The following is a 72,089-nucleotide window of genomic DNA, read 5'->3' on the forward strand; positions in this document are numbered from 1 at the left end:
CCTCTGGTCTGATAAAATTCCATTCCTGAAGTCTAGCTTATGGACATACTCTAAAATAAAGAAAATGCTTTTTTAATGCGAAGAAGCTGTTATTCTCTGCCACACCATTCACAGTGGTGAATGACTGGGAATAATCTAAACACCCCTAATGAGTGTGCTGGATAAATAACTATGGTTTATACACATGGCAAGTTATGTAGAATGATTTTTTCTGTAATTTTAAGAAATTACAAATATAATACAGAAATACACTCTCGTTATTTTAAAAAATTCAAACACAGAAAGCAGCATAAAAGGCAAAGACCCTCCCATCCCATCCCTGCCCTTACCACTTTCCTTTCCTTTCCCAAATCTAATTCCTTTCCCAGGAGGATCCACTATTTGAAGTTTGATGTGGATCTCTCTAGACGTTTTTCTAGGCATTTATTTACATGTATATGTGCATATACATAGTCTTGTTTTCTTCTATAAAAATGGGCTCACACCATCTGTAAGACTGTGTAATTCACTTAAATATTTCTAGGTCAGTACACATAGGTCTATCTCATTCATTTTTAACTGCTCTCTGGAATCCCACAGGATGAATATAATTTAACCATTCCCTGTCTGATGTACAGTAAGGTTTATAACTTGTCACCATCACAATAATGTTGCTCTAATAAACACCCTTATATGTATACATATATATATATGTGTGTATATATATAAGCATTTATAGAGTTCATAAAAATACAGGGAAAATCCTTACATCACAATGGTAACCAAGTTCTACATACAGTATAATTTCAACTATACAAAAATGTATTTTGTAAAAAAGGACAGAAAACAAACAAAAAGTCTAAAATAACAACAGTAGTTATTTCTGAGTAGTGGGATTATAGATGTTTTTCTGTTAGTTACTAAATTTTTCTGTATTTTCCAAATCCTCTGTAGTGAACAAGTATTACATTATAATGGAAGAAGAGTAAAATTAATTTCTAAATAATAATCATTCTTATTCTGTTACTTACATGATGGTAGATGGTAGAGCTGAAGGTTATTGAAAGAAATAGAGTATTCGTTTATTTAGAAAGCAGCTGTCAGAATTGAACAACAAATGAAGGTACCAAACTAGCAACAGCATTTAGACCACTCAACTAGCCGACATGAATAAAGAATAATCAGCTCCCTAATGTGAAAGAATGGTGGTTTCAACTAAATATAGCATGTAGGTAGACAGTTAACGTACCTAGCAAATCCAAAAGAACTGGCAACATATGTCCAAAAACTTGTATACAAATGTTCACACCAGCATTATTGGTAATAGTCAAAAAGTGGGAACCCATGTGTCCATCCACCAATGAATGCATAAACAAAATTGGTATATCTATTCAATGGAATACTATTCAGCCATGAAAAGGAATAAAAGATGACCCTTGAAAACACTACGCTAAGTAAAAGAAGCTCATGAAAGGCTAGCATTTTTGATTCCATAACATTGTATGATTCCACTTACAAGAACAGGTAAATCCATAGACACAAAAGAAAGTAAATTAGTGGTTGCCCATGGCTGCAGGATTGGGAAGAAATGGGAGTGACTGTTAAGGGTTTCTTTCTAGGATGATGCAATGTTCTGAAATAAGATAGTGATGGTTACACAATTCTATGAACATATTTAAAACCAGTGAATTGGACCCTTTAAAAGGGTAAATTTTATAGTATCTGAATTATATCCCAATAAAGCTGGTATAGAAAATAGTTAGTAACAATGAATTTAGTTGATAAAAATGTAGTTGATAAAAAATTAATTTATCGTACATATACACAATGGAATATTATTCAGCCATAAGAAGAAAACAAATCCTACCGTTTGCAACAACATGGATGGAGCTACAGGGTATTATGCTCAGTGAAATAAGCCAGGCGGAGAAAGACAAGTACCAAATGATTTCACGCATATGTGGAGTATAAGAACAAAGGAAAAACTGAAGGAGCAAAACAGCAGCAGACTCACAGAACCCAAGAATGGACTATCAGTTACCAAAGGGAACGGGAATGGGGAGGATGGGTGGGAAGGGAGGGATAAGGAGTGGAGGGGGAGAAAGGGGGCATTACGATTAGCATGCATAATGTGGGGGAGGCACGGGGAGGGCTGTACAGCACGGAGAGGACAGGTAGTGATTCTACAACATCTTACTACGCTGATGGACAGTGACTGCAGTGGGGTATGTGGGGGGAACTTGGTGATGGGGGGAGTCTAGTAAACATAATGTTCCTCATGTAATTGTAGATTCATGATACCAAAATAAAATTTTGAGAAAGACCCCAGAGGACTCCCTTACCCCTTCCACCATGTAAGGAAGAAGGTACAGGCTGTGAACTGGGAAGAGGACTCTCGCCAGAACGTGACCATGCCTACACCCTGATCTTGGACTTCCAGGCCTCTAGAACTGAGAAATAAATTTTTGTTATATATAAAAATAAAAATAAAATTAATTTAGCTTGTAAATAGTCTGCTGTACTACTGAAAATTATTTTCTGTGAACAATTAGCCAGATATAAACTTTTTTTCATTCATGTCCTGATGACATCAAAGTAGAAACAATTAAACAATATATAAGTAATTTTTTTATTGAAAGTAATAAAACTTGTGAAAGAAAAATAGCAAAACTTAACCAAGACAGTATAATCTAATTGGGCAAAAATGTATTCTTTTTGGGGAGGAGAAAGGACAGATTAAAAATTAAGATTATAGGGAAAATTTTGAATCATGAAGATATTTAACTACAGAACCTGCTGGGTGATAATATGAACCATTTATGCAAATTTGATTTCTTGCAAACTGCTACACATAAGGGGCATGTAATCAAATTTGGTGATGTGAGAAACTTTGCATGGAAATGAAAAGTCAAGTGCCACAGGTGAATTTAGTGAATGCCAAGAATTATAAAGGGTCCTGTGGCCTCTGGAAGCTGAAGGCCTTGGTTACTGAAGGCACACATTCTCACTCCCTCAGTGTTTTTCCAGAGTTATCTTCCCAACTCTGAGTTTAAAGACATCACATTGGTAGGTTAGCACCAGCCTTCAGTGGGAGTCTTTGCACCATGAAATCAGTGAATGCTACATATCAGGGCTTTTTCCCCCCTTTTACTCAGTCTGTTGTTAAACATTTATCACCACACCATTGGTTATATTCCTGATATCTCTGGTTAAACAGCAGTCACAAAGGTTAAACACTGAGTCTCAATTCTTGTTCTTATGACTGATGGATGCATTTTGTGGCCCTGTTCAGTGGTTTTGCCTCCCCCACTTAGCCGTGACTTCAACAAAAACAGATATTCCCGCTTGCTGTTGCCAAGCTGCATGTGTGAAGAAGGGCGTGGTCTGTAAAGAATCAAGCTCTTAGGCAGTAGGACCTTCCTGAAGGTCTGGAAGAGCCCCCAGGTTTCCTTCCTCAGTGTATTTCCACATGAATAGCCAATCAGCACCTCACACTGGACAAAATGGATCCTCCCTCCACCTCTCTGAAAAGCATCACATTTCCTGAGCAGAAACTTGGAAACCATCCTCAACAATGCTAACCTCTTGGCAGACCTTGCTCATTTCACTCCCTGTTAATCTTTCCAATCAAATCCCCTCTCCAATTCACTTTGATGTGGTCCCCCAAATCCCCCACCATCCCCCATATTGCCCCCTCTCATCCAACCTTTATACAGTAGGTTGCTGGGCTGAACATTTGAAAAAGCAAGAGGGAGCACGCCATTCCCTGCTTAATAATTCCTTGTTACTCTCCATCAAGTTTGGTACAAAGTGCAAATTTCCTTGGCACAGTGGAAAAGGCCCTTTAGCACCAGACTCTGGTCCACCTCTACATTTCCCTGTTACCAATAACTCCCTGGTCACTAACCTCTCTCTGCTTATTGTTTGCTGGACACACCAGTCTTTCTGCTCTGTGCCTCAGCTTCATCCTGGAGAAGTCAACAGAGGCCTTAGTCCACACCCAGCAAACCGCCAGGTCTCTCTCTTAGCTATGTCTGCAGCATAGTACTTCGTACACCATAGTTTTAAATGGGTGTAACAGTCTGTCTCTCCCTACTTGGGGCGTTGAGCTCTGTGAATGTCTTTGCATTCTGCAGTCCTAGGACCAGAGTCAAGCTTTTTGTATTCCTAGAGCTTGGCTTACTTTTTGTATCCCTAGGTATGTAGTACCTAGCTCAGGACCTGCAGAGAGAGAGGCTACTCCCATCTGTAAAGTAGGCACAGTACCATTTACCTGAGCTGGTTATTGGGAAGATTAAATGAGATGGTGGATGCAAACACGTGCAGCATACTGCATGGCACAAAAAGATGGGTTCTCTTTCCCTGGAAGAGCCCCAACAAAAGAACCATCACATTATACATTTATGCAGCAATCTGCAATTTACAGAGTTCATCCATCATTCAAATGTAGAGAAGGAGAGCGACAGATCAAAATATGTTTTCAATTTTCTTTGAATTCAGAGGGTTCTGTTTCAATTCAAAACTCCTTTCCCTGGCCCAGCATTTATCTGTAAGAAGGTTAACCAGGCATGATGGAATCAGTTCGGCTAATCTTTAAAATAAAGACCTTAAAAATGCTCTATGTATAAGAGCTTTCAAATTTCCTTCCCCAGATGCTACCTTATTAGATGTCATGTTAAACAAGATGTTAAAAGCAGGGCTGTTCTGGGTGAAGCAGGATCCTACCCACCAGACCTCCCCTTGCTGGGCCATTCCTTTGTAGAGCCTAGAGGCTCAGAAAATACACCTTTCAAAACACTCCTTCACTCTATAAATGTGGAAAACCAAGCAGAGAGAGGTCTAGAAGCTTGCCCAAGGTTCTGGAATCCAGTAAAGCCGGCCGAGGATCTCATACTCTTTCCACGACATCATACTGCCTCCAAAGTCAAGACCACAGTCTGTGGTCTCAGGACCAAGGGTTGACTACACATGACTGTTTATTGTCTATAAATGTTGCAACTCTACAAATCCAAGGTAGCTGGAAGTATAAATAATTCAATCTGTTTCCACTTGACAAAGGTCAAATGGAAGAGTATTAGTATCAGCTTTCCCTTAAGGAGAAAAGAACAGCATTGTCTGGCTGCCCACAGAGTAACAACCCAACCATAAAAGGAATATATCAGTTTCTGGAACAAAGATGAAGGAAGTCAAAGACCCACCTTCCAGATTATTCTAGAGGTAAGAGTTAACTAGCCCAATTATTGCAAGGTTAATGAAGGATCTGCTAGCAGAGATTGCTCCATGCTCACCCATAGCTACTTTCCCCTTCTTTCTTAATTATAGTACCCTGATTTTATTTAGGGTGTCCCAAGAAGAAAGAGTAATTTCCCCAGGCTCTTCTGCAGATAGTTATGACCATACAATTAAGTCCTGGCCAATGATATTTAAGTAGTCATTGAGTAGGACTTCTGGCAAAACCCTCTAAAGGGGCATGGCCTTTGGCCATTTTCTTCTTTTCTGTTCTCCTTTCTGCAACCTGAAACTTAGATGTGATGGCTGCAGCTCCAACAGCTGTCTTCTCACTGTGAGGATGAATAGCCTTGCACTAAAGATGACAGAGCAGAAAGAAAATTACTCAGTTCCTGGTGACTTCATGAAGAAGCCATCAAAATTGCCCTGAACTGTCCTACCTCTACCTTTTTTATGTGAGAGAATAAACCCTTATAAGATAAATTTACAGTAGTTAGGTCTCTTTTCCTAGCAGCCAAACCTTGGCCCCATTGGCAGAAGCTAAGGAAGCCATACAGACATACTTAGCAGATCTCTGTATGTGGTTAACAGATGTGGTGACTCCAGGAAAGGAAGAAATTCACCACATATCCTTCCCAACTCCTTGCCAGATTTTCAAGAATAATTCCAGAGCCAGTTAGCAGAGAGTAAACATTCCCAAGTTAAAATTAGATGATTAGTAGCCAAACTTATCAAAGTTTGGCAGAAAGAATAAGTGCGTGAAAGCAGTGGGTGTCTGGGGGAGCAGATTGTGGACGCTGCATCACTTCTTCCACTATATCTGACCAGGAGAGGGGCCTCTTTTTGTACCTCTTTAAGAGAGCTGAATTCCTGACACAGGGCTGGCTTCAGATCAGCACACTGTCTCCCACATCTCAATGGTACCAGCCATTGCTTGGTCAAATGTGGGGCCTAAACAAAGGACAGAGGCTCTCAGTGGAGAAGTCTGAGGGAACTCCACATTCCTGCTCCACCTAAAAATGCAACCTAAACTGTGTCACCCTAATTAACAGGCTGACACCCATACCCAGGCTCCTCAGCTGTCTCTGAGGGGCATCCCGGTGGTGCCAGGAATCCCCTTACCACAACACCATGATAAAACAAGGTCCTTTAAAAGGGGTTCTCCAGTTTTCTTACTTCATCAGCTACTTCTGTGCTCTACAATCTTAGGCGGGGCAATTAATCTCTCTACGCCTCAGTGTCCCCATCTGAAAAATGGATACGATCATAGCACTCACCCTAAAGGGCAGTAGTGAGGCTCACATGAGTTACATTTATAAAGTAGTGACGATACTGTTTGGCACAACGTAAGTCCTCAATACATGTCAGCTATTAATATCACTGAGTTATTTTTACTTCTTTTCAAAGAAAACTACTTTTAAATTTCTCCATCATTTTTTTCCCATTATCAACAGGTGTCACCTTGTCTTTCTTCTCCACATTTTCCAAGAGCTGACACTCTTGCTCTGCGTAAAGGACAACCCCCTTCTGTGCATTACCTTCTTCACACCCCATTATTTTTTTTACCTGAAACCTTAGATAGGTCCCTTAGATATATACAGGCACTACCAGTTTTCAGCCCGTCCAGTGTTCCTATCTCAAGCCACACAGTCATAACTACACCATAACCATACCTCTTGAGACTGCTAGTTGAAATGGAAGAGTGTCTATCAGTTAAGCCAGGTGATAGACCTACTATGATTCTATGCCACTTATCCTCCTAAGGCGCACATAGTAAAACAAAACAATTTCACCAATCGTTTAGCTTTAAAAATGGACTGAAATTTGGGAAAGACATCCAAATAGAGTGTAAGTTGTTTTAAACATTGGATATACCTGATAGAATAGCTCCAATAACATCTTCCGGCAAGCTCGCTTATAAGGCTCATGGGGCTACTGCTTCCTCCCGGGTAAGTGCCATCCAGGTACTCACAAGCGACGACTGATTCATAGATCAGGTGACATTGGCTGTTCTCCAGGCCAGGAATTTGGCCAAAAGGGTGCTTTGTGTAGTACCATTCAGGCTTGTTTCTCACGTTAATGTTGATAACTTCATGTCTTAGAAAGCAGAGGGAAAATAAGGCAGAACAAAAACGAGAGACTTACCCAGGCAGAAGCAATCGATTTATAAAATTTAAATTTGCAGTAAGTTTTTTAACATCTAGGTCTTTTACAAAGAAAAATGCACAGCCATATCATTCATTGTCTTCCTTCCTACAGTTGTGTGTGTTAAATGTTGCCTGTGCCTTGTCTCCTGTGCTCCTTGTGATTCCTGTTTCTGGGAGGTTGAATCTCCTGCCCCAAATCACCACTAGGAAGTAGCAGAGCCAAGAATGGGAGCCCAGTAGGTCTGACTCAGAGCTCACATGCTTTTAGAACTCAAAAGTACAACTCTGCCTTTAACAGGTCACCACAGCATATGGTTAAGTGTTAGCAGTTATGGGCATGAATGCTGGCATCAAACCGCCTGGGGTCTGGACAGTCTAGCTTGTGATCTTGGCTGAATTCCTTAACCTCCCTGTGCTCAGTGCCCTTAACTGTAAAATGGGGGTAATAGTTATATCCACCTCTTGGCATGTTGCAAAGATCAAATAAGTGAATACTTATAAAGTGCTTAGGACAGTGCCTAGTATATAAGTGTGCAATAACTGTTTAATTCTTCTTCTTAATTATTGTTAGAGGTTCAAGCCTACAAAGTTTATTGAGGTGCTCAGATATGTTTAAAATAGGTTAAAGGAAATAAGTGTGTATACCCTTTGCTCAGGTAATTGTCTTAAATTCTAAAGTGGTTCTCAACCAAGAGTGATCTTGTCCCATTCCCCAGGGACACATAGCAATGTCTGGAGATATAATGTTTTTGGTTGTGATAACTGGAGGAAGAGGGGATTCAACTACCTCCTAAGGGTAGACACCAGGGATACCGCTAAATATCCAGTAACACTCAGAAAACCTCCCCACACCCCCAACACATAATAAAGAATTGTCTGGCCCAAATGCCAATAGTGAAAGCATTGAGAAACTCTACCCTAAAGAAATATTTACATTAATTCCTAAGCAGCCAATTTGTCATTCTGGGTAAAACATCAAGCGATTGTTACTTCAAATAGAGAACATTAGGGTCAACTAGAATTGAGCCAGAGGGAAGAATCAGGGCATACATGCTATACACATCACACAACAGAATTACATAATTTTATGTAAAATGTCTCTGTATTTCTCTGACATGAATCTGAAACTCTGAAGTTATCTCCTGATGATGGACTCGCCGAGACAAGAGCCGAAAGTCTGGAGTAACACGTTCTCAACCCACTGGCTTTGAGGCCAGTGGCATTACACAGTCCCCATTCCAGGGAAGTTGCTCTACCTTCCAAATCCAGAACTCCCTGCAGGAGCTGGTCTTGCAAAATTCCTTATGGAAGGATAGATACCCATTTCTATGTCAGAACCTTCAAGGCACCTCTTGATAGTGAGGTAGGGCAGAGACATGGAACAAGCATCATGATTAATTTTCCTGCCTATAATGAAAATGCTCAGATATAAGTAGCACAGTAAGAACAGCAGGGACTCCATCTTAAGGCCAAGATTCCATTTCATTTTAAAAACCAGGGAGGTAGGAGGTAAGATTCCTAACATATTTTATGGTAATTGGCCAATAACCTACCCTGTCTTATGGCAGGGCAAGCAGTCCTAAATGATATGTTCCCACTGCTTGAGGGGAACCACTATCTTGGAGAACATGATCGAGAAATTCCTTGTGTTAAATTAAGCTGACAGAATATCTAGAGGACAGACTGGATGGTGACATGATGTCTCTCACCAGAGACAGACATCATGAGGCAACATGTAACGCCTAACCACACCCCTGCTCCAGCCCTTTGCCCCATTTTTGAAAACCTTAAAAGACAGAATCCAAAGCCTTAGCCGCACCTCCTCTCCGAGGTTGGCCATAATCCCCTTTCTTCAAGTGTGTACTTTGCCCTAAATAAAGACTTCTTGCTGCTCAACTTGCTGCATTTTGTTTCTGTGGTCTTCCAGTGGTAAATGTCTTTCTTGTATCACTACTTCATTCAATTTTCTAGACTTAAGCACTAGTCTTCTCTCTCTGTCCTACTTCAGACAAGTAGGGAAGGGCTGCTGAGATCTCTGATTTGGGCTTGCAAGTTCCCATCACCTGGGTGATCAGGACGGGACTGCAGCTGTACAATCACGCTCTTTAGCAGCCTGCCCCCAGATCTCCTTTCTTTGCCTTTGGGAAGTTCTCAGAAGATAATCTGACTCCATCCAGTGCTCTGCGGTTCCCCCATATCCTGGGGTGGTAGGAGCTTAGTTAACACGCGGTGCAGATTCAAGCAGACCCTGGTTTCAGGAGTGGGCAAGGGATCTGCCCTATGAGGAGCAGGAATGCAATGAGCTTCCCTTCCCTCCCTCTGCTCTTCCTTGCGCTCTGCTGCCAGCACAGCTGCTATCATTTGCTGCTAAGTCTCACTTTAGTAATTCCTTCCTTACCGACACTCCTCTGGCCTGCTCGAGAAGTCTTTCTTAGTCAGAGAAAAGACCTCTCCCGGACCTGGGTTGAGGTTTCACCTAGTGCACAGGAAGCGACCTCCCCAGACGCAGCTACCTGACAATAGCAGTCCCTTTTATTTCATTGTTTGGAACTATTTGTTCATTAAAAAAATATTTTTAAGCACTTACTATGTGCCAGGCCCTCCTCTAGACCAAGAGCAAAGGAGACGAAAGTCCTTAACCTCGAAACCTTACCAGTGGGGGTGGGGTGGTGGTGAGGTGTGGGTGAGTGTAGGGGTGGGGTTGGGTGTGAGGAAAGTCACCAGCAAATAAGAAAATGCTGGAGCTGGAAAGCGAAATGAAGAGAACAGAGCTGATCTAAAGGTGCCTGAGATGTGGGCGGGGGTACCCGCTATGGAGAAGTCAGAGAAAGCCAGGGCCTCAGCTGTGTCCTTCTTTCACAAGCTTTAAGGGAGGGATGGGGTGGGGAACCCGAACCCACTCACCAGCACCATCATTCAGTTTATGCTGAGTTGTCCTAAAAGTTTAAGGCACAGACACAACTCTAAGAAAAAGCTCTCTATCTCAGGAAGGCCGCTAAAGAACACTTTGCTAACCATTTATTGGCTTTGCCTCAGAAGAAAGCAACAGAGAGCCCTCTGGAATCTGAGCAGGGTGCCCCTAATTTTAAACCGCCCCTGTGGGGCACTTCGCCCCCTGCTTCTCACCAGATGCCTTTGGCCCCGAGGACAAGGCGCGTCCTGAGCACACAGGAGCAGAACAGCGTGCTGTAGCTGTGGATCAGGCCCTGTGGCACCGGCCCTGGGGGTATGCGTCCTGCGGGGGAGGGGAGAGGGAGGGATGTAGCCCGGTGGTTGGATAAGCTCACCCACCTCCCAGGACCCCAAGCCGGCTGCGCGTGCTTCGCTTCCCGAGGCCCAGAGATGTCACTTTCGTTTCGCAGGTGGCTTTTGGGCAGAGGAACCCATCAAGTTCCTCCCCGCTGTGCTGGTAAGGGAGCCAAGGTCGGTCTACTCCCTCCAGAGAAAGCATCCCCCAGCCTGGCAGTGCCCCCCACCCGCAGGCCGCTGCCCGCAGGACTCACCTTTCCCCAGGGTCCTGCTCTTATCCTCAGCCACGCCTCCTGCCCCAAATTCAATTACTGAGCCACTGAGCTCTGGGGGGCAGAGGGGATGTGATCTGAGCCAAGAGCTAGGGTACCTTAACCAAGAGAGGCATCACCCCAGATTATTCGAAAGCCTAAAGAGTAGGAAGAGTGGGCAAGAAAACCCCTTCTTTAGTAGAGCATTCGGGGGGGGGTGGTCACGTCCACATCAATAATCCGTTAAGAATGGGCACTTAAAGTCCAGCACATATTTCAAGGGGGTTTAATGAGAATTGACCACGTAATGCTAATATGTTCTTTCCCATTCTAAGCCCTCCTTCCTGTATTTCTACGACACTTACACACGTCTGTAAAATGAGAAAGGTTTTGTTTGTTTTTGCTTTTCTTAATAAGGCCACACTTCTACATGATACAGCAGTTAAGAAAAACTTGTCCGTGTTGACCTCTTGCCCTGTCCTGACAGTGACTGCCTCACTTGCCTCACCCTAGTTCTGGCTCTGAAAAATTGGTGATGAAACAAGATACTTAGATGCAAAGACAAATTTGTAAGCTCTCTCCAACCCTCAGCATAAATTGCAGAGAAAAACCTTTCAGTTTCTAAGGTCAAATTGCCAACGGCCTAGCAATACAGGAGCTGCTTGGATAGCATTTCCACCTCCGTGAGATAAAGGAGATAGCTGGCCTTTGCTCTGACCCTGATCAGCTGAGGTCCTAAAATTTAGCAGGTGGAAAGATAATTTCAATTTTTTCAGCATTGAGGTGAAAGAGGAACTGCTTGTAAATAAATGGATTTTGTAGGATTTGACAGGTAAAGAAGGAAAGAAAAGTATATGTCTCACTCAAACTGACTGATTTCCATGGATTACCTTATTTGATTCCCAAACTACTAAGTTAGACAACTAGTATGATTACTGGTTTACAAAATAGAAAGCAACCTTAGAAAAATGAAATTATTTGCCCAGTGAACAGCTACTAGGGATAAACAACGTAAAAAGTCTACAGCCTGACTAGAATAAACTGCTAAAGCTGATAACAATCTGGAGAGGACAGGATGTAAGTCCCAAAACAGATGTATAACACATAATGGCTGGTCAACAGAAGTTAGCTGAATCTAAATATCTTCATAAAAATGCCCACTCAGAGAAACTTTACCTCCAGTATTCTCAGGATAGTTTGGACTTGGGCTACTGAGCCACCTCAACAAGTTCACACAAGTGGGTGTATAAAACAAAGCTAATTTATTAATTTGCAAGAAGACTTTTAGAACATCATGCAGACTAGAAGAGATATGTTCCCTGCGTCCTGGGCAAGCCACATGGGAACCAAAGATGAGAAGGCAGCTTATGCTTGGCAAAGGTGGCACAGGAGCAGGGCAGGAGGAGTCAGGGAATGAGGTCCAATAATAGCGGGGTCTTTGTTCATTTCTGTGGTCCTCTAACCCGTGGACAGGTACCGGCCAGGTAGACCAGTATTCCAGTCAGTCTAGCCTGTACATCCCTTTGGCCAGTGCCTCAGGGGCAGGGTTTACTTGGTAGCATTTCTCCTTTTCCTCTTTCATAATTTTGTGATTTTTATTTTATTTACTAATTTTGTTTAGTGTTTTATAAGCATTATCTCCCAGTTACACAGACTTGCATTTGCCAAAATTGAGTAACTCCTATACAGTTTCAGGATTGGTGGGCCAGGCCACAGGGGTTAATGCTTATGCAAATCTAGAAGATGGTTAGGTGGCCCGGATGGGTCAGCGGGAAGCCAAGCACAGAGCAAGGAAACGTGGTCCCTATCTGAGCAAAGGCTTGGGAAAGTGGAAGGGCCGGGCTGACCACTTACTGCAGCCCGAGCGTGCGCATGCAGTGAAGCTGTCCGAAGGTCGTGCTTGCTTTGGCTGCCTCAGGTCAGCTGGCCAGCCCAAATGGCCTCTTTGGGCTTTAAGGGCTCCCCTCATGGGTCATCTCTAGTAAGCCAGTCTCCAGGAGCCCCAGAACCAAGGAGGTGTGACTCGCATGGGCTTTGAAGTACGGCAGACTCGGGCTGCGTCCTGACTCCCTGCTCAGTAGTTGGATGTTCTCTGTATTTGGGCAAATGTTCTATTCCAAGCCTCAGTTTCCTCATTGGTAAAATGGGAATAACCCTTTGTAGGACATGCATAGGTAGCGCTGAGCACCGTGCCCGGCACAGACCCATAATCCAGGTAGCAGTAGCGTCTCAAGACAACAGTGGTCAATGAAGGATCTATATTGTCTACTGAATTGGGCCCCCAACGTCCCCATCAGTGCCACTGCTCCCTCCTCTAAAGCTTGGGGAAAGGGCAAGGCACTGGGGACCCAGACTGCCCCAGATGGTGAGAAGGAAGGAGTTATCGGTTCTCTTGCGCTTGGTTTGTTCAGAGTGGAGGACAAAGCTGCTTGTCCTGACTTTTTGGCCAACTCTTGGAAAGGGAAAGTCAGGTTTGATGCATGTCCTGCACAGGCAGCCAGAGGGGACAGAGAGGAGGGAAGGTTTTCTAGAAGAGGAAGGAGGGTCATTTTGGAGCGCCCAAGAGGTCTGTAAGAACCTCATGAGCAGTTTTGGGGTCTGTGAATATTTCCTGTAGAATGTGCATCCCCCCTCCATCTGTGTGGCCTACTCTGTGACATCAGTGGAATGCAAGCACCTCACAAGGGACATCACTGTTGCCAAGGCAACCCCTTCACCTCAACGTAGACAGAGAGGAACAAGAAGCACCCTTCACCTCAAGGTAGACAGGGAGGAACCAGAACCACCCTTCACCTCAAGGTAGACAGGGAGGAACAAGAAGAACCCTTCACCTCAAGGTAGACAGGGAGGAACAAGAAGCACCCCAACTGTAAGACGCCTATTGAAGGGAAGGTGCACAGGAGGAGTACCACAGGTGTGTCTGGCAGAGAGTGGGCAAGGGAAAGAGGGCAGATGGAGGGTCTTCAGGCCTTGGGGTCAGCCGCAGGGAATACAGTACAGTGCAGTGCAGACAGCTGCAGTCTTGTTTAGTTCTCTGAGCTGTGACCTGGAACAAAGCACAGCTTCTTCCAGGGCCTCTGGCAGCTTCCATGGCTCTGAGCCTCCTTTCTACAGCCTGAATGTGACGGGAGTAGGCGAAGAGCAGTCTGGAGCCGTGATGGGGAGATCAGAAAAGGGGCTTTCCCTTTTTCAACCTCACCCTCGAAGGAAAGTGAGAAAAGGATACTCATGTCCTTACTGGATGGGTGGGGAGGTTCAGGGGGTCAAAGAGAGCCTTCATTCTGTAATGAAGCAAGTATTTATTGTGCACCTATGATGTGCAAGGTGCTGTGCTAGCGATCTGGTGGCCTCGTGGAGTTTTGAATGCACACCAAGAGAAGGAATGCCTGGAATCCACTGCCCCAAGAGTAGGCGCCAACTGGAAATGGAAGCAGGGTCTCACACCAGCTCTAGCAGGCTCCTAGACATCTAGGTGGGTTAAATTAAACCTGCAGGTTCCCTTCCTCCCAGGTAGCTCATGCAGTAATTCGGAGGTGTTTGTGATATACTCGAGGTCTGGGGAGTGGTGGTAGAGAGGACAACCAAGGGTGTCAACTGTGTCCTGGAAAATAGAAAACTTACCTGGCAGCAGAAAGCAAGGAAAGAAAGATCAAGTCTGGCTTTGAAAGCTGATAGGAGACTGAGACCCAGCATCTAATGTCTTTCCTACTTAATCACTGGGCGGTGTGGGGTGGCAAATCCAGTTCGTGGCCTGCCATGAGGGTGATGAGTAAGTGCCTTCTGGTATGATGTGCGTGGTGGGATTGGGGAGACCACAGCTATGCCGGGCCCCTCACCTAAGCAGAGAATGTCCCCAGGAGTGGAACAAGGTGGAGAGGGTCCAGACAGCTTCCCATCCCCCAGTCCCTACGTGTACCCTCTTCCCTTCCCCATCCAGGTCCTGTTCACCCACAAATATCCTTCCAAAGCTCATTCAGGAAACCTTTCCCAAAACTCCATTTCACAGCTCCATTATGTATGATCACTTACTTTCCACCCTTTATATCTCAGCATTTAATTGGCTAGAACAGAGTAGAGCATATTAATACTACAGTCTATAGTCGGTATTTTAAACAAACTAAGCTTCGCAGCTACTAAGATGTATCGATGTCCCCTGGGCAGGGCCAGCTGGTGCCCAGTAGATTTCCCATTAAGGGTGGTGTTTACCTGGGTCATGTCTACTGTCCCAGGGTCTGGCTTTTAGCTGTGCACACTCAGAGAAACTTTACCTCCAGTATTTTCAGGATAGTTTGGACTTGGGCTACTGAGCCACCTCAACAAGTTCCCAGAAGTGGGTGTACAAAACAATGCTAGTTTATTAATTTGCAAGGAGACTTTGTGAACATCATACAGACGAGAAGAGATATGTTCCCTGTGTCCTGGGCAAGCCACATGGGAACCAAAGATGAGAAGGCAGCTTATGCTTGGCAAAGGTGGCACTGGAGCAGGGCAGGAGGAGTCAGGGAATGAGGTCCAATAGCGGGGTCTTTGTTCATTTCTGTGGTCCTCTAACCCGTGGACAGGTACCGGCCAGGTAGACCAGTATTCCAGTCAGTCTGGCTTGTACATCTCTTTGGCCAGTGCCTCAGGGGCAGGGTTTACTTGGTAGCATTTCTCCTTTTCCTCTTTCATAATTTTGTGATTTTTATTTTATTTACTAATTTTGTTTAGTGTTTTATAAGCATTATCTCCCAGTTACACAGACTTGCATTTGCCAAAATTGAGTAACTCCTATACAGTTTCAGGATTGGTGGGCCAGGCCACAGGGGTTAATGCTTATGCAAATCTAGAAGATGGTTAGGTGGCCCGGATGGGTCAGCGGGAAGCCAAGCACAGAGCAAGGAAACGTGGTCCCTATCTGAGCAAAGGCTTGGGAAAGTGGAAGGGCCGGGGCTGACCACTTACTGCAGCCCCAGCATGCGAATGCAGTGAAGCCATCCTAAGGTCATGCTTGCTTTGGCTGCCTCAGGCCAGCTGGCCAGCCCAAATGGCCTCTTTGGGCTTTAAGGGCTCCCCTCATGGGTCATCTCTAGTAAGCCAGTCTCCAGGAGCCTCAGAACCAAGGAGGTGTCACTCGCATGGGCTTTGAAGTACGGCAGACTTGGGCTGCGTCCTGACTCCCTGCTCAGTAGTTGGATGTTCTCTGTATTTGGGCAAATGTTCTATTCCAAGCCTCAGTTTCCTCATTGGTAAAATGGGAATAACCCTTTGTAGGACATGCATAGGTAGCGCTGAGCACCGTGCCCGGCACAGACCCATAATCCAGGTAGCAGTAGCGTCTCAAGACAACAGTGGTCAATGAAGGATCTATATTGTCTACTGAATTGGGCCCCCAACGTCCCCATCAGTGCCACTGCTCCCTCCTCTAAAGCTTGGGGAAAGGGCAAGGCACTGGGGACCCAGACTGCCCCAGATGGTGAGAAGGAAGGAGTTATCGGTTCTCTTGCGCTTGGTTTGTTCAGAGTGGAGGACAAAGCTGCTTGTCCTGACTTTTTGGCCAACTCTTGGAAAGGGAAAGTCAGGTTTGATGCATGTCCTGCACAGGCAGCCAGAGGGGACAGAGAGGAGGGAAGGTTTTCTAGAAGAGGAAGGAGGGTCATTTTGGAGCGCCCAAGAGGTCTGTAAGAACCTCATGAGCAGTTTTGGGGTCTGTGAATATTTCCTGTAGAATGTGCATCCCCCCTCCATCTGTGTGGCCTACTCTGTGACATCAGTGGAATGCAAGCACCTCACAAGGGACATCACTGTTGCCAAGGCAACCCCTTCACCTCAACGTAGACAGAGAGGAACAAGAAGCACCCTTCACCTCAAGGTAGACAGGGAGGAACCAGAACCACCCTTCACCTCAAGGTAGACAGGGAGGAACAAGAAGAACCCTTCACCTCAAGGTAGACAGGGAGGAACAAGAAGCACCCCAACTGTAAGACGCCTATTGAAGGGAAGGTGCACAGGAGGAGTACCACAGGTGTGTCTGGCAGAGAGTGGGCAAGGGAAAGAGGGCAGATGGAGGGTCTTCAGGCCTTGGGGTCGGCCGCAGGGAATACAGTACAGTGCAGTGCAGACAGCTGCAGTCTTGTTTAGTTCTCTGAGCTGTGACCTGGAACAAAGCACAGCTTCTTCCAGGGCCTCTGGCAGCTTCCATGGCTCTGAGCCTCCTTTCTACAGCCTGAATGTGACGGGAGTAGGCGAAGAGCAGTCTGGAGCCGTGATGGGGAGATCAGAAAAGGGGCTTTCCCTTTTTCAACCTCACCCTCGAAGGAAAGTGAGAAAAGGATACTCATGTCCTTACTGGATGGGTGGGGAGGTTCAGGGGGTCAAAGAGAGCCTTCATTCTGTAATGAAGCAAGTATTTATTGTGCACCTATGATGTGCAAGGTGCTGTGCTAGCGATCTGGTGGCCTCGTGGAGTTTTGAATGCACACCAAGAGAAGGAATGCCTGGAATCCACTGCCCCAAGAGTAGGCGCCAACTGGAAATGGAAGCAGGGTCTCACACCAGCTCTAGCAGGCTCCTAGACATCTAGGTGGGTTAAATTAAACCTGCAGGTTCCCTTCCTCCCAGGTAGCTCATGCAGTAATTCGGAGGTGTTTGTGATATACTCGAGGTCTGGGGAGTGGTGGTAGAGAGGACAACCAAGGGTGTCAACTGTGTCCTGGAAAATAGAAAACTTACCTGGCAGCAGAAAGCAAGGAAAGAAAGATCAAGTCTGGCTTTGAAAGCTGATAGGAGACTGAGACCCAGCATCTAATGTCTTTCCTACTTAATCACTGGGCGGTGTGGGGTGGCAAATCCAGTTCGTGGCCTGCCATGAGGGTGATGAGTAAGTGCCTTCTGGTATGATGTGCGTGGTGGGATTGGGGAGACCACAGCTATGCCGGGCCCCTCACCTAAGCAGAGAATGTCCCCAGGAGTGGAACAAGGTGGAGAGGGTCCAGACAGCTTCCCATCCCCCAGTCCCTACGTGTACCCTCTTCCCTTCCCCATCCAGGTCCTGTTCACCCACAAATGTCCTTCCCAAGCTCATTCAGGAAACCTTTCCCAAAACTCCATTTCACAGCTCCATTATGTATGATCACTTACTTTCCACCCTTTATATCTCAGCATTTAATTGGCTAGAACAGAGTAGAGCATATTAATACTACAGTCTATAGTCGGTATTTTAAACAAACTAAGCTTCGCAGCTACTAAGATGTATCGATGTCCCCTGGGCAGGGCCAGCTGGTGCCCAGTAGATTTCCCATTAAGGGTGGTGTTTACCTGGGTCATGTCTACTGTCCCAGGGTCTGGCTTTTAGCTGTGCACACTCAGAGAAACTTTACCTCCAGTATTTTCAGGATAGTTTGGACTTGGGCTACTGAGCCACCTCAACAAGTTCCCAGAAGTGGGTGTACAAAACAATGCTAGTTTATTAATTTGCAAGGAGACTTTGTGAACATCATACAGACGAGAAGAGATATGTTCCCTGTGTCCTGGGCAAGCCACATGGGAACCAAAGATGAGAAGGCAGCTTATGCTTGGCAAAGGTGGCACTGGAGCAGGGCAGGAGGAGTCAGGGAATGAGGTCCAATAGCGGGGTCTTTGTTCATTTCTGTGGTCCTCTAACCCGTGGACAGGTACCGGCCAGGTAGACCAGTATTCCAGTCAGTCTGGCTTTGTACATCTCTTTGGCCAGTGCCTCAGGGGCAGGGTTTACTTGGTAGCATTTCTCCTTTTCCTCTTTCATAATTTTGTGATTTTTATTTTATTTACTAATTTTGTTTAGTGTTTTATAAGCATTATCTCCCAGTTACACAGACTTGCATTTGCCAAAATTGAGTAACTCCTATACAGTTTCAGGATTGGTGGGCCAGGCCACAGGGGTTAATGCTTATGCAAATCTAGAAGATGGTTAGGTGGCCCGGATGGGTCAGCGGGAAGCCAAGCACAGAGCAAGGAAACGTGGTCCCTATCTGAGCAAAGGCTTGGGAAAGTGGAAGGGCCGGGGCTGACCACTTACTGCAGCCCCAGCATGCGAATGCAGTGAAGCCATCCTAAGGTCATGCTTGCTTTGGCTGCCTCAGGCCAGCTGGCCAGCCCAAATGGCCTCTTTGGGCTTTAAGGGCTCCCCTCATGGGTCATCTCTAGTAAGCCAGTCTCCAGGAGCCTCAGAACCAAGGAGGTGTCACTCGCATGGGCTTTGAAGTACGGCAGACTTGGGCTGCGTCCTGACTCCCTGCTCAGTAGTTGGATGTTCTCTGTATTTGGGCAAATGTTCTATTCCAAGCCTCAGTTTCCTCATTGGTAAAATGGGAATAACCCTTTGTAGGACATGCATAGGTAGCGCTGAGCACCGTGCCCGGCACAGACCCATAATCCAGGTAGCAGTAGCGTCTCAAGACAACAGTGGTCAATGAAGGATCTATATTGTCTACTGAATTGGGCCCCCAACGTCCCCATCAGTGCCACTGCTCCCTCCTCTAAAGCTTGGGGAAAGGGCAAGGCACTGGGGACCCAGACTGCCCCAGATGGTGAGAAGGAAGGAGTTATCGGTTCTCTTGCGCTTGGTTTGTTCAGAGTGGAGGACAAAGCTGCTTGTCCTGACTTTTTGGCCAACTCTTGGAAAGGGAAAGTCAGGTTTGATGCATGTCCTGCACAGGCAGCCAGAGGGGACAGAGAGGAGGGAAGGTTTTCTAGAAGAGGAAGGAGGGTCATTTTGGAGCGCCCAAGAGGTCTGTAAGAACCTCATGAGCAGTTTTGGGGTCTGTGAATATTTCCTGTAGAATGTGCATCCCCCCTCCATCTGTGTGGCCTACTCTGTGACATCAGTGGAATGCAAGCACCTCACAAGGGACATCACTGTTGCCAAGGCAACCCCTTCACCTCAACGTAGACAGAGAGGAACAAGAAGCACCCTTCACCTCAAGGTAGACAGGGAGGAACCAGAACCACCCTTCACCTCAAGGTAGACAGGGAGGAACAAGAAGAACCCTTCACCTCAAGGTAGACAGGGAGGAACAAGAAGCACCCCAACTGTAAGACGCCTATTGAAGGGAAGGTGCACAGGAGGAGTACCACAGGTGTGTCTGGCAGAGAGTGGGCAAGGGAAAGAGGGCAGATGGAGGGTCTTCAGGCCTTGGGGTCAGCCGCAGGGAATACAGTACAGTGCAGTGCAGACAGCTGCAGTCTTGTTTAGTTCTCTGAGCTGTGACCTGGAACAAAGCACAGCTTCTTCCAGGGCCTCTGGCAGCTTCCATGGCTCTGAGCCTCCTTTCTACAGCCTGAATGTGACGGGAGTAGGCGAAGAGCAGTCTGGAGCCGTGATGGGGAGATCAGAAAAGGGGCTTTCCCTTTTTCAACCTCACCCTCGAAGGAAAGTGAGAAAAGGATACTCATGTCCTTACTGGATGGGTGGGGAGGTTCAGGGGGTCAAAGAGAGCCTTCATTCTGTAATGAAGCAAGTATTTATTGTGCACCTATGATGTGCAAGGTGCTGTGCTAGCGATCTGGTGGCCTCGTGGAGTTTTGAATGCACACCAAGAGAAGGAATGCCTGGAATCCACTGCCCCAAGAGTAGGCGCCAACTGGAAATGGAAGCAGGGTCTCACACCAGCTCTAGCAGGCTCCTAGACATCTAGGTGGGTTAAATTAAACCTGCAGGTTCCCTTCCTCCCAGGTAGCTCATGCAGTAATTCGGAGGTGTTTGTGATATACTCGAGGTCTGGGGAGTGGTGGTAGAGAGGACAACCAAGGGTGTCAACTGTGTCCTGGAAAATAGAAAACTTACCTGGCAGCAGAAAGCAAGGAAAGAAAGATCAAGTCTGGCTTTGAAAGCTGATAGGAGACTGAAACCCAGCATCTAATGTCTTTCCTACTTAATCACTGGGCGGTGTGGGGTGGCAAATCCAGTTCGTGGCCTGCCATGAGGGTGATGAGTAAGTGCCTTCTGGTATGATGTGCGTGGTGGGATTGGGGAGACCACAGCTATGCCGGGCCCCTCACCTAAGCAGAGAATGTCCCCAGGAGTGGAACAAGGTGGAGAGGGTCCAGACAGCTTCCCATCCCCCAGTCCCTACGTGTACCCTCTTCCCTTCCCCATCCAGGTCCTGTTCACCCACAAATGTCCTTCCCAAGCTCATTCAGGAAACCTTTCCCAAAACTCCATTTCACAGCTCCATTATGTATGATCACTTACTTTCCACCCTTTATATCTCAGCATTTAATTGGCTAGAACAGAGTAGAGCATATTAATACTACAGTCTATAGTCGGTATTTTAAACAAACTAAGCTTCGCAGCTACTAAGATGTATCGATGTCCCCTGGGCAGGGCCAGCTGGTGCCCAGTAGATTTCCCATTAAGGGTGGTGTTTACCTGGGTCATGTCTACTGTCCCAGGGTCTGGCTTTTAGCTGTGCACACTCAGAGAAACTTTACCTCCAGTATTTTCAGGATAGTTTGGACTTGGGCTACTGAGCCACCTCAACAAGTTCCCAGAAGTGGGTGTACAAAACAATGCTAGTTTATTAATTTGCAAGGAGACTTTGTGAACATCATACAGACGAGAAGAGATATGTTCCCTGTGTCCTGGGCAAGCCACATGGGAACCAAAGATGAGAAGGCAGCTTATGCTTGGCAAAGGTGGCACTGGAGCAGGGCAGGAGGAGTCAGGGAATGAGGTCCAATAGCGGGGTCTTTGTTCATTTCTGTGGTCCTCTAACCCGTGGACAGGTACCGGCCAGGTAGACCAGTATTCCAGTCAGTCTGGCTTTGTACATCTCTTTGGCCAGTGCCTCAGGGGCAGGGTTTACTTGGTAGCATTTCTCCTTTTCCTCTTTCATAATTTTGTGATTTTTATTTTATTTACTAATTTTGTTTAGTGTTTTATAAGCATTATCTCCCAGTTACACAGACTTGCATTTGCCAAAATTGAGTAACTCCTATACAGTTTCAGGATTGGTGGGCCAGGCCACAGGGGTTAATGCTTATGCAAATCTAGAAGATGGTTAGGTGGCCCGGATGGGTCAGCGGGAAGCCAAGCACAGAGCAAGGAAACGTGGTCCCTATCTGAGCAAAGGCTTGGGAAAGTGGAAGGGCCGGGGCTGACCACTTACTGCAGCCCCAGCATGCGAATGCAGTGAAGCCATCCTAAGGTCATGCTTGCTTTGGCTGCCTCAGGCCAGCTGGCCAGCCCAAATGGCCTCTTTGGGCTTTAAGGGCTCCCCTCATGGGTCATCTCTAGTAAGCCAGTCTCCAGGAGCCTCAGAACCAAGGAGGTGTCACTCGCATGGGCTTTGAAGTACGGCAGACTTGGGCTGCGTCCTGACTCCCTGCTCAGTAGTTGGATGTTCTCTGTATTTGGGCAAATGTTCTATTCCAAGCCTCAGTTTCCTCATTGGTAAAATGGGAATAACCCTTTGTAGGACATGCATAGGTAGCGCTGAGCACCGTGCCCGGCACAGACCCATAATCCAGGTAGCAGTAGCGTCTCAAGACAACAGTGGTCAATGAAGGATCTATATTGTCTACTGAATTGGGCCCCCAACGTCCCCATCAGTGCCACTGCTCCCTCCTCTAAAGCTTGGGGAAAGGGCAAGGCACTGGGGACCCAGACTGCCCCAGATGGTGAGAAGGAAGGAGTTATCGGTTCTCTTGCGCTTGGTTTGTTCAGAGTGGAGGACAAAGCTGCTTGTCCTGACTTTTTGGCCAACTCTTGGAAAGGGAAAGTCAGGTTTGATGCATGTCCTGCACAGGCAGCCAGAGGGGACAGAGAGGAGGGAAGGTTTTCTAGAAGAGGAAGGAGGGTCATTTTGGAGCGCCCAAGAGGTCTGTAAGAACCTCATGAGCAGTTTTGGGGTCTGTGAATATTTCCTGTAGAATGTGCATCCCCCCTCCATCTGTGTGGCCTACTCTGTGACATCAGTGGAATGCAAGCACCTCACAAGGGACATCACTGTTGCCAAGGCAACCCCTTCACCTCAACGTAGACAGAGAGGAACAAGAAGCACCCTTCACCTCAAGGTAGACAGGGAGGAACCAGAACCACCCTTCACCTCAAGGTAGACAGGGAGGAACAAGAAGAACCCTTCACCTCAAGGTAGACAGGGAGGAACAAGAAGCACCCCAACTGTAAGACGCCTATTGAAGGGAAGGTGCACAGGAGGAGTACCACAGGTGTGTCTGGCAGAGAGTGGGCAAGGGAAAGAGGGCAGATGGAGGGTCTTCAGGCCTTGGGGTCAGCCGCAGGGAATACAGTACAGTGCAGTGCAGACAGCTGCAGTCTTGTTTAGTTCTCTGAGCTGTGACCTGGAACAAAGCACAGCTTCTTCCAGGGCCTCTGGCAGCTTCCATGGCTCTGAGCCTCCTTTCTACAGCCTGAATGTGACGGGAGTAGGCGAAGAGCAGTCTGGAGCCGTGATGGGGAGATCAGAAAAGGGGCTTTCCCTTTTTCAACCTCACCCTCGAAGGAAAGTGAGAAAAGGATACTCATGTCCTTACTGGATGGGTGGGGAGGTTCAGGGGGTCAAAGAGAGCCTTCATTCTGTAATGAAGCAAGTATTTATTGTGCACCTATGATGTGCAAGGTGCTGTGCTAGCGATCTGGTGGCCTCGTGGAGTTTTGAATGCACACCAAGAGAAGGAATGCCTGGAATCCACTGCCCCAAGAGTAGGCGCCAACTGGAAATGGAAGCAGGGTCTCACACCAGCTCTAGCAGGCTCCTAGATATCTAGGTGGGTTAAATAAAACCTGCAGGACACCCTTCCTCCCAGGTAGTTCATGCAGTAATTTGGAGGTGTTTGAGATATACTCGAGATCTGGGGAGTGGTTGTAGATAGGACAACCAAGGGTGTCAACTGTGTCCTACCAAAGACGAGAATCCCCCAGTCTGAGTGTCAGACGTGAGCGGACAATGATCAGCCGTCACTCCCGCCAGGTCCCCTTCTGCTGGACTCAGTCTGTGATATCAGGAGGTGGAGCTCAGATTCCCTTCTGTTTACTGGGTTTAGTAACAGCCAGTATCTGATAATATTCAGACTACTTTGAGACCCTCAGGTGGAAGTCTCTAGAAAAAACACAAAGCCCATAATTCTCAAATGTCTCATGTCCCGATCAGTAACACAGTGGGAGGAGGGCTCAGCTTTGAAGCTCTCCTGGGCTGCTCCTGCTTTCTTCCAGGTCATTTCCCTGCACCAGACACAGGACAGTCTCCTACCAGCCTGCCTCAAACCAAAGGGAAGGTGTCATCATTTTGGCCCTGCTTGATGGTGCAAAACCACATGCTCCTAACAAACTGTTCTCCTGGGAACCTGCTTCAGTAGGCTTCTTACTAGCAGTTAGGGGACCTGCCTGAAGTTCATGAAAAGGTCCTTTGCTGAGATTTGTTCCAGGGTCAGTGAGGAGGCAGGACTGCATGTGTGTGCTGGAAAGGGAGAGAGTGGGGATGCCTTGGCCCCACCACTGTGTGCCACCCCAAAATGCTCCCAGGGCATCCATACTATATCCTCCCTGATGCCTCACCCCAAAATGTACCAGCCAATATCAGAAGACCCCTCACTCCCTTTCTCTAATCCACTGCAGAGAAGGCTGCCCCGTCCTGTCAGCAAAAAAGCCATCTCAGATATCCCTGGTCATACTCCCAGAACCTCTGGGCAGAAGGAGCCTCAAGTTCAAACCTCATTTCCCTGCTTCATGCCCATATTTCTCCTAAATTGTCACCCACCTTTCCCTAAGCAATACCAGGGGAAGTCCATAGACACACGTCTGCTGTTTCACAGATGCCAGGTCACTGAGCACAGCATTATGGCAAGACCAAAGGCTTGAAAGTTGGACAGTCCTGGGTTCAAATCCTGGCTCTGTGATGCTGAGTATGTGGCCTCAACTGCTCTGTGACTCAGTTTCCTTATGTGTAAAATGAGGACAGTGCCTCTTTCCGAGGTTTACTTTGAGGATGATACATGTAAAGCATTTTGCACAATGCTTAAATCTCAATAAATGAGGTGCATTGTTTGCTATTTACTAAACCCTCCCATGGGGTGCTGGGGCCATGCGACTTGTCTGGTTTTCTCCAGAAAGAGAGAATTGCTCATCACTCTACGAATTGCTTCTCTGCTGCTTCTCTTAGTTTGCCCTGTAATCCCCCATTTATCTTCAGATTGTGTAAGACTCTCAAGCAAGAAGGTAGGTGTCAAGAAGAGAGGCGGCGGTGGAGGGGGTGGTGGTCAGATAAACTTCTGTCAGGGTTCATTCCCAGCTCATTTAGTTGGTAACATTGCTAGTAAGTCAGCCTGCAGAAAGATGAAGGCCCTCCAGACCCAAAGTGGCCAAGGGCTGTGTCTGGGAGGGCTTTTTGCTCACATTTCCCAAGGAACTCAGCCACTGTAAGCACTTTGTCTGACTTCCACATGCCTCCCAGGAAAAAAAAAAAAAACGCTTAGAAGTTACATAATCTAAGAATTCCATTCCATTTCCATTTCAAATTCCTGCTTCTGGGAGTAAAAGCAATGAGGGGAGGTTCTTTTCCCAGTCCTGACTCCATTCATTCATTCATTCAGCAAGTATTCTTGGAGCGCCTGCATCTTTAATGCCAGGCATCAGAGATGAACACTGGTTCCTCCTTCTAGGTGCTCAGAAATTGTGCAGGTGTCAGTGTGGATGCGGCCAGATGGGAGGGAGGGAGCTGTGAGCGTCCCAGGCGCCACGTTTCCTGCTTCCCTCTGTGGCAGCCCCTGGAGCCTTTAGGAGGAAATGGGCAGGTGGAGGAGGCAATTTAGCAATAGCCCTGGGCTTCTGGACCTGGGCAGGGATGTTGGTCACCTCTTCTTCCCAGAGGAGTCCCTGTGATGCTCCCAAACAGGATTTAACAAATCAAAGAGACCTGCCCTTGTCACGAATACCAATGCCGGTCACATCCTGTGCAGAGCACGGCCATGCAACTACCATGCCATCAAGTAGGTACTGTTGTCACAAGTGGGACAATCAGGATTCAGACTCAGGCCTTCTGATTGCAGAGTTTGGCCCATTCCTTCCCTGCTGTATGCTAAGCCTCTGCAAAGTGTTAAGCTCTTCTGAGTGGAAGACCTTTGGGCTGTTTCCTTCTGGGTGGTTTTGGAACAGGACTTATATCCTGCAACTTGGAACTTGGTGGCAGGCAGGGTTGCTTGCTGCACAGCCTCACTCATGTGTACCTGTAGTTTAGGGACACCTCCTGTGTGCCGGGTGCAGCCTCGGCAGAGCACAGGAATCACTCCACCCCCGTGGCTGGAAAACCTTGTGACTGTAGGTTGTTATTTTGTGCAGCCACAGGAAGTGTGACTGCATTCATGGATGATCCTGGGGGTAATTTTGCTGACTGTTCCTGGCCTTGTGTCTAGGTGCTCTGCTTTCCAAGGAGAAAGAGAACTGGTTTGCTCTGACCAATGGGACCCTGGTGTGGGAGTGCAGGCTGACGCCTGGCTCTGTTGTGTGGCCCAAGCAGCCCAGAACACAAGCAGAGAAGCCAGCCACAAACCCTGACGTTTTTTACAGCTGAGTTGGCCTCCCTCTTGCCTTTGTGTCTCTTGCTGTCCGCCTCTATTAAGATGAAAGGGTTTTTAGATATTTGCAGGCATAGAACATGTGTATGTGAGTGAGTGTGTGTGTGTGAGGCCCAGAGGGCTTCCCTTCCTCCCCACCCCTCTCCCCAGCACAGCTGTGGCCCAGGCTTTGTGTCAGGTACTGCCCAAGCTTCAGGGGACCACAGTGGGAGAGCCTAGGATTGCACTGTTTGGGGACTAGCAACCCTCTAAGCCAGGATGTGAGTAAGACGTAGGGGGTGGGCAGTGGGGTTTGGAGGGCCAGTGGGGAAACTGGCCTTTTGCTGTGGCTGTGGAAAAGCGCTGGGGGCCGTCCTCCCTGTGCCTGAGAGGCCAGGTTGACTTTCTGACCTGGTCTCTTGTTCCCATCTAAGGGTCACAAGGAAGGTGGTGCCAGCAGTCTGTTTAATTCCTTCCATCCCCTGCTCATCTGTGAGAGGGGAAGCGGGTGGCCAAGGGAGCGCTTTGTCTCCACTTTGTTTCCCTTTGTATTTACTCCCTGGTTCCTACTCCACCCCCTCCAGTCTCTCCCCATGAAGCCCCTTTTTGCTGTTGTCTGGAGCCTGCTTTCCTCCAGCCCTCCCCTCCCCACAGTGAAAGTGTGGCTGTTCTTGGCATTCGCTACTCTGTGTGGAGGCAGGGGTCAGAGAACACAGTGGTGGGGCAAGAATGGGGACAAGTTTGGGGAGTTCTAGTACCCCTGCCCTGAGATGGATGTTAATGTTCCTTACTTGCCAGTGCTCTGAGGGTGAGATGGAGCTTGGGGATGCTGGAAATTGGGAGAAATACTAGCTCAAGCCAAGCCAACATCAGACTGCATGTGAGGGCGGCTTCGCTGTGGGAAATGGTTAGGCTGCATTTGTATCGTTAACATGCTCCCGTGATTTCATGTCTAGAAACCCAAGGTGGGAATCTCTCGAGGTCACGAGAGGCCCCCTGGTGCATACTTGCTGCAGGAAACACATCGTTCGTGGGGCCTCACTGCAATGAGCGGGCAGCCCTGCTTTTGGTCTCCATCAGACGCTTTGGGGATGTCCTGACAGACAAGCCCACCCTGGCCCTGGAGGAGCTCACCGCCCAGGAAGGCAGTGGGGTGAGAGCAGACCCAGGCAGCCTACTATGATGAAGCGGCAGCACGGGTGCCCGGGGGCCGGTGGGTCTGGAAGGGCTTCGAGACGTGCGTGTGGCTCCTCGGCTCTCTGCCTACTGGTGGGACCTCGAGCTTCTGCTCGGCCTCAATGCCTTGGGCTGTTGTGCAGGTGCGGCAGCTAAGGATGGGGAGGTGGGTAAGCCTTTGTAGGGTGCCTGCTGTGTCTGGACACACATCTGCACAAGGCCCCAGATGCTGCGCTCAGAGGGGCTTAGTAAATATGCCATCTCCCTCCCTTTGTTCTTCTGTCCCTTTCAAGAAAGAAGCATTTGTCTCAGGAGTTGGGGGTTGGGGAAGGGTCGGGAAGGCTCTTGTGCTCCCTGTGAGGACCCCTGGGTGTAGGGTGTTGGCTTCAGAGATGTGAGGTGTGAGTTGGCGGGGGAGTATATGAGGGGTTCAGGGAACACTCGATAATCTGAAGTGGCCAGGCAGGTGGGAAGGAAACTGAGGAGTCCCCTGTGGCTTGCTGGGGCCAGGCCTTGAACATCAGGCTTATGGCTCTGACCAATGTCCCTTAGGAACAGAAACCCACTAAAATGCGGAAGGGAGACCTCCAGGGCCGAGGAGCCTACCTCCGGTGGCCGGGAATTATGAGTGCCCAGAGGAGCTGATTCCAAAGGCCCACGCCACTGCCAGTAGGATGGGGAGCCCGGTCAGTATGGAACCCCCAGGCTGCAGAGACTGCCAATGCCAGGCAGAAACGGGACAGTCAGTGGGGAAGCTGGGTGAGGACAGGAGGTTGCATCTCACTCTCAGACTGCATTAGTGTGCCAGGGCTGCCAGAACACAACGGAAATGTCTCCCCGCAAAGTTCTGGAGGTCAGAAGCCTGAATTCAAGGTACCCACAGGGCCATACTCGCTCCTAAGGTTCTACGGGGGAGTACTTCTTTTCCTTGTCCAGCTTCCCAGGACTCCAGCCATCCCCGGGCTGTGGTAGTATCGCTCCAGCCTCTGCTTGCGGCTTCTTTCGCCTTCTCCTCTTTGCCATTTTTTCCTTTTCTGTCTCTCTATAAGGATACTTACTTGGATTAAGGCCCCACTGGGTAATGCCAGCTGAGCTCATCTCAAGGTCCTTAATTTAATTACATCTGTAAAGATGCTTCCTTCCAAAGAAGGTCACATTCACAGGGCCTGGGTATTAGCACATGGACTTAGACTTACCCGTGCAGTGATGGTTGGATTTGAGGTGCCCAGGGAGAATAATGAGAGAAAAGGGGATGTAGGCCTGGACTCAGGGCTTTCAGGGGAGCCCTTCCTTGTCTCTGTGAGCTCAGGCCTCCTTGTCGTCCCTTAGCCTCTGCAACACCAGGCCTCAGTATGTCTGTCTCTCTGTCCCAAGACACTGATTTCCCTCGACGCCCTGCAGCTTAGGGCCTCTGCAGTGGGGAAGTCAGGCACCATGGACAGAAGGACGCTGTGTCCCTCCTGGGATACTGATGGCTTCCCTGCCTTCTCCAACCCTTGCTTGTCAAGGGACTTGCGTGAACTGCTGAGGGAGGAGCTGGGACAGGAAGGATGTAGGCTCTCCCACCCCTGCTGGTAGAGTCCTGGCCTCTGTCCTTCCTGCATCTGGGCTGACCAGCACGTGACCCCACTCCAGAGGACAGGGTTGGCATTCTGGTGACATTTTGGAAACTCCGTCTTCCAAGAGTGAGCCTGGGGAAATTTAATGCCTTCAGGGGTGTGACCGGATGTGCTCTGTGAATCTGGCAGGTGTGGCCATGTGACAGCAGAGCTGCAGGACCTCACCTTAGTGTGGAGGCCACTCCTCTCACAGTGTGCACTTTCCCACAGGATCCACCTCGGTCGGGCGTGGGGCAGGGGTCTCCTCTCTGCACGCTCTCTCTCTGCCTTCCTCCCACCCTCACCAGGGCCCAGTCTTGAACCCTGGGTCCTGCTGAGCCCAGGTCTCTGCTCCGTCAGTCTGGGGTCTCCCCAGGGTTAGAGAGGGGCAGTGGGGTCTGGTTCCCCAATCCCTGGGACCTTAGACGGTAATACCGAGTACTCCCTGGTGCTGTAATACCCATTAGACTACAAGGTCTCTTAGTCCGCAGAGAGGCCACAGGGAGGGCTTTCATGTAGCCCCTAGCACAGGCCTGGCACACAGGCCTCATAATACTGGCAATGATCATTCTGAGGGCGGCTACTGGGACCAACTGGGAGACACTGGAGCACAGTCAGGACTGGGTCTGGGGAGAAGGGTTAGGCCAGAGTGGGGGTGTTTCAGAGGTGGATGCAACGGGAATAGCAAGTAGCGGTATCACTGAGGGGGACCAGTGAGGAGGGTCCAGGGTCAAGGGCAGCCTTGAGGAATGCTTGGAGGGGTGGGGAGCCACAGGGACTGGAGAGCAGACATGGGGAGGGCACCGTAGACCGGGCCTGCAGGCTGTATGTGGCACACTGACATATTTTATTTTGGCTCACATGATTTGTAAAGAATTTTTACAATAGCAGTGACATTGTAAAATTGGGGGATTTTGATAATCTAGATTTCTGGCTTCTCATAGAAAAAAAGATGATGCTATTCTTGGTGCTCAGAACATGTGATGTGGTGGCTCTGCCCCTTTGATAAAGCATGTGTGACCCAGCTGACCCCATCCCTACCATTTGGACCTCCAGCACCTGCAGCCTTGCCCGTTTTCTGCAGGGGTGCTCCCCTCCCTGGCATTTGGCGTTACAACCCCTGCCCCTTGGAGACGTGACTTGAACGGAGGTATGGGACGGAGCCCAGTACAGGTTCTTCCCAGTGGGTGCGGTTTGGAAGGTGACTGGGCAGGGGGAGGGGCGGCTGCAGAGATGATAAGGGAGGAGGGGCTGGGGGCCCGGAACCACACCTCCTACCCATTTTCTCAATTTGTTGTTGTTCCTCTTCCTTCCTCTTTCCTCTCTTCCTTTTTTGCCTGCCCCTCCCTCTCCTACCCAGACCTGAGGCCTGCCATAGTCCCCCTGACCCCTCCCTGTCCCTGTTTGGGGTGCAGATAAGGAGACCTCAGCCAGAGACGCCCAGTGGTAGCACTATGGCCTTGCCCTTGCTGGGGCGTGGGCCGGCTCTGCAGGGCCCTTCTCCATCCCAGAAGGGCGGGAGCCAATCATGTCGAGTGGTAATGTGTTCAGAGCTGCCCTTACTGAACCATCTGAGCTGAGTCTGCCTGTCCCTGGCCCTGAGTTAGGTGAAGAGGAAGGCGTTTGTGGAGACATCACTCCCACAGCTGGCCATCTCCTCCCAAGTGGGTGCTAAGTCAACTCCTGCTGACTTAAGGGCTCCTGCAGCATGCCAGCCCCAAGTCTGGTGCCCTGGAGGGGGCAGGAAGATGTTCAGCCTCTGTAGCTCCCTGGAACCGGAACTGCGAAGGCAGGGACTGGTGGGTGACCTGACACAGTAAAGAGCAGGAAGGTGGCCTGGGCTGCAGGAGTGCAGACAAGGGGCGGGCTCCCCAGAGGAGGGGCCTTGGAGCCGGATCTGAATGACGATGGGCGGGAAAGCTGGTCCGACTCCAGGGTGGGCCACAGTCTCTACTACCGAGAAGCGTGGAATCGGGGATGAGGCAAGATAGGCCAGACCATGGGAGAAGGGCCGCACCGGGGCTTCAGACAGACTGTTCATGGGGCCCAAACTCCAACACCAAGATTCAGGGTCAGACTCGTACTCTGCATTCTTATACGTCCTGCTTCTCCAAGGCTAGAAAGCTTGGAGTACTGCAGACCTGAATGGTTTTGGTGGACACTCCGGGCAGTGGTGCCTGGGAGGTGCCACCAGGCAGGAAGAGTTGGTAGGGCTCACTCATCCCCTGGCAGAGCTGAGGGAGGAGAACCCACTCACTGCAGACAGGGAGTTTGAGAAGCCACCCAGTGGACTTCCTTATCAGTCTCCTTACAAAGCAGGGAGGGATATTGCAAATACCGAACTGATGTTCTGAAAATTAAATGGCAAAACACACACAGAGAACTTAGCTTCGTAAATGTAAACGCCACTACTGATGAAAATGGCTTACCTTCCCCTACTCCTCTTCCGTCTGGGTGGGAGTCCCTGAGGGGGTCCACAGGTCATGTCCAGCCCTCCAGGATCGCTTCCACCCACTCTCCCAGTCAAGCGTGTCTTCTCTTTAGGCCTGTTTCCTCATCTGTAAAAAACGGGGCTTAGATCAGTACAGCACTAAATCTGGCTTTCTTAAATGTCTGGTTTTATTTCCCCAAACAACTATACCGCGTTAGCTGGGACTGTGAAACCCTAGCTCCAGGCCAGGTGCACAGTCGGGCTTCAGCCCAAACTTATCAACAGTTTGGTCTCCCTTGGCCCCTTCTTTCTCAGAGGGCCCAGAACCTAAGCAGTGGGAAAGGGACACAGCAACCCTATGGGGCCAGAACTACAAGTGCCACCGTCCCACCTCCTTTTTCCCATTTCATAAGGAAACACATCAGCTGCTCCTTTTAACTCTGAAGATGACGCCAGGGCCCGGGCTGCTTTTTGCTGTTGTAATGAGCAGAGCTAATGGCATCCGACAGGCTGGGCATGGGACAAACCTTCAGCAAGCTTCAGAATCTGGGCTGCAGCGACACTGTGGGAAACCCACCTCCTCCTCCCTGGAAGCCTGCCTGGCTTGAGCAGGGGTGGGTCGCATACTTCAGTGTGCATTAGAACCACCTGGTGGGCTCATTAAACACACAGGTGTTGGGCCGCAGTCCTGGAGTTTCTGATGATCAGGTCTGAGATTGCATGTGAAAATTTGCATGTCTAGCAAGTTCCCAAGATGCTGGTACTGTTGAGTTGGGGACAACATTTGAGAACTGCTTTCCCAGGGTGCCTACAGGGCTGCTGAGAAATGGGTCCTGGATGCCCCTGCTGCAGAAGCCACCGAGCCAGCCCTGGGTGGGGGCAGGTGGATGATAGAGCTGAAGGGGGGTTGATGAACACTTTGTGAGGCTGGACACAGGCTCGCAGTGCTCCTGGTTTGCGGTGGGAATTCTGTCTGGAAGGAGGTAGACATAGAACCAAGGGCTTGCACACCCAGATCTCCCCATCAGGTGGGCACAGGGACAGTCTATAGATGAGGGGTCCCCAAAGAACAGAAAAGAAACTCTTCCTCTGCATTTTCATGGCCTGTTGCCTCCCCACAGGGGCTATGGTGTTTTTCCTCCTGAGAATCAGCTGCACTCATCTCTGGGCCCTGCAGCACCAGCACAGTGGAAAGAACCTGGGCTTGGCAGGTGGAAGCAGACACAACAGAATGACTCTCAGGCCAGATGTGCCTTTTCTAGTTGTGTGACTGGAAAATTACTTGGTCTTTTGGGAATCTGTGAAACTGGGATAACTAACACCCACCGCTGAGGTTACAGGGTCACATACCCAGCACATCCTCGTGAAGGCTTGATAAACAGAAGTGTGCTGCTGTTAGACAACTCTCAGTGACGTTCACTGAATAAGGCTCTGGTGGCAGTGTCGTGGGGCTCTGGGGTCCCCAAGGATGACAGACCCCAAGGACAGGAGATTTAGATTTTTGCTCCGGGACCTGGGACTTCTGGCCAGGCACAGAGTAAGGGTCTGAACAGCCATTGGTCTGGGCTGACCACCTGCATCCCTCTGCCCAGGGCAAACAGAGGATACCCTCTTACCCAGCGTCTACTGACGCAAGACCCTGGCCCTTTGCCAGGCTAAGTTTAGCTGTGGCCTGCATGGACCCCCTCATGCTCTGTGGGCAGGGCAGGGGTAGAGAGTAACTAAGCAGATTTCCTGTGGGCTTCCTGGCAAGCAGACAGACAAAAGCCCTGGGAGTGACCCAGGTTTATTTTCAAAGCCAAACCCACTGGACGTCTCAGATCACATGTGTGGAGCAGCCTTGTTAGAGATGAGAGCTTGGACCAAGGCAGAGGTAGACGTCCTTCCAGCTGGGGAAGAGGGTGTGCATGCGTGTCCACGGTTTTGTGGGAGGCTCCCAGGGACCTGCCCTGTCCCTGTGGTCTCCGCAAGTCAAACCACACGGATTCTGTTCCCTCATTCTTCTGCGCTCCCTGGCCCCCAGGACAGTGTCCATGTGACTTAGTCTGGGGAGGGGAAATGGGAGGATTCAAACTCAGCACCATCTGGTAAGCAGTGAGCAGCCACCCATTCTGCATATGCTAAGGTGCCATGAGCAAGCCAGCCAGCGAGTGCAAAGTTAAAAGGAGCAAAATGGCAGCTGGGATCCCACCTGATCCCGGGGAGGGAGCCGATGATTTGAAAGTTGAGGATGGAGTCAGAGGGAACTGAACCTCCAGGAGTATCCAGGGCTCTGAAGGCTTCCCCAGCTGTGGGCGGGTAGGGTTGGTGGAGTGACGTGTCAAGGGGCAGCACCCTGGGAGGGGCACCGTGTGCTTTCAGAAGCACTTCTGAGCATGTGCTCCTCCGTGCCCCAAGGACGTGGGCAGAGCTAGCATGCTTGGAGCGTGAGAAAACAGAGACCCATGTGGGCTGAAGGTGAGTGAGCTGGTTTTGTAGGGTGCCTGCTGGGATGCGCTCTGAGCTCAGCACCTGACAGGGGTTACTCCCTAAGCCAGCCTTCCTGTGAAGGAGGGCCTGCTGTTAGCTCCCTCTCACAGGTAAAGCGCTGGAGCCCTGGGGAAGCTAAGTGACTCACCCACAGCCTAGGCCTCTTGCACTATGTGGCCTCGTTTCCCTCAGGCCCCCATCGTCTTGTCTGTAACCCTACTATTGTCAGTGTTTCTGGAGCTTCCTGCGTCTTTCCAGAGTACTTCATAGGGCCACCTCTGTGGCGGTCACCAACCCCTGAAGGCAACATCATCTGCATACTCCCATCCCATGACAGCTATCCTTTTATGAGAAAGTATACCCAAGGGGCAAGCATTTTGCTAAGGACTTTATATGCATTACCTCATTCAAGCTTTACCATAGCAGGTGTTTTATTCCCATTTTACAGATGATAAGACTGAGGTGCTGGGTAGTGGAGTGGTTTCTCCAAGGTCACATATCTCATAGGTATATGTGCTAGGTTCCAACCCAGTTTCTCTCCCCTCCAGAGTCCTCTTAGCCCCTTGCACACACAGTCGATTGCTGCATGTGGTTTGGAGTCTGAAGTCTTGAGCCTTGCCTGCCCCAGAACAAGGAGGCCTTTACAGCCCTTCATCCACCAGCACAGGTGGCCCTAGGGAGGCTGTCAGAGAGGAGAGGGACTCCCCAGGCATAGGGATTGGCAATGGCACCTGACCCCGGTTGGTGTCATCCTACCTGGAATTAACATGGCAACTGACCTCCTGGCTGGGAGTTCCCAAGAGCTATTATGTGACTTGTCAGGACCTGCTGTGCCTGAAGGTGGCTGCATTTGGCATGGGGGCTCCAAAAGGTCTCAAAATCCACAAGTTATCTCCAGACTGGCTGCTGACTGGTATTCTAGAATGAGTGTGCCACACCTGTGTCTTAATGTTCTGGTCCACGCTGATGAGCCGGCCTTGGCGGCTTTGCCGCGGACCACCCTGGCAAAACTTTCCATTGATGTTTCACTAATGTAGAAGCCAGGGCTGACCTGTTTCTGCAATTATCTAGCAAGCTGCTCCTTGTTTCGGGGAAGAAAAGCTGGCTGGTTGCCCCCTGCATGTTTTCCTCACCCCCTCCCTTTCCAGTCTGGCTTCCTCCACTTTCTCCTGTCCTCTGTTTCCTCCTCAAGTGGAAGCACAAAAGTGCCTCAGAGTTCACCTCTGAGGCCTGGATATTTCTGAATTCTGCTGTTGCTGGACCTCCCTCCCACCCAGCCCTCTTGGCTCCTCCTGACGCATGCAGCTGTGTACAGTGTGGACCCGCTTCTCGGCAGTAGGCTCTATCCAAGTGTGGCACTCAGGTCGTCTGCATCCTGGCGTTGCCAGGTAGAATCTACAGAGGTCCCTACCTGGTGGCAAATACCTGCTCCTTGGTGCCATTAGGGTAAAAATCAGAACAGGTGGTTATTAGGGTGCAAATTCAAGGTCAGGGAATGGGGCTCGGTAAAAACACAGTAGCTCCTAACAGCATGTGTTGGCATGTGTCAGTGGGGCAGTGGGAGGAACTCTCCTGTGTACTTTATTGTCCAGCCAGGGTCTCATGTGGCCATTTGCTCTCTTAGCTGCGGTCCCAGACAGGACAGAACAAGTGTGGAAAAAGCCAATTGTTGTTTCCCACAGTACCTGCCAGGGAGAGGAGAGGGTATAATGTCAGGCTTACACTACAGGATGGTGCCTCTGAGACTTTAATGTATTAAAGATGATATTAAAATGCAGATTCTGGTTCAGTAGGCCTGGAGTGGGGCTGAGATTCTGCATTTCCAGCAAATTCCCAGGAGATATTGCAGGTGTGCAGTCTGAACAGCAAGGATTATAAGGGGTTAGCCCTTCCCCAGAAGTCACCTGAGACCTAAAAATCCTTTTATCCTGGAGGAATGGAGTGTCTCCTTCCACAATTAAATCAGATTTAAAGTTCAGATGACACATGAGAGGGAAACCAATGACTTGGTCACCCTGGTTGTCTCCAATATTGGCCTGGATGAAGACCCAGGAGGTCAGTGTCTGAATTTGGGATACAGACTTCCAGATCAGAAGGACAGGTTTACAGTGGGGGAAGATCAGTTCACAAAACTGCTTCCACAAAGTTGTTATTCATTGAATACATGCTGTCCCCCGTTCAGTGTGCTGTGTATGCAGTTTGTGTGGATATCCATCCATTAGTGTGGTGACCCTGTGGGTACTGTGGCTTTCCTCTGGTGCAGTAAAGAAACGGTCTCAGAGAGGTGAGTTAATATGCCCAAGGTCACACAGCTAGTCAATGACAGGGCTGACTTTGGAATCCAGTCCTCCTGTTCTTCTCCACTAGGCCTTGAAGAAAATGTGTTCACCACAAGGCATTCACTAGGAGAAGAAGGGAATGGCTTATTTAGGACTGTTTTTGGTTTCAAATGATGGAAAAATAACTCAAACTGACTTAAACAAAAAGGAGAATTTACTGATTTGTATGACTAAAGAGTTCAGAGGTGATGGCTTCAGACATAGCTGGATCCAGGGGTTGGGAGACTGCTTTCCTCTATGTTGGCATCTTTCTCAGGCAGACCCCTACTTTGAGGCAGCTACAGAGCCACCACCAGCTGTTCCCTGTTCCCTCGGAAACCCTAGACCACAGTCATATGTTCGTCCCTGGAGGTGGGGCAAGGTTATCCCCACCCAAGCCATAAGGACTGGGAGTAGAAAAAGGCTGATTCCCAGGCAAAATGGGTACTGCTACCAGAAAGAGGAATGTCTGGGCATACAGAACAGAGATCCACCACAGTGGCTGTTCAGCCAGGATCGGTGGTGCAGAACTTCGGGCTCTTGTTCCCAGGACTAGACTGAAGCAGGAGAGGAGATAGTGGGTTGGGTGGGAGCAGAGCTCTAAGACACTCACCTGCTCGGTGAGGTGGAGGTCGGTGTGCAGGTCTAGGGAAGACTTGGCATTGTTGGGAGCTTGGTGTGACTGTCTGTCTCTCTCTCTCCCCGTAGGAAAGCCCCAGCATGGCACTGGAGCTCTTCCGGGTGTGTCTGGTGGTGGTGACAGCCATCGTCAACCACCCTCTGCTGTTCCCTCGGGAGAACACCACCGTGCCCGAGAATGAGGAGGAGATCATCCGCAAGATGCAGGCGTACCAGGAGGAGCTGCAGCTGCAGCAGCTACGCCTGGAGGAGGAGGTGGCGCGGCTGGCGGACGAGAAGGAGGCCCTGGAGCAGGTGGCGGAGGAAGGCCAGCAGCAGAATGAGAACCGCATCACCTGGGACCTGTGGAGCACCCTCTGCATGATCCTCTTCCTAGTGATCGAGTTATGGTGGCAAGCCCACCAGGACGGGCGCTCACCAGACTGCCTGGGTGGCAACGAGGACGAGCTGCCTGGCCTGGAGGGTGCACCCCTCCGGGGCCTCACCCTGCCCAACAAGGCCATGCTCGACCACTTTCAGGAGTGTTGCATATGGGGAGCCACAGCCGAAGCGGCTCGTACCCGTGAGTTTGTGGAAGGCTTCGTGGATGACTTACTGGAAGCTCTGAGAAGCCTCTGTAACCGGGACACAGACATGGAGGTGGAGGATTTCATTGGCGTGGACAGCATGTATGAGAACTGGCAGGTGGACAGGCCGCTGCTGTGCAAACTCTTTGTGCCCTTCACGCCCCCAGAGCCCTACCACTTCCATCCAGAGCTCTGGTGCTCCAACCACTCCGTGCCCTTGGATCGCCAGGGTTATGGCCAGATTAAGGTGGTCCAGGCTGAGGATATGCTGGGCTGTATCTGTGGCAAGACCAAACTTGGTGAGGACATGCTGTGTCTCCTCCACGGCAAAAACAACTCGGTGCAGCTTGGCTGTGAGGCAGAAGACCCACTGTGTGCCCGAGATTCCCCATATCTGGACTCAGTGCAGGTCATGAGGTGGTTCCAGACAGCCCTCACCAGAGCCTGGCACCGCATTGCCCGCAAATACGAGTTCGACCTGGCCTTTAACCAGCTGGACACCCCAGGGTCCCTCAAGATCAGGTTCCGCTCAGGCAAGTTCATGCCCTTCAACGTGATTCCTGTGATCCACTGTGATGACTCGGACCTGTACTTTGTCTCCCAACTTCCCAGGGAGCCCTCTGGGGGGACCCCAGCGTCCAGTACTGACTGGCTCTTGTCCTTCGCTGTCTACGAGCGACACTTCCTTAGGATGATGTCAAAGAGGCTGCCTGAGGGTGCCTGCCACCTCACCTGCTTGCAGATCACCTCCTTTCTGCTCTCCAAGCAGAGCCGCCTGACCGGCCCCAGCGGACTTGGTGGCTACCACGTGAAGACAGCCCTGTTGCACCTCCTGCTCTCCCGGCAGGCTGCTGACTGGAAGGCTGGGCAGCTGGATGTGCGTCTGCATGAGCTGCTCTGCTTCCTGGAGAAGAGCCTGCTCAAGAAGAAGCTCCATCACTTCTTTATTGGCAACCGAAAGGTGCCCGACACCGTGGGACTGCCCAAGGCCATTCGCAGGGCGCAGCCTCTCAACCTCTTCGGGCCGTTTGTCCTGCAGCGAAGTCTCTACCGCAAGACGGTGGACTCGTTCTATGAGCTGCTCAAGAATGCACCAGCACTCATTAGTGCGTATTCCCTACATATCCCCTCAGACCATGCAAACCTGCCCCAAAAAGCTGCTGTCTAATAGCGCATCCAGGACCCAGGACGCACGTCCACACCTCGGGGGCATCAGCAGGCCCCGTCCTGGAAGAATGGCAGGCTTTGCTGGGAGCATCGGCTCCCAGAGAAGCCAGGCCCTATGGTACAGGGGAAACAGAATTCCAAGCTAGAAGCTGGATTACTTTCATGCCATGGGAGTCTGCTATTGAGGCTTTGTCTGGGTTTGGAGACCAATCCTTACAGCTTGCTTTTGGATCCCCAAGAATGGCCAGGATGATGACAGAACACTGGACACTGAATTAGAGACTATCTACAAATAGTATAAAAAATAGTAACCACAGTGGGACCCCTATTGTGTGGACTATGAATGAAGGCTGGAAATCCCCACATGTGTCCCTATTAGTGCTTTGGTTGCAGATGCCTAGGGCCAAGCGTTATTGGAAATCAGGGTGTGTGGTCTTAACATGGATCCGTCTGCATTCCTGTAGATCCTCTATGATATTCAAGTAAAGGCTGACCTGGGATGTAAAAAGAATCATACCCAAATGGATGTTTTCATGTCTCTAATTCAGGAGAACCCAGTGGTGGTGCAGGTGCTAAAGGCAGAAGCTGAGAGACACAGGGTGACTGGGGCAAAGGACAGAGCTTGGTACCCAGGGTGCTGAGTTATAGCTCACAGTCTGGCCTCTGATGCCCAGATCAGACAAAGTGCAGAGCTGAGCGGTGAGAGAAGCCGCAGCCCAGAGTTTTCCTCAGGATCCTAATCCTAGAGCAGGACATGCCTGGAAACAAGAGCCACTGTGGAAACCTGGCTCCATCTGTAGGCCCCTAGCTGTTCACTCCAGTGGGGCTCCCTCACCACACAGAACCCCCCTTTTTGGATGAGCCTTGCCAGCCACATAGATGACCAGGACCCATAGAGCCCAAAAGAGGGCCGGCTGACTGGGAACACATAGGGCAGCCCTCGGGGCCCAGCCCGCGGGCCTTGGCCTCGTCTCCAGCCTGGGTCAGCGGGGTTGGGAAGCCACTCCCTCCACTGGTGGCATCACTGGCCCATGGGGAGTTCCTCTCTCGGTGTTACCTCAGTAACCCTTGTGAGGGCCAAGGAGGAAGCAAGAATGAGGGCACCTGCACCAGCACTACGTTCTCCTGCCAGAGTTCAAGCTGGCCGTGCCTCCTAGACGCCATGCTCACTTACAGGGGGTGTCAGGCTCACCGGGGCCTGAAGAAGGATCCTACTCCAGAGGTGCTCTCGCCTGCCTCGGAGTGTTCTAGAAAACGGACAGTCTGCCTGACAGTGCTAACTCACAGCGGGAGGCTGGGCTCTGCTGGCATGGAAGCCTGTAGGAAGCCTTGCATGTGAGCTGGAGTCAGACTGAGCTCCAGAGAATGAACCTGCCCACATGGTCTCCCACTGAAGCCCCAAGCCCCCCATTCTGTCAGGATCACTTCCAGAAGTGGGGTGAATTGCCTTATTTATTATCGCCTGTGCCTTCCCATCCTCCTCATCCCATTCATCTTCAACTTTCCAACGAGGCAAGTTGTGCTTGGAGGAGGCCCCGCAGCCAAGAGCCAGCGTCTAGAAGCCAAGACCAAGCCTATGTCTTCATTCGCTTCCCCTTTGCTTCTAGGAGAAAGTGAGCTGAAAAATTATCTTCTGGCCTCTTGTTTACTCAGAGAGGACAACTCAGTGGGGAAATTGGAGTCTTTTGAATCAGAAAGCATTGGGGATCTTGGTGTTTCATGCTGCCTTATTTATATTAAAGGATGAATTAAATTCTTCCAAGGAGTAGAAACTAGTCGCAGTGTTTGTTTTTTAACTTCAAGGAGATGGTGTTCTGATAGCTAAGAATCTAAAAGTTCAAACAGAACAAAGCAGTTAATTTACCTACCTGCTGACATATTTATAAGTGCTAAATACAAATACTGAATTAAGCCCAAAGAGGGAGCTAAGGCTTTCAGTCTCCTTCTGATTTGTTAATGCATGTTTCTTCCCTTTTCCTGAGGTCTCCTCCACCTTTTTGGGGGGTCCTCCTCCATGCCACACTCAGCCCCTCTCTCCTTTCCATACTGCAGCAAAGTTGTGGCTCACTGGATCAGAGAATCTGGAAGAGACTGCAGCCCCTCGCTCTTAGTCTAGAAGAGCTTCCTCCACGTGCTAAGCTTTCCATGGAGGAGCTCAGTCCCTGCAGGGGGGATGTCCTGCTTCAGGCCAGCGCTGCCCATCACGGGGAGGATGGAGGCCACATGAGGAAGCCCACCTGTTGCAATTTTGATCCCCCTTCTCTGGGATCCACTTCCTCTGGAATAAAGGGGATACCACAGTCTCCACATGCTCCCTCTTTTGCCTGAGTTCTCAACTGATTCAAACTAAAGCAGGAAAGAGCAACGCTATTTAATGGGCTCCCTCAAATTCCAAAACTGTGTATCATATTTTACTTTTTTATTTGAGCTCTTTGAACTTCACACTTGAAGACCACTCAACGTTATCAACTTTTTCCATTAGAACAAATTTCTCATTCCCAAACAGGACAAATCAACACCAATAGAAGGACTGTAAATAAAACAGATACGTTTCTGTACAGCAAAAGACACCATCAACAGAACAAAAACGCATCCTACAGTATGGGAGAATATATTTGTAAATGACATATCTGACAAGGGGTTTACATCCAAAATATATAAAGAACTTACACACCCTGAACACCCAAAAAGCAAATAACCCGATTAACAAATGGGTAGAGGATATGAAGAGACAGTTCTCCAAAGGAGAAATTCAGATGGCCAACAGGCACATGAGAAGATGCTCCACATCACTAATCATCATGGAAATGCAAATTTAAACCACAATGAGATATCACCTTATACCAGTTAGAATGGCCAGCATCGAAAAGACTAAGAACAACAAATGCTTGCAAGGATGTGGAAAAAGGGGATCCCTCCTACACTACTGGTGGGAATGTAAACTAGTTCAACCATTGTGGAAAGCAATAGGGAGGTTCCTTAAAACACTAAAAATAGAAATACCATTTGATCCAGGAATTCCACTCCTTGGAATTTACCCAAAGAAAACAACTTAGCAGATTCAAAAAGATATATGCACTCCTATATTCATCGCAGCACTTTTTACAATAGCCAAGATACGGAAGCAACCTAAGTGTCCATCAGTAGATGAATGGATTAAGAAGAGGTGGTACATATACAAAATGGAGTACTATTCAGCTATAAGAAAGAAACAAATCCTACCATTTGCAACAACATGGATGGAGCTGGAGGACATTATGCTCAGTGAAATAAGCCTGGCAGAGAAAAACAAGTGCCAAATGATTTTCTTCATTTGTAGAGTATAACAATGAAGCAAAACTGAAGGAACAAACTAGCAGCAGACTCAGAGACTCCAAGAATGAACTAGTGGTTACCAAAGGGGAGGGGTGTAGGAGGGCAGATGGGGAGGGAGGGAGAAAGGGATTTAGGGGTATTATGTTTAGTACACATGGTGTGGGGGATCATGGGGAGAACAGTGTAGCACAGAGAAGGCACATAGTGGATCTGTGGCATCTTGCTGTACTGATGGACAGTGACTGCATTAGGGTATAGGTGGGGTCTTTTTCATGTGAAACCTTCATAAGAGTGTATATCAATCATACCTTAATAAAAAATTTTTAAAAATAAAAAAATGAAAAATAAATAAAAGGAAAACAGATACATTTACAGATAGCCAAAGACTGAAAATTTTAAAAGAAAAACTGCTTAGCAGAAGTTATGGTTGGGCCAGACCTTCCCAAAGAGAAAAGTATGGTGCCAATTACTTAGTTAAATCAAGCAAAGGACTCTCTTTATCCCATATAGCTCATAATCAACTAAGGACTCCCCTATAGCTATAGATCTAGATTCCCACATGACTGGCTGAGATTAGAGCAGCACAATCCCTTTATCTAGGTTTCTATGTTCCTATCTTTATCACTCAGGCTTGACCAGCTTGTGCACTGTATCATGCAGTGTAGGATTGCAGTTAAGAAGGTGAGCTCTGGAGCCCGCAGACCCGGCCCCATGCTGGGCTCCATTCAACATGGAACCCAGGGCAACTTACCCGCTTCCTCCACCAACCCTCAATTTTCTCATCTGTGAAGTGGTGGCAGTGTTAGTGCCAACCTCAGAGGTTATGGTGAGGAGTGGCATAGCCACGCATGAATGAATGTGAGCTCTCATGAGGAGAAGGCATGGAGATCCGAGAAAGCAAGTCTGCAGAAGCAAATCCATCCCTGACAGAAAGATCAATGGTGTCCCCCACCCACCACCCTTCTCTGAGGAAAAGAAAGCAAACCTTGTTGTCCTAAGGTCTAAGACTTCATTATACCCCAGTATGGCATAGGTGAACCCCCCCGACTAGTGTCCTGGACTTCTGAAAAAATGACTATGGCATCACTTTGTTTGAAGAAACTAATAGGATGGTACTAAAACAGCAGAATCTGGCTAACGAAAATTCAAACCAAAGGCTATTTTAAGTCATGTATAAATAAAATCTTACCTACAAGGGTAAAGGAATGAATTGTTCAGTTTTTATGGATTCCAGAAAGCCCCAAACCTTCTTGATGTTCAGGAATATATAGTAATTACTCAAACTTTTATCACTGGCTTTGAAATATATACTTCCAGCTTATGATTGGCATTCACGGCACAAATCAGAACCGTATCTAATCAACGGATCAACTCTGGAACATCTATATAACTCTTCTGCTTTACAGAGCAGAGGTCCTCTTGGGAATCAAAACAAGTCATATATGGGCATTTAAGGGAACCCAGGATGGGTCCTTAGGGAAAGTGATGAGGTATTTTGAAAATAAACAGCTGCTTAGTAATTTATGTTTAGTATCTGTTTTTAAAGCTTTTCATTTACTCAGTGTAGGAGAATGTCTTTAAGTTTATGTGATGTTTATGGGTATGAGCAACTTTTATATAAGTACTCATAAAGTAATTCAAGCCCTAACAGGGTCTACTTGGTACAATAAAGTCAAGAGTAGCATATGGATGAAATGGATGAAGCATCACTTATCTTCTGCCAGCCTCTCCCCACTTTCAAGATACATGTTCACATTCCCATGGACTTTCTTAAATCCAAGTATGACATCAAAATTCCTTAAAGTTCTTGATACAGCAGATTAGAGCCCTGCCTCAGACAGACATTTCTCTACCAGATTTCTCACGGGTCAAGTCTAAAACTCCAATAAGAAAGCTGTCTTCCTATAAACCAGCACAAAGCACTGGGGTGTTTACAGACACATCCCAGGGATGTACGAGGACTTCCTAGTTAGACCTCCTTAGACGCTTATCGAAGTCTTCAGGGCCCTCAGTAGGAGAGCTCCCTGCGATGCAGACCTGATACCTTTCAGACCTGTGAACTGACTCAACCCCTTAGAATCCTAGGCCATCAGTACTGGGAGGGCGGCTGGAACTCATCTAGCATGACTGCCCTCCCATTTGCTATTGATTTACACCATGATCACTACACAAAAGGATTACAAGTGCAGTGTAAAAAAGAAAGTGTACAATAAAATATTAAATATGAAAAATAATAAAGTGCTAAGATTAGGGAAAACAGAAGAACAGAAGGTCAAAACCAGGAAGAAAAATAACATCAAGATATCAAGCCAAGGGTCCTGCAGAATTCCTTAAATACAGCTTTGAATTTGACTTGAGCTTCCTGGCAGCTGAAATGGAGAGGAAAACATGCTGGGTACCTGGTCCCTGTCTCTCTCATGGAAGCACAAGAGACTCACTTTATGGAGCAGGGCACTCAGTCCCAGGGACGTAAAGGGGCTCTGGTTGTGCCAGAGCTAAGACAAAAACACCATTCTCCTAATTACCAGAGTAGTGTCAGCCCTTGCATCACTCAACTTCAAATACATACGCATGAGGACTTCAATCACGGAAGTCTCTTCTGAATTCTTTGCTTGTTCTTTAAATTTAAGTATCAGACAAAAGCTTACAATTCGCAAACTCTGAACCCTTCTGCTGCTCTACAGCCAAGGGTTGGTCCAGCTCTGAGCTTCCCCGTGAGAACTCTGTCTGCTTTTCTCCCTTTCTCTCAATCAGGGGCTCTGCCAGAGCACCTAACAGGGAGGTGAGACACAATAATGGTAAAAGGGCTTAGCAAATTCTCTGCTTCCTCTTTTATTCCATTGATAGGAAGGCCTTCAGGCAATTTCACTAAAGTAGTTCTCCATGTTCTCAGACTAGGGCCTTTGCTTACAGCCTATTAGCTACTTGAAAGATTTTAGGACAGTCAGAAGTAAAATAAATCGACAGTCATAATTTCCAAAGTCTTGTCTTTACCAAGTGCTTTATCATCAAAATGGAATAGGAAGCTGCTGTTATACCTCCACCCACTTAGTGGTTAATACCCAGCATCATTTTTAAACTCAATTTTGAGTTCTTTCTGTCACCCACTGGCCACATGTAATGATGGCCATTCTTAATGTCAAATAGCTGCTCGCACAGTGGAATCCCCCACTTTCAGGACCATCGTCCTTGGTATCAACAAGCAAGGCAAAACAGCATAGAGAGGAGGCCCCCGACGTCCCCCACAAGGCCACACACCGCAGGGGAGGGGAATGAGGCTCTAGCTTCTAGCCCTGAGGTTTCCTAGAAGTATTAACACAGCTTGCATTCAGGCTTAAGCATTGATATTGTGGGAAAAGCTATTCGATGTCCTGGACTATTAGAAAAATCTATCTTTAAAATGTTCTGTTCTCCAGTTCACTGAAAAATGACTACAGAACCCTTGCTTTTGTCGATGTGATAAGGGATAAGGAGTTAGCATGCAAAAGAAGAGGGAGGGACTATCTGGCACGAGGAGGAGACACTATTTCTATCCCCTGGACGTGAAAAGCCTGGGTGAAGGGCCCCTTCATCCTCTGGGAGGATCTCTTGGGCTCCCCCTGGGGGCGGAAAGCAGATGCACGCTAGAGCATCAGCAGAAGGAAGAAGTGCACGGGGCTCCCCCTTGTGGCCAGCTGTGGTGAGGCTCACCGGCCGCGGCTCCCCTAGGAGGCTCTTTGGAGTTCATAAAAGATAAAGGGAGGTTCTCAAGTTTTCAAATTTCGGGTCCCTGCTACACCGATCCATAGCTGAGGCTTGAGGTAGCGACGGTGAACCGATTTCCTATAAAACAAATCAAGGATATATAACAAACCATACAAATCCATTTCTTCTCTAGTAAGAAGCCTTAGAAGTAGGGTCTGCGGCACAAGACCTCTCCTGCTGCTCAGCAATCAAAACCCAGAATTCCCTATGAATATTCAAATGCAACTTGTCAGTATTTGAGGATTACAGGACCATCCTGAAAACTCCATGATGAAATCCGTTTAATGGCCATAATTCTCATGTCAAAATGTGCCTATAGGACAGTAGGGGGAAAGCTAGGAGGGCAACGCTTGGTAAGGTAAATATCTTCAAAGTGATTGGTGAGTGAGTATTTATCAGATCTCCCAAGGGGGAGAGGACTTGCCACACATAAAAGCTGTGGAAGAAATCACAACAGGAACACTTTATAGGGCAGTATTTTTAAATGTTATATTTCTATATGTACAAAAAAGATACACAGATACACCAAACTTAAAAGTAAAAACAGAAGAGAACCCAAAAAATGTGCTTTAAAAAACAGGCAAATAGGGGACCACTGGAAGATGGTGGCATGAGTAGTTCAGAGGAAATCTCCTCCCCAAAACATATATATTTATGAAAATACAATAAATACAACTATTCCTAAAGGAGACACCAGTGGATGCAGTACAACAACCAGGATACATCTACATCTGTGAGAACTCAACATCACACGAAGGGGGTAAGATACAGCCATGGCTGGGCGGGACCCGAACGCTCCTCCACCCCAAAATCCGGCAGGAAGAAAGGAGTCGGAACGGGGAGGAAGTGAAAGCCCAGGACTGCTAAACAACCAGCTCTAGAAATCTGCACCTGGAGCGCAGACACAAGGTACACGGGGGGCTGGATACTAGAGAAACAGAAAAGCAAAACCTGCGGGCAGGTCCCCGCAACTGGTGCCCCTGAGACAAAAGAAAGGTGAGTGCTTTCTGCAAGTCTTAAAGAGACAGGGAACCCACTGCTGGACGAAGTCATCCCGGCACACTTAGCTAGCAGCTGGGAATCCCGGGGAACCTTAGATGCCCTAAACCCCGGGGAGGCAGCGCAGCTCTGAAGTCCCTCATGGCACTAAGCAGACAGCCATTCTTTCTTCCAACCGGCACGGACCCCAACACACTGGCCCAGTCGCGGTACAGTGGCAGCACGTGTCGGGGGCGACGGTTCCTGAAGGGACCAGAAGCAGATCGCCTGCGCCAACGGCGCCAGAGGGGAGCAGGAGGGGATTGTGTGAGCCCGCAGTGGCGGCGAAGGAACAGCCTGAGCGCAGCTCGAGCGCACTGGTGCCAGTGGAGCCAGAGGAGCATGGTAGAGGCCCACATGGGAGACAGCCACGCGCACCTGCAGCAGAGCCAGAGGGAGCAGGCGCGCTCCCAGCAGCCGACCAGAATCCCAGCCAAACGCACAACCGCCCGGGCCAGACCCAAAGGCCGCTGCTGGCGAAGATGGCGGCGTGAGTAGTACAGTGGGAATCTCCTCTCAAAACCATACATATTTTTGAAAATACAACAAATACAACTATCCCTAAAAGAGATACCAGAAGACACAGGACAACAGCCAGACTACATCCACACCTGTGAGAACCCACCACCTGGTGGAAGGGGTAAGATACAAGCAGCACTCTGGCAGGAACCGAGGCCCCTCACCCCAGCTCCCAGCTGGAGGAGAGGAGTCGGAGCGGGGAGGGAGAGGGAGCCCAGGACTACTAAACAGCCAGCCCAAGCCATCCGCACCAGAGCGCAGACACTCAGCGCACGCGTGGGGTGCCAGAAACTAGGGAAGCAGGACAGTAAGACCTGTGAGCGGGTCCCGCAGCCAGCACTCCTGGGACAAAGAAAAGCGAGTGCTTTTTGAAACTCTTACAGAGGCAGGGACCTCACAGCTGGACAGAAGCATGCCGGGTCATAGTCCAGCAGCTGGAAATTCCAGGGAACTCCGGGTACACTAACCCCCTGGGCAATAGCTGAGACCCCTCACAGAGGTAAACAGCCAAACAGCCCCCATCCATTACCCCTCTGGGGCTCCGCCATAGCAGAGTAGCGGCCTGAGGCTGTCCACGCCCACAGCAAGGGAGCTTCATCCATACTGGCCAGGCAAGATACAGAGACCCAGTCTAAACATAACTGCCGAACACAAGCCACTAGGAGTCACAGTGCTCCCAGTAAACAAAGGCCAGGAGCATTTGGAAAAAGTCTAGGCTCTCCCAGGTGACAGATGCTTCAATAGCATACCATTGCACCTATCAAGGTGAAAAGGCAAAGAAATTTGACCCAGGCAAGACTAATCCAGACAGCTTCAACATCTTCTATATCTTCCCCTGAGAAGGAACCTGGAGAGATAAATTTAACCAGTCTTCCTGAAAAAGAATTCAAAACAAAAGTCATAACCATGCTGATGGACTTGTAGAGAAATATGCAAGGACAAAGGAGAGAGAATACAGAAAAAAAACAATCTCTGGAAGGACTTCAAAGCAGAATGGACGAGATGCAAGAGACCATTAATGGACTAGAAAACAGAGAACAGGAACGCAGAGAAGCTGATGCAGAGAGAGACAAAATGATCTCCAGGAATGAAAGAATTTTTAGAGAACCATGTGACCAATCGAAAAGGAACAATATCCACATTATAGGGGTACCAGAAGAAGAAGAGAGAGAAAAAGGGATAGAAAGTGTATTTGAAGAAATAATTGCTGAAAACTTCCCCCAACTAGGGGAGGAAATGGCCTCTCAGACCACACAGGTACACAGAACTCCCATGACAAGGGATCGAAGGAGGGCAACACCAAGACACATAATAATTAAAATAGCAAAGATCAAAGACAAGGACAGAGTATAAAAGACAGCCAAAGAGAGAAAAAAGGTCACCTACAAAGGAAAACCCATCAGGCTATCATCAGACTTCTCAACGGAAACCTTACAGGCCAGAAGAGAATGGCATGATATATTTAATGCATTGAAACAGAAGGGCATTGAACCAAGAATACTGTATCCAGCACGATTATCATTTAAATATGAAGGAGGGATTAAACAATTCCCAGACAAGCAAAAGTTGAGGGAATTTGCCTCCCACAAACCACCTCTACAGGGCATCTTACAGGGACTACTCTAGATGGGAGCACTCCGAAAAAGACCACAGAACAAAACACCCAACATATGAAGAAGGGAGGAGGAGGAATAAGAAGGGAGAGACATAAAGAATCATCAGACCGTGTTCATAATAGCTCAATAAGCAAGTTAAGTTAGACATTAAGATAGTAAATAATCCAACCTTGAACCTTTGGAAACCACAAACTTAAAGCATGCAATGGAAATAAGTATATGCCTTTCAATAATCACCCTAAATGTAAATGGACTGAATGCACCAATCAAAAGACACGGAGTAATAGAATGCATAAAAAAGCAAGACACATCCATATGCTGCTTACAAGAGACTCACCTCAAACCCAAAGACATGCACAGACTTAAAGTCAAGGAATGGAAAAGATATTTCATGCAAACAACAGAGAGAAAAAAGCAGGTGTTACAATACTAGTACCAGACAAAATAGACTTCAAAATAAAGAAGGTAACAAAAGATAAAGAAGGACATTACACAATGATAAAGGGCTCAGTCCAACAAGAGGACATAACCATTATAAATATATATGCACCCAATACAGAAGCACCAACATATGTGAAACAAATACTAACAGAATTAAAGGAGGAAATAGAATGCAATGCATTCATTTTGGGAGACTTCAACACACCACTCACTCCAAAGGACAGATCCACCAGAATGAAAATAAGTAAGGACACAGAGGCACAGAGACACTGAACAACACACTAGAACATCCAAAAGCAACAGGATACACATTCTTCTCAAGTGCACATGGAACATTCTCCAGAATAGACCACATACTAGGCCACAAAAAGAGCCTCAGTAAATTCAAAAAGACTGAAATCCTACCAACCAACTTTTCAGACCACAAAGGCATAAAACTAGAAATAAAACGTACAAAGAAAGCAAAAAGGCTCACAAACACATGCAGGCTTAACAACATGCTCCTAAATTATCAGTGGATCAATGACCAAATTAAAATGGAGATCCAACAATACATGGAAACAAATGACAACAATAACACAAAGCCCCAACTACTGTGGGACACAGCAAAAGCAGTCTTAAGAGGAAAGTATATAGCAATCCAGGCATATTTAAAGAAGGAAGAACAATCCCAAATGAATGGTCTAATGTCACAATTAACAAAATTGGAAAAAGAAGAACAAATGAGGCCTAAGATCAGCAGACGGAGGGACATAATAAAGATCAGAGAAGAAATAAATAAAACTGAGAAGAATAAAACAATAGCAAAAATCAATGAAACAAAGAGCTGGTTCTTTGAGAATATAAACAGAATAGATAAGCCTTTAGCCAGACTTATTAAGAGGAAAAGAGAGTCAACACACATCAACAGAATCAGAAACGAGAACGGAAAAATCACGACAGAACCCACAGAAATACAAAGAATTATTAGAGACTACTATGAAAACCTATATGCTAAGAAGCTGGGAAACCTAGGAGAAATGGACAACTTCCTAGAAAAATACAACCTTCCAAGACTGACACAGAAAGAAACAGAAAATCTAAACAGACCAAATACCAGCAACGAAATTGAAGCGGTAATCAAAAAACTACCCAAGAACAAAACCCCGGGCCAGATGGATTTACCTCGGAATTTTATCAGACATACAGGGAAGACATAATACCCATTCTCCTTAAAGTTTTCCAAAAAACAGAAGAGGAGGGAATACTCCCAAACTCATTCGATGAAGCCAACATCACCCTAATACCAAAACCAGGCAAAGACCCCACCGAAAAATAAAACTACAGACCAATATCCCTGATGAACGTAGATGCAAGAATACTCAACAAAATATTAGCAAACTGAATTCAAAAATATATCAAAAGGATCATACACCATGACCAAGTGGGATTCATCCCTGGGATGCAAGGATGGTACAACATTCGAAAATCCATCAACATCATCCACCAAAACAACAAAAAGAAAGACAAAAACCACATGATCATCTCCATAGATGCTGAAAAAGCATTTGACAAAACTCAACATCCATTCATGATAAAAACTCTCAGCAAAATGGGTATAGACGGCAAGTACCTCAACATAATAAAGGCCATATATGATAAACCCACAGCCAACAACATACTGAACAGTGAGATGCTGAATGCTTTTCCTCTGCAATTGGGAACAAGACACAGATGCCCACTCTCCCCACTGTTATTCAACATAGTACTGCAGGTCCTAGCCATGGCAATTAAACAAAATAAAAAAATACAAGGAATCCAGATTGCTAAAGAAGAAGTTAAACTGTCACTATTTGCAGATGACATGATATTATACATAAAAAACCCTAAAGACTCCACTCCGAAACTACTAGAACTGATATTGGAATACAGCAATGTTGCAGGATACAAAATTAACACACAGAAATCTGTGGCTTTCCTATATACTAACAATGAACCAATAGAAAGAGAAATCAGGAAAACAATTCCATTCACAATTGCATCAAAAAGAATAAAATACCTAGGAATAAACCTAACCAACAAGTGAAAGACCCACACCCTGAAAACTGTAAGGCACTCTTAAGAGAAATTAAAGAGGACACTAACAAATGGAAATTCATCCCATGCTCTTGGCTAGGAAGAATTAATATTGTCAAAATGGCCATCCTACCCAAAGCAATATACAGATTTGATGCAATCAATATCAAATTACCAAGAACATTCTTCAATGAACTGGAACAAATGTTCAAAAATTCATAAGGAAACACCGAAGACCCCGAATAGCCAAAGCAATCCTGAGTAAGAATAATAAAGTCGGGGGGATCTCACTCCCCAGCTTCAAGCTCTACTACAAAATCATAGTAATCAAGACAATTTGGTACTGGCACAAGAACAGAGCGACAGACCAGTGGAACAGATTAGAGACTCCAGACATTAACCCAAACATATATGGTCAATTAATATTCAATAAAGGAGCCATGGACATACAATGGGGAAATGACAGTCTCTTCAACAGGTGGTGCTGGCAAAACTGGACAACTACATGTAAGAGAATGAAATTGGATCACTGTCTAACCCCATACACAAAAGTAAACTCAAAATTGATCAAAGACCTGAATGTAAGTCATGGAACCATAAAACTCTTAGAAAAAAACATTGGCAATAATCTCTTGGACATAAACATTAGCGACTTCTTCATGAACATATCTACCCGGGCAAGGAAAACAAAAGCAAAAATGAACAAGTGGGACTCTATCAAGCTGAAAAGCTTCTGTACAGCAAACGACACCATCAATAGAAGAAAAAGTACCCTTCAGTATGGGAGAATATATTCGTAAATGACAGATCTGATAAAGGCTTGACATCCAAAATATATAAAGAGCTCACACACCTCAAACAAAAAGCAAATAATCCAATTAAAAAATGGGCAGAGGAGCTGAACAGACAGTTCTCCAAAGAAAAAATTCAGATGGCCAACAGACACATGAAAAGATGCTCCACATCGCTTCTCATCAGAGAAATGCAAATTAAAACCACAATGAGATATTATCTCACACCAGTAAGGATGGCTACCATCCAAAAGTCAAACAACAACAAATGTTGGCGAGGCTGTGGTGAACGGGAACCCTCCTACACTGCTGGTGGGAATGTAAATTAGTTCAACCATTGTGGAAAGCAGTATGGAGGTTCCTCAAAAATGCTCAAAACAGACTTACCATTTGACCCAGGAATTCCACTTCTAGGAATTTACCCTAAGAATGCAGCACTCCAGTTTGAAAAAGACAGATGCACCCCTATGTTTATCGCTGCACTATTTACAATAGCCAAGATATGGAAGCAACCTAAATGTCCATCAGTACATGATTGGATAAAGAAGATGTGGTACATATACACAATGGAATATTACACAGCCCTAAGAAAAAAAGAAATCCTACCATTCGCAACAACATGGATGGAGCTAGAGGGAATTATGGTCAGTGAAATAAGCCAGGCGGAGAAAGACAAGTACCAAATGATCTCACTCATATGTGGAGTGTAAAGACAAAAGAAAACTGAAGGAACAAAACAGCAGCAGAATTCAGAACCCAAGAATGGACTAACAGTTACCAAAGGGTAAGAAACTGGGAGAATGGGAGGGTCGGGAGAGATAAGGGCAGGGAAGAAGAAAGGGGGTATTATGATTAGCATGTATAATGTGGGGGGTGGGGGAAAGGGGAGGGCTGTGCAACACAGAGAAGACAAGTAGTGATTCTACAACATCTTCCTATGCTGATGGACAGTGACTGTAATGGGGTTTGTGGGAGGGACTTGGGGTAGGGGAATGCCTAGTAAACATAATGTTCTTCATGTAATTGTAGATTAATGATAACACAAAGAAATGGATTAAACACCTAAATATAAAACCTGAAACTATAAAACATAGCTTTTATAGAACTAGAAGAAAACATAGGCAGAAAGCTCTTGAACATTCATATTAGTAATTTTTGGGGGGATGTGTCTCCCCAGGCAAGGGAACCAAAGGCAAAAATAAAGAAGTAGTACTACTTCAAACTAAAAAGCTTCTGCACAGCAAAGGAAACCACCAACAAAATGCAAAGGCAGCCTAATGTATGGGAGAATGTATCTGCAAATTATATATCCAATATGGGGTAATAAACAAAATATATTAAAAAACTCATACAACTCAACTCCAGAAAAAAACAAGTAATCCAATTAAAAAGTATGCACTGTACCCAAATAGACATTTTTCCTAAGAAGGCATATAGATGGCCAACAGACATGAAAAGATAGTCAACATCACTAATCATCAAGAAAATGCATATCAAAATCACAATGAGATACTTCACACCAGTCAGACTGGCTATTAATATCAAGAACACAAGAAATAAGAATTGGAGAGGATGTGGAGAAAGGGAACACTTCTAAATTGTTGATGAGAATGTAAGTTAGTGCAGCCACCATGGAAAGCAGTATGGAGGTTTCTCAAAAAATGAAAAATACAATACAATCTAGTAATTCCACTTGCGGGAATTTAACCTGAAGAAAACAAAAATCACTAATTCAAAAAGACATATGCACCCCTATGTTTCACTGCAGTGTCATTTACAACAGCCAAAATATGAAAGCAATGTAAGTGTCTATCATCAGACAAATGGATAAGGAATATGAGGTACATATGTACATAATGGACTCAGTCATAAAAATGAATGAAATCTCACCATTTGCACCATAGACGGACCTAGAGGATATTAAGCTAAGTGAAATAAGACAAATTCAAATACTGTATGTGGAACCTAAAAACAAAACAAATGAACAAACAAACAAAACAGAAACAGATCCATAAACACACAGAAGAGACTGAAATAGACAAAAGGGGAAAAAATTAGTTAGAATGTCTGATATCTTGATCTCAGTGACAGTGACATGAATATATACACATGTCAAAATTCCTCAAGCTGTACACTAAGATTTGTGTATTTTATTGTAGGTATTTCAATTAATAAATTATGTGTATCAATGAAAAGTCATTTAGACTAGGTTTAAGTAAAAAAGAATCGCTACATTTTATAAGCAACATAATAGGGATTTATGACACATCTTTTTGATAATTACATCATTCATACAATAATTAATAACAAGTGAGAAATTATGCATTAAAATTTATTAGCAAATGTTTCTAAGTGTTATACCCTGCTGGTGCATGAGGTAACTATACAGCATTTGCTAACCACTGTAAAACAAACTTAACTAATAAATCGCAGAGTTGGTCCTCAGTTGCACTGCATTCCAATCACGGGAGAACTAGACTCCAGTTTTAAAGTTCCAATGTAAGGAGTCCTATGGTTGCCACTACTGCATCAGGGAATTCTTAAAAGCAAAGGGAATGTTTCATGCACTTAGTTTCATGCTGATGCCAAAAAATGCTTTCCAAGCCTCTTTTTTTTCAGTATGTATACTGACTTTAGTGTTTTGCCTTCAGTATACTGACTTTTATAGTACCAGGGTGTAGGCAGTAAGAAAATTTGAAAAGCTCAGTATATTAAAAAACATAAGTATATTCACTTTATGTAAATGGAGTTAGTTTTATTTTTCTCCCACCTACTCACCTCAAGCACTTAGTTTCTTCCGAGCATTTACATTTTTGTTCCACTGACAGCTTGCTAGCTACCAATAGCCTTTCAGTTAGGATTTAAAAGGTTGACAATGAATTTGCACCTACTGTGAAGCTGGTTGACAGATAACCCAAAAGCCAACAAACAGGCCTAAAACACCCAATATCGTCAGAAGGCCATGCACAGTTTGAAGTCCAATGTGGTTTTTTTTGATACTTCAACCAAAAGCACACATAACTATTACTTTCAGAAATGTGAAAAAGTATGACTTTGATGGGGGGGAGGAAGGAAAGAGAAATAAAGTGAGCGGGAGAAAACAGTGGCATATCCTATGTGCTGATGAAAGAAAAACGACAGGAAAAAACATGAAGACAGAAACTGAAGGACAAATTTGTAGGTCATCACTAAGACTGACAAGCCCAAGCTGAGTGCCTCCAAACAGCAAAAGAATGCATTTAATATAATCTATGAGAGCAGGAGGAGGAGGAGTGAGGACTTGCACACAGGAGCACACAGCACAGCTGCCGGAAGGGAAGCTTCACCGAGAACCCAGCCGTGCGGATGCCCTCAGTTAGCCTGGTGATGTAACCTGCATCACCTCTTCGGTAGGCAATGACACAAAAAGGGAACCACAAAGAGCAAAAGCAGGCAGTGTCCAACTCAAGGAGATTCCAAGAAGAGATCCCCTGCTCAGACTTAAGAAATCCAATTTGTACTGTAATAACTCAATAATGGGGCCAGATGTGTCATAACTAAACACTGAATCATGCAACTAAAACAAAACCCTTTCTGTGGTTCTACATGTCAAGCAGCTAATGAAAGTCAGAGGAAAGGAAAATAATGTGTTTTACAAAGTGAACGCTCCTATCTACATTACATATATTTCTTAATAAACCAGCTTTCTCATGTACGTAAACTTCTATAAGCTTATGGTCAATGTGAACTTCTTTTGAGAGAATGACCTATACTTGTGGGGTGACACTGATAACACGTGTCCGATCTACAAAGCTGAGAGCAAACGTAAAGGTAAACTCTGCTGTGAACCGACCCTCAGTTGGCTGCCACTCAGCCAGCCAACTAGCCGGCCTCCTCTGGTGTTGCACTGACTATGCCTTGCATTTTAATTAGCCTGCAACAGAGCCCCAGGGTTCTTAGGAAACAATGATTCCAAGAGCTAGTACTCTCCTAGGGAAGCCTGCAGTATGAAGAAAACTGAGCTACTAAGGATCATAAAAATAATGCCTCAAGTTTTCATTTAACAGATAAGCACTGAGGATATGATCAGTAAGCAAAAATTTACTGACAGGAGGAGGGCCTAAGAAATCTCTCTTGCGCACACACACAGAACAATGACCAGAAGTGCTAAATAAATGGTGCAACAAGAGCTTATAAAGAGGGTAAATGAAAGTCAAGAAAGGTTTCCCTGAAAAAGTGAAAAGTAAAGTAGAAGTATGAAATGTAATAACGAGAGGAAAAAGAGCTTCGGGTAAAAGGAACACCATGTGGAAAGGATCTACAGGGTGCTGTGCTGGACAGTGGAGGAAGGCCAGTGCAGCTGAAGCACAGAGACTGAGGAGGATGTGGTATATCTGACACAAGGGGAGAGACTGGCCTTATTTAGACTGCTCTCCACCAAAACCAACGGAGCTACCACCTAGGTTTCAAGAAAGGGGTGGGGAGGTCACATGATCAGATTGATGTTTTGAAGACAGCATGCCAGCTGCACTAGAGAGATCAGATTAGAGGTAGGGAAGGGTCAAGGAAAATAGCTGGGGGTCGGTGGGAGATACAACCTAGACAAGATGAGAGTGCTGAGTAAACAGTGATGCAGAGGTCTGAAAGATAACAGTGAATTTGAACTGTTTTTCAGATACATTTTTTTCCCTTGAAGTTAATTCTTTTGCCAATTTTCTATGAAACATTCTCTTTAATTTTCATGAGCAATTTTATAGTAATGATATTAGCTGTTTATGTCATATTTGCTGTATTTCTTTTTTCTACTTGGTTGTCCTATTTTTTTCCTTTGGCATGTTCTTCAGTTTTTCTATAAATGTATCCATATTTTTTTCCCTTTGTAGTTTTTCTTTCATTTATTTTCGATTTCAACACCTTCCCTCCTCTCCACTTTTTTCTGTCTTCCCCCCACCACCACCTTCACACAAGAACATAAAAAATTTACTTCAGTGTAGGATGTGTATAATTCATTCAGACTTCCAGCAACATTTACAGAGCACCTACGTTGTACGGGAGAGACATATACACAAAACAGAGAAACAGGTACAAGTGTTTCCAAAGTAGAGAGCACTCTGGCTGCACACAGAACAGACACCTCGCCCAGACTGAGGAGAATTAGTCAAGATGCCCTGAAGGTCAAATTTAACTGTTCTGAAGGGGCCTGGAAACTCAGTGCAAGAAGAAAGAGCCTTAAATGAAGAGTGGTAAATGACTATCACTCCTACTCTCGGAGTAATTTCAGAATTGAACAGGAAGCTCACTAGTATTTTCCATGAATTCCCAGGGATATCATTCCAGGTAAGGTTTCAGACTACCTCAGAGGTAATCTAATGGTAAAAGCTCACCAAATGTTTTCCGGAACTAGCACAAGCTTAATGTGTGCTTATGAATATATACTAAATGCCCTCAGTTTCCCTTTTCAATATATTTAAAATGAAATCTAGGCTTAAAACCTAGCAGCAAAGCAATAACATATTTCGGTTTTATTTCCTACTTCACCCCACAAGATCCCATCAACGAAGAGTTACCTATCCCTATACCTCCCAAGAGGCTTCCTACTGCCACCTCTTCTCTGCTTATTCCAGTCCCTCTGCCTGGAATGCCCTCTTCCCCTTCCCTCATCACCAACTGCGATTCCCGTGTAAGATCCTTAAAAAACAAGAACAAATATCACTCACCTCATTTTGCTCCGGGCATTATTCTGTATCATAGGTGGGTGTTTCTTACCCTTTCCTATCTGAGTGTGGCTTGCCTGGCTACTGAAAGTGTGTCATACACAACTACATAATGTATGAACAGTGACTTACTCACGGGCAGACACCTTCATACCCATACTCACGGGCAGACACCTTCATACCCATACTCACGGGCAGACACCTTCATACCCACTGAACAAAGATAACAAAAAACTTCCTTTGCTGTAGCTGTGAGATCCTCATTTGACCCTTGCTTTCCCAGATTACTTTAGGTCTTCAGATGACTTATGACTCCCTTGAAGAGAAGCGGAAACTGGAAAGACGACAGGCGCAGAAAGGGTAGCCTACGGATATGGACACGTTATGGTGGAGGTGATGAGAGCAAACGCCTGATTTAGGGCTGGATTTACTAGAGAGAAAGAGAACTGGATACAGCACGCATAAATAGCTTTCTCTTAAAATTTCGGTGTGAATGGAGAGAAGACATGCGGCAACGAACACACACAGTTAAAACCGGTACTGTCTCGTGCCAGAGCAGCCGTGTGTGAGGAATTCCCCACGGGTCTCCATCCCGCCCTCCCCTTCCGGCGGCCAGGAAAGGCAGGTAACGCGGAATGGCAGTTTAACTGTTGGCACCGCGCGCCTCACGGACTCCAGTCAACACAGCTCTCACGACCTTGGGAGGAAAGCACCACGAGCTTCGCGTACAGACAAGGGCACCGAACAGAGACACCAAATCACCTTCCCACAGCCCCCCACACAGAAACGCACGGGGCCTCGGCGCCAGACACACGCCCCTCGCAGCGGCCGCCTACAGACCGAGGGGGGCGTTCCCGCCGCCGCCCTGCGCGCCCCGGGACACCCGCCCGCAGCCGCGCTCCCCGCCCTCGCTCCGCGCCAGACCGCGCGCCCGCCGGAGGGACGCAGAGGGACCTTTCCGAGGCCCGAGAAGGCCCCCAGACCGCGGCACTTACCTCGCTGCTGAGGCTCGGAGTCCCCGGCCGCGCCACGACGGGTCCAGGAGGGGCCGCCGCCGCCGCCGCCGGGACGTGAAACGCGCCGGCCGGATGGCGGCTGCGTGGCCACGCCCCCGGACGGCACGCCCTTTCATCCAAAACATACATAAATAGCTATTTTCGTCGTGTGTATGCAAAAAAACCCCTGTGGTTTATAGAACTTCATCTTTTATCCTCAAGTATTTAAGAAAAAGTTTCAAATTCTGTCTCTGCAGTGGAATCTGTGTATCTGAAGGCTGAGGTCTATGTTTAGTCTAAATTGTATTGCTTGCTAAAAATTTGAATGAAATTAATTATATATATTAAAGAAAGGAATAAATTACCACCAGAGAGAGTATGGTTTTATATATATATATATAATATATATATAATATATACATATATATTCTTTGCTCCTCCCTTTTCCATCCCATCACTTAGCTCTATATTTTTATTTCTTAACTCTTATTACTTCAACAACTCCCTAAATGGCATCTCTGTACAACTTTTCTCATTCGTGATCCATTTTTGATATCACTACAGATTGATATTTCCCAGCAGAATGGTTCTGATCACACCTACACTCAACAATCTGGAACAACTACAATGTTTTCAGTGAAAAGAGAAGCACTATTTCTTGTGTTCCAACTACAAGGAGCTAAAGGTCATAGGCACTTTACTTTCATTATTTCCTTTCACTAGATATAAGAAAAAAATTGTCAAGTAGGAGGTCATAATTTGGAGATGTTGGATTACGTTTCATTTATTGTAATCTTACACTGAAAAACATACTATTTGTGCCATTTATTATCTTGAGAAATCTGCATCACAGGCTGAAAATTTCTATATCAAAAACAGATAACCTAACTGTACTAAGGTAAGGAATAACAGAAAAGTATGTTGAGTGATAAGCACTCAAGAATTCAAGTAATGGTGGCTGGTGCTAGTGTACGCATGGTTCCTATAACAATCTGTTGTTTCCATTTTAAAAAATGAGAAAACTCAGGCTAAAGTAAGTTTTATTGTCTAAGAGCACATAAATAGAAAATTGCATACGCAGGATTTGAACCCCTTTCTATATGACCATACAGTCCTAGATGATTATGCAAAACCATATCCTTTAAGGTAGATGAACCTGAATATTCACAGACTTCATAATCCTTTTAGACAAGTTTTCTTTCCACTATAATGTTTTGCTTTCGCTCTTCCCTTGCCCTGCTTCTCTTAAGCCACACCAAACTAGTCATTGTTATATCACCCAGTTACTGGTTTTATGCCTCTTGTCTACATTTATGTCGTCTGAAATTACTTCTTCCATCTTTCTGTGTGGCAGATGTTTCCCATTTTAAAAATTTCTGACAAAGTATTACTAAATCACTCAATATTTCTAATTATTTACTTTGAGAGCTGAAAGGAAAGTCATTGAATGTGACTTTTCTCACCTGAGAATATGGCCAAGAACATGAAGGGAATGAAAATGGAAGCCCCCATATTAGAGTCAGTTGTTTCAGATTTGTTTGTTGGATGGTTCTAAGGCGAACTCTTCAGTAGATGCTTTCTGAATAAACCATGCTGATCACCACCATGTTATATATTTGAACCCGCTCCCAAGGTCGCACCTCTGGAGGGCCGCTGTCCCAAGCCTCCCCTACAGCACAGACCCAAAGCGGTACGCCAGGACCCCCTCCAATAAGGCCCCAAAGGTTGCAGCCAGCGTGTGCCGCTGGCGCGACCTCTCCCCCACCCGCACAGATCATAGGGACCGCCAGGACAGCCTCTGATAGGCCCTAAGGCTGCACCCCTGGAGTACCCCTGGCTCTCCCCCTCCCCCCCACCACAGACCCACAGGGGTCTGCCCAGACCCCCTCCGATAGACCCACAAGGCTGCAGCCCCGTAGTGCCGCTGGCGCAACACCTCCCCCACCAGCACAGAACATCGGTCCGCCAGGAGCCCCACCGATAGCCCCCAAGGCTGCACCCCTGGAGTGCTGCTGTCCCGGGCCCTCCCCCGCCAGCACAGACCCATAGGGGTACTCCAGGGTCCCCTCCAATAGTCCCCCTAGGCTGCAGCCCCGTAGTGCCGCTGGCGCAACACCTCCCCCACCAGCACAGACCATAGAGTCCGCCATGAACCCCTCCAAGAGGCCCCCCAAGGCTGCAGCCCTGGAGTGCCAGTGGCCCGACCTCTCCCCAAGTAGCACAGACCCATAGGGGTACGCCGATAGGCCCGCAGACTGTACCCCTGCAGTGCCGCTGGCCCGACCCCTCCCCTGCCATCACAGAACGTAGGGTCGGCCAGGACCCCCTCCCATAGGCCAAAAAGGCTGCAGACCTGGATAGCCGATGGTGCGACCCCTTCCCCGCCAGCACAGACTGTTGGGTCTCGAGAATCCCCCTAAGAGAAGCCCCCAGTAATGCAGACCTGGAGTGTCACAGGCACGTCCCCTCTGCCACCAGCACAGACCAATAGGGGTCTGCCAGTAACCCACTGATAGGCCCCAAGGCTGCAGCCCTGGAGTGCCGCTGTCCCAACCACTTCCCCACCAGCACAGATCATAGGGTCCACCAGGTCCCCTCTCATCGGCCCCGAAGGCTGCACCCTTGGAGTGCTGAGGTCCTGGAGCCTCCCCCACAGCATGCACACATAGGGGTACGCCATGACCCCTCCGATAGGCCCAAAGGCGGCACCCATCGAATGCCGCTGTCCTGGCCCCTCCTTCAACAGCACAGACCAATAGGGGTCTGCCAGAACCCCTCTGATTGTCCTCAAGGCTGCAGCTCTGCAGTCCGGTTTGGCTGAGCCCTCCCCAACCAGCACAGACCGTAGAATCCCCCAGGACACACTCCGATAGGACCCAAAGCTGCACCCCTGGATTGCTGGAGCCCGACCCGTCCCCCACCAGCACAGACCTATAGGGGTCCGCTAGGACCCCCTCCCATAGTCCCCCAAGGCTTCAGCCCTGGAGTGCGGCTCGCCCGACCCCTCCACCACCAGCTCACATCATAGGGTCCTCCAGGCCCCCTCCCATCGGCCCCCAAGGCTGCACCTTTGGAGTGCTGCTGTCCCGGAGCCTCCCCCACAGCACACAAACATAGGGTTATGCCAGAACCCCTCCGATAGGCCCCAAGGCAGCACCCCTCGAGTGCCACTCTTGAGGCCTCTCCCCCACCCGCACAGACACAGAGTGACCCTCCAGGAACCCTCCAATAGGCCCCAAGGCTGAAGCTCTTGAGTGCTGCTGGGCCGACCCCTTCCCCACCAGCACAGACCACAGAGTCCACCAGGGCCCCCTCCGAAAGGCCCCCAAGGCGGCACCCCTGGAGCCGCTGGCCCTGACCACTTCACCGCCAGCACAGACCATAGGGTCCACCAGGCCCCCATCCAATAGGCTCACAAGGCTGCACACCTGGAGTGCTGCTGGGTCGACCCAGCCCCCACCAGCACAGACACATAGGGGTCTGCTAGGATCTCCTCCGATAGGCCCCAAGGCTGTACCCCTGGAGTGCAACTGGCGCGATCCCTCCCCTGCCAGCACAGTCCATAGGGTCTGCCAGGACCCCCTCCAATAGTCCCCCAAGGTTGCAGTCCTAGAGTGCCGCTGGGCCAACCCCTCCCCCACCATCACAGGCCTATGGGGGTCCGCCAGAACCCCTTCGATAGGCCCACGAGGCTGCTCCCCTGGAGTGCCGTGGTCTAGGCCCCTCCGCCGCCAGCACAGACCAATAGCGGTCTGCAAGTACCCCACTGATAGGCTCCAAGGTTGCAGCCCTGGTGTGCTGCTGGGCCGAACCCTCACCCACCAGGTATGTGCTCCCATCGGCCCCCAAGGCTGCACCCTTAGAGTGCTGAGCTCCCAGAGCCTCCCCCGCAGCACGCACACATAGGGGTACCCCCTCAGATAGGCCCCCAAGGTTGCAGCCCTGGAGTGCTGCTGGCCCGACCCCTCCCCTGCCAGCACAGACCCATAGGGTCTGCCAGGACCCCCTCCGATAGAACACAAGGCTGCAGACCTGGAGTGCCGCAGTGCCCACCCCTCCCCCACCAGCACAGTCCCATAGAGGTCCGCCAGGACCCGCTCTGGTCCTCAAACAAGGCTTCAGCCCTGGAGTGATGCTGGGTCGACCCCTCCCCCACCAGCACAGACCACAGGGTTCACCAGGACTCCCACCGATTGGCCCGCAAGGCTAAAGCCCTGGAGTGCCGCTGGCCCTACCCCTGCCCACCAGCGAAGACCCATAGGGGTCCGCCAGGAACCCCTCCAATAGACCCCAAGTTTGCACACCTGGAGTGCTGCTGGCCAACCCCTCCCCTGTCAGCACAGACCTTAGGGTGTATCAGGACCCCCTCTGATAGTCTCACAAGGGACTGCAAGGCTGCACCCCTGGAGTGCCACTGGCCAGACCCCTCCCCCGCCAGAACAGATCATAGGGTTCACCAGGGCCCCTCCCATTGGCCCCCAAGGCTGCACCCTTGGAGTGCTGAGGTCCCGGAGCCTCCCCGGCAGCACGCACACATAGGGGTACGCCATGACCCCTCTGATAGGCCCCAAGGTGGCACCCCTGGAGTGCCATTGTCCCTGAAAATACGCCGCAGCACAGACCCATAGGGGTACGCCAGTACACCTGCGAGAGGCCCAAAGGACCACTGGGTAATACATTTTACACGGGGGCTGCGAATATCATAAAATATAATTTGAATACCAATTGATAGATTTTCCCTCATCTATGCCCAGCCTGTCATTTATACAGTACATAGGAATAACTTCAAAGGATCAACAGACTTCTTTTCAAGGATTTCCTCTACTCTGGGCTTGGGTCGGGCAAGCTTTCTTCTGGCTGCTGTGTCCTCAGCTACCCCTCATGTCTTAAAGTCATGGCATTGTAACATCCCGGCTTGAACCCCATTGCAAAATTTTCATTTAAACTTGGAGCCCCAGTGTTAGTAATTCACTATAAGAAGTTCGTGAGTAGAGGTATTTATGTAGTTGTGAACTTCTAGAAAACAGATGCTGAAATGTAGTTGTTAAGAGCGTGGGTCTGTACTGAGACAGGGAATAAACCCTGTATTTATTTTAATGCTTAACTTTTTGTGACCTTGAACAAGTGACAGGTGTTATTTATGCTCAGAGATGTATTTTCCTATTATAATGCTTGTGCTACATGGGAGTAAATAACCTGGAGAGGTTTAGATACCTGCCCAAGGTCACATAGAGAACTTCATTCTCCTCTACCACTGTGAAGTTACAGGTCTCTCGCGTCAACACAGCGATCAGATTAGAATCTGAAGTCAGGTCTGAGAACTTTAAATTTACCTTAGGCCATTTAGAGACGTCTGGTGGTTTGACTATTCCTGCAAATAAAGTACAGACACAAGAGATTAAAAGAAATATTTCAAGGACTATGACTTTTACCCACTGAAGTTACTGAGTGAATAGAGAAACGTAATTCAATCACTCAGGTATGCAACAGTATACGAAATGATTTGTAGCAACAGAATTTATGGATAGCATTCCTCTGTTAACTACTTTATCCATTTATTTATTCTTTCCTTCATTTTCTCTGTTCTGACTTCACCCATAAATTTTCTGTGCCTCCAAGGAAAGAGTAAAAACCATTTGCAGTCGTACATATAACTCGCAAATTGTGTTATTTTCTTTAAGTTACTTGACTTTCATTGGCTTTAGTTTTTTCTTTACTTTAAGTGGGATAAGTATATGCATTGTAAAGATTTTTTAAAAATCAAATATGATATCAAAAACAAAGTATTAGGCTAGTTCCTTCCTGGAAGCTGAACCAAAGAGGACAGCAGGAGTGATGATGAGAAAAGTTAGGAGATTGTTGGCTCTGGGGAGGCTGAGAGATGTAGTGAGCCGGTCTGTGAGAGGGGTGCTGGCGCTGCAGGGGGAAAGAGGGGGACTAGCTGTCTGGGAGAATGAAAGAAGAAGAGACCCATCATACTCTGCTCTCCCTGAGCTCTCACTGCTCAATGATATTTAAAGTCTCCTAGAGAATTCTAGCGTTCCAAAAGTTAGAATTTCCAAAGTCAGAAGAGAAAGCTTGCAGGATATTTTTAAAAACTTCCCACAAGGAAGCAACAAACTTATCAACCATTCCAGGAATAGACTGTATCTGTTATATACACACTCTATTTTAGAGACTAAAAAAGATGGAATGTTCCAATCTAATTCTAAAAAGCCAGACTATTTTAATGACAAAAGCAGCTGGATATAATTATGAGAAAAGAAAAATAAAGGTCTTCATTTAGTAAAAAACTCACACATATATACTGTATTCCACACATAAGAATAAATGTGAAATGGATCCGAATCTGAACATAAAAATAAAACCATACAAAGATTAAAATATAACACAACTGAATTCATTTTTAATCTTAATGTAAGAAAGACTTTCTGACAATGACTCATTAATTTCAGTACAATTACGGAAAGGACTGACACATTTTATTGCATAAGAATAAAAGTAACTTCTTCATGGCAAAATGTAAACATACACTAAAAAGGTATCTGATAAACTAGAAGAAAATATTTGCAGCCCATGTCGCAGTTAAAGGACTAATATATAAAGAATACTTAAAACTGAGGGAAAAATACAAAGCCAGTTGCTGAATGGGCAATATACATGCATATACAATTCACACACACACACATATACACACATTCACGCACACTCCAAAGTTACAGAAATGGTCCTTAAATCTGTAAAAGATATTCAACCTCATTATAAGAAAAATGTTAATCAAAACTATACTGAAGTACCATTTCCCACCTATCAGATTAACTATCAAGAAAGAGACACTTAAATTGGAACAAACTTCATGGAGTGAAATTTGGCAACACTGAACAAAACTACATTTGCATTTACATTTGACTTATGAATCACAATTCAAGGAATGTTTTCTGAAAATACACCTCCAACAATCTAAAAATGCATATGCCTAAACTTTTTTATTGCCTCACTGTAATCGTAAAATATTGGAAACAAACTAAATGCCCCTACATAGAAGACTGTTTGAATGAACACAACCCAATGAAGTTTATGCAGTTGTAGAAAAGAATGAGGAAGGTCTCTGTGAACTGGTATGTGCTGATTTTCAGGATATTTATAAACTGGGAAAAGCAAAATGCAACCAGGTACCTATAGCATTCTATCTTTGATGCTAGAAAGTAGGAGGACTAACAAAATGTGCATGTATTTGAGCGAAAAGAAACACCGAAGGGTAGAAACCAGTGAGACTGGTCACATACAAGATGATGTGGGATCTGAAGGAAAGGCAAAGGGGTAACAATACTTCTTTAAATATAAACTTTTGCTCATTTTGTTTGATTTTCTTTATGCTCAAAATAATTTTGAATTGCCCTTTTGCTTTTTCTTGACAATGCATATGTAAAGCATGGCATTTAGTTTCAAATGTTGGAGGGTTTTCCAGAGTAACTCTTTTTCCGAGAGTGATACCCAATTGATACCCGGTTAGCATATTGAGCCCAAAGGCCTATGTTTCAACAAAGCATTTCCCACCCAGTCACACACCCAGACTCTCCTTTTTTCCTACAAGTAAAAGAAAACCAGATGCTTCTCTCCCAAGACGTGTAAGTTTGCTTACCTGACAAAACAGTATGTGCCAAAGTGGAGGATAGCGGGAAAAGGAGGGTCACCCCCTCCCACCTCACGCACCCACCCCGGGACGGCAGCCATTTGATCTCATCTGACGTTCTGCTTTGGTGAGGCCTGTGGAAACGCTCTAGAGAGTTTATTCCTAAAATATTTCACAGCTGGCTTTCCAAACAGGAGCAAGCCCACCGCAGTGACGTGGTGCCATTCCCATGAACTTGGCCTGGTCTCCACGGATTCAGACCTGAGTGGCCCTTCTGCTCTGAAGAGGGAGAGTAAACCAGGGACAGGAGCCTTTCTTCCCTGGCAGCAGCCATTCCACAGCCCCAGTGCTGCCTCGGAGGGGGAGTTAGGTTCAGGTCTCTCCCCAGGGCTGACCCCAGGCATTCTACCCACAGATCGCTTCTCCCTTCAATGTATCATCTAAACTGGGATATTCATGTTAGTGAATATGAACACTAAGAATTTGTAAGAATTCTGAGAAAACAGGTATGAACTCAGGACTGTCCTGCACAATCAGGATATGTCATGTATCTGATGCCTATAATGCAAGTTGTCTGATGCCCTGGGATGGACCAGTTTCTCCCACACTGAAGTCCTTCATTTCCTCACTAGTTTCTTCTTCCAGGCCCAGTTACATGTGCTCAAGTACAAAGAGTGGGTTGAAATTGGAATTGTTGGTTTTGGGTCATAACAAGTATGTATACCTCCCCTTGAGAGGGACCGTGGGTGTAGTCAGAGTAGGGTGAGGGCCTCTGGGAAAAGCAGGGCGGAATATTTACTGTCAGAGCAATGTAACAATGGGCAAAGAAGTCCCCATTGAAACTCTGTTAAGCATGATGCAAAGTCAAGGTCACACTAATTCTCTAGGGGAAGATACCTAAGAACATAGACATCTTCAGTGAGATCAGTTAAAGGTCAAAAGACCGGGGGCAACTTGGCCTGGAATGTTTGAGTGTTCTGCAAGGGTATCAGCATAACCCTTGACTCTGCTGTTAACCCCAGCAATCAGACTATGACCCAGCCCACCTGGAGGACAGGGCAGGTGATGCAAGTCCACACCCCTAAGTCTTTTTTTTTATGTTCTGGAAAGATCCTCAATTGCCTATAAAACCCCTAGACAACACACCACTACGGGCTCTCTTGTCCCCCCCTGGTGTGAGCCAGGAGCTCTAGTCTCTCACTTTATTTCTAAATAAAAGCCCGTACTTTCCTCTCCTACCTTGGGTGTTTGTGAAGCTCATTCTTCGGCTTCGTGAACAAGAACCCCGGCATCACCCTGATGTAAGAATCAAGACCTAGACCTAGATTTAGACATAGTTTTAATTTTTATGATTTTCATAATTTACAATAGTTATAGATTTAGATCTAATTTTTATGATTTTTATAATTTTTATGAGTCAGAGAGATCTGAGTTCAAATTCTAGGTTCATCATCTCTTAGAATTGTAAGCCTCAGAAAAAGCATGAACTTCATAAGATATTGCAAGGATCAATAGATATTAATATAAGTAAAGAATTTATATTAAATTGCTGATTTCTTTAGCCAAACTCTCTTTAGGAGGGATGGAAATATTTAGGCCCCGAGAGAAGATATTTTCTAAGTCATTTCCTCAACTTCTTCACACGTTACTTTACATATTCTGTTTCTTCTCCAAATCGCAGCTGGTGGGCATGCGGAGAAAGGGAGAACTGTATTAGCAGGGACGTTTTCTCTACTTTGTGCAGAGGAAATGAAGGTGTTGGTGGAAAAAGAGCCTCTGGGGAAACCCGCTGGTAGAGGAGAAGGCCAGAGAGACCCTCTCACTGGCTTGGGCTAAGGACAGAGCTGAGGAGAGGTCACCTGGATAAAGTCGCTGTGAAATGTGCGTCGGCTGCACCCTGAGGTCACACCGAGCCTTGAGCCAAATTGCTCTTCTCTGACGTCTGTGCCAGGGCCACTTTGAGAAGGGGAGCAGGCTCCTTGCTCAGCTGAGTGACTGCTTGCTTGGCATGAACTTGCTCCCATGTGTGTTCCCTAGTTTGATCTCTCTCAAACCACCCCCTCTGATGTTTTAGTTTCCAGTGGGCAGGGACAGACCTGGAGGTTCTGTACTTGTGGTTTCTGATTGTAGATCAGGAGAATGAGGACTGGCATCTTCAATATCTAATAACATTTGCAAAACAGATTAATTACCAACCATATTCCAGATGACCTAATGAACTTGCTTGCTTGATTGAGGGCTGATAATCTTCCAGGTCTCCTCTGGGCCTGAAGCTCCTCAGAGGACTTACCTCTTCTGTCTTTGACATGAGCTTGGGAACCTCCACCACCGCAGCCAATGGTCTCTGCATACATAAGCCTCCCAGTCTCTCTCGTTTTCTTCTACGACACCTTAATGTAGGCAACCCTGAAAGTGTGCTGTTATCTGAAAATTTCTCTCACAGACGTTCAGCCCTCCTGGAGTAGTTAATACTTGTGCTGCCTTGTCGTGCATTCCCAGCCTGGGTCCTGTAGTCAGACATTTATATTTAGCCCCTTGATGTGACCCTACTCTCTTGACATCCTACCCTGTATTCTTCCCGCTTTCTTTCAAGCTGGGACAAACTCACTTCCTGTTTTCCGGTTCCAGACCTTGGTTGTGGAGCAAAAAAAGGGACAAATTCCACACAGTGGACTCTGTAATCCTGCTTCATCGTGACTCACCCAAGCCCCCTGGACTCCTGAGAGTCATGTCATGTTTCTGCCCTGGCTGCTCATCCCCGTATATCATCTCCTTTTTTAAACCCAATTTTCCACTATCTGACCACACCTCTTCTACATTCCTTGGAGTGGAAACCTTCACCTCTTCTTTACTGAGTAGGGAAGATTCGGGATGAACTAGCTCCACTTTCTTCCCTTTGTCTTATAATTCTGGAAGATCACCTACCTCTCTGTTTTTTTTATCTTTCTCTCCACATCCACTTACCTAGGGCTCTACACACTCCTCCATCCTTTTCTTTCAGCCAGTACCTGGCCATGCAGTTTACGTTCCTCATCACACTTATTCCTCATCCCGTGAGGCTCATACCACTCTGAAACTTATGTTGGAGAAAAAGAAACTGAGGCTCAGAGGAGCATATTCATTTGCTGAAGCTAACTAGCTAGTAAGAAAGATACTAACGGCAGAGATGGGATTCAAACACAGGTAAGTTTAACTCCAAAGCCCATGTTCACTTACTATCTCTACATTTTCTCTCATCTTGGGGAATGAAATATCCATCAATCTTTTTAGACCAAGATGTCTTGTGAGATACCCTATGTCTTTCTTGGAGGTGTTTTTTATTCCCCCCTCTTCTCCCCCTTTTGAAAGCCAGTACTCTTAATCTCTTCTCAATACTGTCTCCTAAGAAATTAGATTATATGCTCTATGAGGAAAAGACCCTATCTGTGCCCAATTTTGACCTTGTAACAGCAGTTTATTGCAAGGTTTTTTCAACCACTTGATAGGTATTCAGTAATATGTATAAGAGGAAGGAAGAAAGGAAGGAATCCCTTTGTCATCTATTTTTACTATGTTCTTGGATATTTTTGAGGATGTGTTTTTCCAAACATATTTTAGAGACATTGTGTCTAGTCCACCAAGAAATACCTCTACTGGAATTTAATTGAAATCACATAAATTTGATAAAAGTATCATCTTTACAATATAGTCTTTTCATATGTGAATGTGATATGCCTTCCTTTTGATTTGCAGGGAAATTTATCCATTCTCTCCCTATGTAATCATAGCAACACTGTGATATTTTTCTATCTTATTCTGCTTTCTTCCACTTTATTCCATTAAAGTGCAGGCTATAATCCACCTCGATTTCATAATCCACATATGAATCAGATCCTTTAGCATATGACATATTGGTTTAAACTATGCTGTTTTTGATAATTAATATTTGATTTTGGCAGGTGTGTACCCACATAAGTATGTGTGTGCTCATTCCTGGCCCTGTTAGTACAATGAACAACTCACACTAATTAGAATATCGCAAAGGAGATTCCCCAGGGGAGACCTCATCAGCTGTGGGCCTCCTCCAGTCTGTGGGATGTCAGTGGTGGATGGGATTCCAAGGGGAGAAAATATCGACACTTGGAAAGATAAAGCATAAACGGGAGGGAAGGGGAGCCATACTAAACAGTGACAATGAATTCACCCAAAGTCATCCCCTTGTGTAGGCTCTTCTGGTTTTCTCTCTGAGGAAACTCATACGTACGCTTCAGTTTTAATCTACCACCTGTGCTGTATTTCCTTTTGAATGGTAAAGCATTCTTTATCAGAAAGACATTTATCCATGTGCCACCAAATGTGATGGATGGTCTGGAGATTAAAGAACTATGCAATGAAGTAGAAGGATGGCTTCAGCTGATCCAACTTGTGCAGATGGTAGGGAGGCCAGTGAAATAGGAAGGGGTCCTCTGCTAGAATTTCTGGGCAGAGGTCATTGGGGAAGTGGGTGGCTATGGCAGTATGGAAATGACAGGAAAGGACAATGATAATTTAAGGAGGAGCTGAAGCAAAAATACATTTTCCTTCCTATTTCATGTTGAAAGTTAAAGCAACAAACATTTGGGTTACACAAGACTGAACTTCAGTCTTACAGAAGAGGGGCTGCTGGTAACGCCAACAAAGCATGGACTCTGTCCCAAGGAAGCCTTATAAGAAATTAGCTAAAAGGTGGACCCTAAAGGATATCAGAAGCTTGGCTATCAAATCAGGATCCATACCTAGAGCAGGAGAATCTACAAATCTGTCCAGTTTGAAACATTCTAAACTGTACCTAGGGCTTTTTTTTTGGGGGGGGGTATCAATCTACAATTACATGAGGAACATTATGTTTACTAGACTCCCCGCATCACCAAGTCCCCCCACCCCCAGCCCATCACAGTCACTGTCCATCAGTGTAGTAAGATGCTATAGGATCACTACTTCTCTTCTCTGGGTTGTACAGCCCTCCCTGTGTCCCCGCCCACCTCATACATGCTCATCGTAGTGCCCCCCTTTTCCCCCCCCTCTTATCCCTCCCTTCCCACCCATCCCCCTTCCCCAGTCCCTTTCCCTTTGCTAACTATTAGTCCTTTCTTGGGTTCTGTGAGTCTGCTGTTGTTTTGCTCCTTCAGTTTTTTCTTTGTTCATATACTCCACAGATGAGTGAAATCATTCGATATTTGTGTTTCTCTGCCTGGCTTATTTCACTGAGCATAATACCCTCTAGCTCCATCCTTGTTGTTGCAAATGTGTATCTAGGGCTTTTTCAAAATCCATAACTAGATCAGTCTGGGTCTCAGAGTCTTCAATGGAGCTAACCCTAATTAAGGGGTCCTATGTCTTAGCTGTGGGCAGATGCATTATTTGGAGGAGAACAGTGCAGTCGGTACCATGCGGGCCAAACCAGAGAACAGGTTCAGACTATGAAAAGCCTAGGCTTTAAGCTAGTGGTCAAAAGAACCACAGACTGTCTCAAGATACTAGAAGTTA

At 47.0% G+C, this 72,089-nt stretch overlaps 1 protein-coding gene and 1 pseudogene across 1 annotated transcript; one reads left to right on the forward strand and one right to left on the reverse strand.

Moving 5' to 3' along the window:
• Positions 1–5,410: 5,410 nt before the first annotated feature.
• LOC130684480 (glutathione S-transferase omega-2-like) lies at positions 5,411–18,617 on the reverse strand (annotated as a pseudogene).
• Positions 18,618–37,083: 18,466 nt separating this feature from the next.
• LOC130684633 (inositol 1,4,5-trisphosphate receptor-interacting protein-like) lies at positions 37,084–39,197 on the forward strand. The gene has a single exon (XM_057506288.1). The coding sequence runs from the start codon at positions 37,093–37,095 to the stop codon at positions 38,743–38,745; it is 1,653 nt and encodes a 550-aa protein (XP_057362271.1). The 5' UTR covers positions 37,084–37,092; the 3' UTR covers positions 38,746–39,197.
• Positions 39,198–72,089: the final 32,892 nt, after the last annotated feature.

Source organism: Manis pentadactyla, chromosome 8 (assembly GCF_030020395.1).
Source record: "Manis pentadactyla isolate mManPen7 chromosome 8, mManPen7.hap1, whole genome shotgun sequence".
Lineage (NCBI taxonomy): Eukaryota > Metazoa > Chordata > Mammalia > Pholidota > Manidae > Manis > Manis pentadactyla.

What these genes read in the sequence shown, in the direction of transcription:
- LOC130684633 (XM_057506288.1), top strand. Translation starts at nt 37,093, where the DNA reads ATGGCACTGGAGCTCTTCCGGGTGTGTCTGGTGGTGGTGACAGCCATC.